This window comes from Lissotriton vulgaris, chromosome 6, assembly GCF_964263255.1.
Source record: "Lissotriton vulgaris chromosome 6, aLisVul1.2, whole genome shotgun sequence".
Taxonomy (NCBI): domain Eukaryota; kingdom Metazoa; phylum Chordata; class Amphibia; order Caudata; family Salamandridae; genus Lissotriton; species Lissotriton vulgaris.
This window is the reverse complement of record NC_141694.1, coordinates 484,107,195-484,179,283: the sequence shown is the minus strand read 5'-3', so window position 1 is coordinate 484,179,283 and position 72,089 is coordinate 484,107,195.

Here is a 72,089-nt window from a genome sequence, read left to right as displayed (position 1 = left end):
ATATATATATATATATATATGTATATATATATGTATTTATAATTTTTAATATGTTTCTAACTTTCTAAAATGTATTAAAACATTTATTTATTAGTTATATTAGGTTAATATATATATTATATTTTATATATATGTATGTTTAATGTATTTTTACATTAAATGTATTACTTATAATTTTAAACATGTTCTAATAATTTTAACACTTTTTTAAAGTATATGTATTATTTGTATTATTTGACACTATTTTTCAAACATTTTAATAAACCGATATTTTTAATGATAATTTTTCTTGGAAGTTTATACTTACCATTATGAAGATAGGACTTCGATATTTTTGACCCGATATTTTTGTAGGTAGCAGTTTTGCTGTCGATATTCTGTCTGTGGTCCACTCTGCAGCTAGACTGGTCCTCGACATCCCCCACCGCAGCCACATCACGCAACTCCTCTGACAACTCCAGTGGCTCCCAGTCAGCAACAGAATCACCTTCAAGCTCCTGACACACGCCTACAAAACTCTCCACAACCAAGGTCCAGCATACCCAAACCACAGCCTCGCATTCCATGTACCCACCAGACAACTATGCTCTGCCCAACTCGCCCTAGCCTCCGACCCCAGGATTCACAAGACCAGAACCAGTGGAAGTTCATTCTCCTACCTCGCTGTGAAGACCTGGAAAACTCTGCCCCCCCCCCCCCCCACACTCCCCCACTGCAGGCAAGCCGTGTCCCTGACACAATTCAAGAAGCACCTCAAGACCTGGCTCTTTACATGATCCTACTCCCAGAGGGACCAGCAGCCCCCCAAACCACAGCACCTTAAGATCCTCACAGGTGAGAAGCCACGCTTCATAAGCTATTGATTGATTGATAGATACGAGCAGGGAGACTGGATGTGTTGTCCTGCAAAGCGAACATGTATAACTTGTTTTTAATGCGTTTTAACGCACCATGAAAGTCGTAAAGTGCAGAACAATTAATTACTATAATTTAACACTGTGCAATACATTTGTTTTACCAATCGGATTCAAGGTTAATGGTCCATTTCGTCTTCTATGATCTGGAATGCTACCGAAAACCCCACTATTAGGGAATGTGTACTCAATTTGTCCCATAAAAGTTCTTGCGCCACAAGTACCTATTTTAATAGCTGACCTGTTTGAACATAGGCACTTCACCTCTTTTACGACATTGCTAAAGGTCTCAATGCAAAGAATTCTGTAAGCACCTCCAATTAGGTTCTTCAAGACAGACTTGGCATATTATTCAGACAACATTGCTAGACGCTAGAGTTCCGTGAGTTGAATTTCAGAGCGAAAACTGAACATATACTGTAGCCGAGTGCTCACCTTGAGGCCTGGCCAAGGAGATAAGAACTCGAGGTAAGAATACCAATATGCTTCAGGCCCCATTTCTACCCGTCGATAGCAATGAGGAGCAGCAGGTGTTATTTCTGCCTTGCGAAAGGTTCTACTGTTTTACACACGTTTTGGCTCGTGGGGGAGACAGCTTCGACTTTTTATATTTCATACAATGTGTTACGATGTTAATAATAATGGAAATGGCGGGCCGCCCATCACTTTTTTGAGGATTGGCTGCATGACTCCACTCGTTTCCGAACCGTGCCTAGCAAGGTATTGACCTATTCCAGGACTTAATTTGCAAAATAATGAGTGCCGGGCCCAAAGTTTTGCCAGCGCTTTTGTATGTCAGCGTGCTAAATACAAACGCTGCATAGTTTTGATTTCACCACATGCCTCTTAAGTCCACCTTTAAACTCTAACTGCCGCTTTAACTCGGTCTTTCAAGTTTCTGTTTTCACTCATTGCTACATTTTTCCCTTCGTTTTCTTCCTCCTTTGTTTCCCCTTGGTGTGTTTTACCTCTCTTGCTATGGGTCATACGTCGTCTGCTGAATAAAGATAAGTGCCGGTCCCCAAAAATAAGTACTGGTGTGTGCCACCTGAAACCACCGGTTCAAATTAAGCACTGACTATTCAACAATACCAGTGATATTTGTGTCTTGATCCGTTTCTCAAGCCACAGCGGCAGAAGAATACCTGTTAGAAATAACTCACAACTATTCCATGTCACACATGCACACCTCCTCTCACAGACACAACTAATCACACAACCCTCCTGTTGGGCAGCATAACTAACACGTACACTAAGGCACTTTGGGGCATATTATCAAGGGGGTTTATCTCCGCTTTAAAAGCCAAGAAAGCGGAGATAAAATTATCTCCCTATTACCTAGCTGTCGCTAACACCAGTTAGCGACAGCTAGTAGGAGATAGCGACCATCTTGGGCCCCACTTTGCATGTCAGTGATATTTATCACTAATGACATGCAAAGTGGGCGTGCCAAGATGTTAGCGACTGAAAACAGTCGCTAACATCGCTATCTCCTATTACCAACTTTTGGAGATATTCGCGCTAAGCGCGAATATCTCCAAAAGCTAACACCTGCCCTGAGCAGTTCTTAGCTATGTTATCCAATGGGAGGTGGATAACATGGCTAAGAGCATTAGCTCGGTAATGGATGAATATCGCTGACTTTTCAGCGATATTCATTCATTTGCGGCGATTTGTATCGCATTTGCGATAAACCTTGGTAATACCAAGGTTTATTTGCGGTAAAAATCGCCGCAGCACAGCGGTAAAGTTTTGTCTCTAACCAAGCAATAGCGATAATTATCGCTATTGCTTGGTAATATGCCCCTTTGTTTCTACATGGCAGTCTAGTGACGGTGCCAAAGTGCTTTTGTAAAAATACTTGTTCACATCAATTGCTATGGTAAATAGACAATATTGAGGAAAATATTATTCATAACTTCCCCTTGTGCTTCAGAATCTATTTACTGCTACGCATAGGCTGTTTCCAAGTTATCGAAGTCTGAGCGAAATATACGTTAGTCCACTATCTCATACAGGATATTGTTATGCTTGCTCTGTGTTAATCAGTCTTTAACTTCTAAAACGAATATGCCAGGGCCTCTGTCAGGAGCCTACTGCACCTTACACCACCCATTTCCACTGCCAGCGCTTGCAATGAAGTTCCAGCGCAACTATAAATTATCACACTCCTACAAGTGAGACAATTCAAACCAATTTAGGCACTCAAAGCTATGAGAATGTCTTGGGTGGCAGGCATTAGTCGTTTTTAAGGTATATGAAATTATTAAAAACCTGTAGTAGTGCTCATCTCTAAATTACCAACATCGCCACCATGTGTCAGACTGTCATAGGTGCAGGTGTTGCCAACTAAGGGGGTCATTAGGAGGAGGGGCGGACTTAGTCCGCCCGCCATGCTATCGGTATTGGGACCGCCCGCCATAAGTGCAGGGGTCCCGTGGGGGGTATTAGGATGCCCTCGCCACTGTGGCGGATGCATACTGCATTTTTAGCATTGTGGCGGGCGGTGCTCTCAGCACCGCCCGTCACAATGCTAAAAATGCACGTATGCATTTGCATAAACAAAGCGGCAGGCACCGCGCGGTGCCTGCCGCTTTGTTTATGCAAATGCAGGGGGGTACCACAGGTACCCCTGTGTGCACCCCCTACCTCTCCTTCACTCTCAGGGACCACAGGGGACCCCCAAAGTGAAGACTGCATGCCTTTCTGTGGTGGCATCGCCGCCACGGAAAGTCATCCAAAAAAGCCCATGTTAATATGGCTGGCGGTGTCTATTAGACACCGCCGACCGGAGCGGAAAAGCAGCGGACGGTCTTTTCGTCCGCTGAGGTCTTCCCCGCCATCCTAATATGGCGGGGGGTCATTTAGGTGAGGATTGCGGGCGGATTGCCCCCGCCAGGCTGGCTGTGGCTACCGCCAGCCTGGTGGGGGCAATCTGCCCACCTTCCTAATGGGCCCCTAAGTGTGGGTGCCAAGTACCAGAAACCACTGGCCTAAATGAGGTACTGGTATTCTCTCCATGGTCATCTATGGGCAATCCCACTTTCAACACACTACCAGACTTGTCAACTCGCACAGTGCCACCCTATTTCACATGATATTGACTCCCCTCACATAGTCAACAGTTGAGGAGCTCATATCACACAGTGGTAGGGAAAAGGAGCTGAACACCGATGTAAACAGTGGATTTCCAGCTTGATTCGCAGTCTTTGAAATTGCTGACATTCATTAAAAACACACCAGGATGTTGGCCCCAGCCTCTGCACAGTTATTTTCTTTTTCTGGAGTGGGGGCATTGGGGACGGGACTTGGGCACAAGTGCTTCGTATGTACTTTTCGGCACGAGGTCCTCCCCCTCCAAGACCACGCCCCTTCTCACACAGTGGAATATTTGTTTTTAGTTGGCAGTTTTATTGTATACACTCCATCTGTCTCCACGTTTTTTTAGGAATCGTTCATTCCTTATGATGACTCATCCTAGGCCAAGCAACCAGTCTTATCTATTTATACTCAGCACTCCTTTAATCCCAAAACAGGGCTGCACCGCACCAATACCTATATGTGAACATGCTCAAAATGCAACCAGCAAAATCTACCCTCATAATATTCAGAACAGACTCAAATCACCACTAATCTCTGCTGAAGTTGATAAACTGCTTTTCAGATGAAGTTACTTCACCAAATTGAAGACTTTAGATTCTAATGAAGTACATTCGAAAGAGTCTGAATTAGGCTAATAGTCCTGCTTCATTCAATGCATTCCTGCAAAATCAACAATTCATCTGTTAATTCAGTGGGGCACAAGTGTAGCAGGCACAGCCAAAACTGGTACGTAGGGCACACCAGGTACGTATGCAGGACTTTTTCCATCCTATCATCCTAGTATCCTGGAATGGGAGGATGAACTGGCTCAAAGGAGGGTCACTGTCAGTCCCCAGATCCCAGATGCCTATTGGCTGAATCCTTGGTAATGAGCTTCCAATAGTGAGAGAAAAGCTGGGTGGAACCTCCGATCGGGTGCATCATCCCCTCAGTTTCAAGGGGGTACTGTCTCCAGGTGACGAGTACGGAGGGCCAGATGTATAGTGTATGGATCCATTAAATGTGGTTTAATTATACTATAATAAAAAATAAAATTAAAAGTAAATGTTACATTAATTTATGCATTTAGGGGAGGAGTTACGCGGCGACCCAAGAGGGCCACGCAGATTCTCGGCTCCGCCGGGTCCGTCCACCGGCCTGACAATCCTGGCTACTATCCTGACCCCCGAGCCCAGCAACTTGTGGCAGAGGTCAAGCGGTGCAGGTACGGCGAATTCCAGGGTCCGGGGGCCGCCTGGGACCGCAGCTGAGCCCATCTCGGATTTGGGCCTACGAAGCGGCGGAACCGGGGACTTGAGTGCCCCACCTCCCGTGCCCCAGTCGATCAACAACGGCTGTCCAAACCGGAAGTGATCAGTTGGATCCGCCAAGGGAGCAAACTTTCTGAAGTGGTGGTGGAGCGAGAAGGCGGCATTACCACGAAGGCGCCCTGTACCCCCCGCTGCATCATCCTCAACCTGCTGATGTGCCGTAGTGCTGGAGGGTGCTTTGTCCCGCGGGTCACTTCGCATCGGCGGAACGGCCGGGTTGCAGCTTTGAACAGGATCGGAGGTGGGTGTAGGCGGGGGCTTAATTGCTAGGGCCCCCCGTCCCCTCTTTTCTCGAGTCCTCACAGTGGGGCAGGTGTTACTGGATCTGGGGATCGGCGGGAATGCAGGGGCTGGCCCGGACATTAATGATAAGGAGGCCCCCTTGCCCGGAGGCGCAGACTTTAAACACCGACCACTTAATAGACTGGATGATTCATTAGGAGTATTGTTGCAGTGCATACTCCTTATCTGCCCTGCTGGCTAGACTCGTATAGCGACGCTGGAACGGGAGGTGGGAGGCAGGCAGTGATCGGCCAGGCAATGTGGGAACTGGTGTGGCAGACTCTCCCTTATCCCTTCGTATGGGGTATCGGCCCTGAGACTGCACGTGACGACTACCGAGCCTAAACTCTGGAGGCAATAATATTGATTATGGTGTGTCTACAGGGGAAACGACTTAGTGATCCACGTATCATGCGTGATGGCGTCCAAACCGGACAGTGAGCGGCAGTCCTCCAGGGGGCAGAGAGCCCTGAAGCTAGTAGAGACCAACAAACTGGACTGCTATAGCCTGCCTAAGGGTTCGCCGGGGGAAGCGGGATCTCCTGCTGTGAGCTCTGGTGCAACTCCGGATCGGAGAGGGGAAATTATGCTGCATGACTTCATGGGGGCTATAGAGGGCGTTAAAACCTCCCTGGGGCTACAGATGGTGACTCTGGATACCAAATTGGACACAGTGTCTATTGAAGTAAACCTCATACGTGCGGACCTTACCAAAGTAAATGAGAAGGTCAAGTCGCTAGACATCAAAACATCCAGCCTGGTGGATGACGTGACTTAACTTCAGCAAGATGTATGCGTGCTCAAGGCCTCGCAGGAGCTGGCGGAACGCAAGCTGGATGACTATGAAAGCAGGGCCCGGCGAAACAACGTTTGAATTCTAGGTGTACCGGAGAAATCGGAAGGTCCCGCCCTGACTTATTTGTGGAGGACCGTATCCTTAAACGACTCCAGCCTAAAGGCCTCAGCAAACTTTTTACTGTTGAACGCGCTCATAGGGTCCCCGGGGGGAAGCTGAGACCCGGGCCCCGCCCCGCCCTATGATAGCCAGACTCTTAAACTTTTGGGACAGAGACATCATCCTGCAAGCTGCACGAGTAGGAGGTCCTATCCAGTTTGAGAACGCCACCCTTTTCTTTTTTCCGAATTTTACACAGGCAGTACAGAAGCAGCGGCGAAACTTTTTGGCAGTAAAGAAGAAATTGAGAGACGGAGGGTTGAAATATGCCATGATGTTTCCTGCACATTTGAGGGTGGAGGTGTGTGGGAAGGCCTGGTTCTTTGAGAATCCAGAAGTGGTGGCAGATTGGCTTGACACTGTTCCTGACGAAGGAGCGGAGTCACCAGACCGGTTTCAGGGGGATGCAGCTCCGGATCGTGAATGAAACTGTCTTGGATTTTGAGTGGTCTGGTGTTTGTTAGTACGGGGGACCATGGTATTCTGTGCTACTGTGAGACTTTTTAATATTCTGGGGTTGAGGTAGTGGGGGGCTAGGTGGGGAGGAAGTTTGTAGTGCTTAGGGTCTGTGGCGGGGGTGGTGGAGTGAAATCCTCCTCCAGTTTTTCTTTCTTTGAAGTGTTAGGGGCGACAGGCACTCTGCAGTTTTCAATGGGCAGTTTTGAGCCTGATGGGCAGGGCAGCAGGGAGGGGGGAAACTGGGGGTAAATGTTTGTTCTTCATGTTTATAGGTGCGTTGGTTTTATCAGCACTATACATTGGTTTTATAGACGACATGTAGGGTTAATCTGGCAGTACCGGGTATATGATGGGGGTAGTGAAATAAAGGTGTTGAGTTGGAATGTCAACGGACTGGGGGACAAGATCAAAAGGAGTGTAGTTCTTCAGTTTTTCAAGAGACAGGCGCCAGATGTTGTCCTGTTGCAAGAGACTCATCTAATTGGTAACTCTTGCAACGCGGTACCATAGAATGGGATATAAATTAATCGCACACTCAGGGTTTACTCGGGGTCAGGGGAGTGGGAGTGCTGATTCGTAAGACATTTCCCCTAGCAGTCACTTCTACTTGGGAAGATGGGAGAGGCAGGTATACTGGAGTCACGGGCACATGGGAGGGTCACCACATAACCTTCCTATCCATTTACGTCCCTCCCGGAATGCAGGGCATGACTTTTGCTGACTTGGGAACGGTCCCCCTCTCGCTCCCTGAGGGTCTTTTATTCTTGGGAGGAGACTTCAATGCAGTCGTTTCCGGGACAATGGACAGACATCCCCTTAGAGAATTGGAACGGACGGCGAGATGGCTTACCGACTTTATAGAAGGAATGTGCCTTGTTGACTGCTGGAGACTGTTCCACCCTGACCGTAAGCAATTTACCTTCCATTCCACAGCACACAACAGTCTATCGCGACTTGACTACTGTTTGGTCCCGGCAGCACAGGCTGCGTATGTGGCAGAGGTCTCTCATTTAGCAAGAGGCATCTCTGATCACTCTCCTCTCTTGATTCATATAGTTATGCACCGTGGCTCGGCAGGGAGGGTAGCCCCGATAAACCCATGGTATCTGCACAATCCTAAAATCCGTAGGGACCTTATTACCAGGTTGGAAGAATATTTTGTAACTAATGTAGGGTCTGTCTCATCCTCGGGGTCCCTTTGGGAGGCTTTCAAAACTGTCATAACGGACTCGAAGAAAGAGAGGCGTAAGGAGGTGACGGAGTTGGAAAGCGAGATCGAGGAGTTGGAGAGAGGGATAGAGTGAGGGGTGACCCAATGTAAACTTCACCAATTGCATCTGAAACAACATGACTACAAAGCGATAGTTACAGAACGGGCCAAAACTCTTGGTAGGGAACAGCAGTGTAGGCTTTACGATTTGGGTGATAAGGCAGGAAAGCTAATTGCGTGGTTAGATAAAAAGGATTGGGCTTGCCGGCTGGTCCCCGAGCATCTGACGGAGGAGGGGGAAAGACTCACTGACCGGCAAAATATTGTTGACGCGTTTGCTAAATATTTCCAGACTGTTTACGCTTCGGTTTCTACTCATTCAGAGGCTGACTCCCATCTCTTGCTTCGTGACATACAGCTCCTGTGCCTCTCCCGTGAAGATACGAAGTTCATGGATAGTGATATTATTGCTGACGAGATTGCCCTTGCTATTCGATCCTTAAATTCCGGCAAGGCATTGGGACCCAACGGGCTCCTTATAGAACTCTACAAGCCTAATCCAGATCGTCTTGCGCCTTATCTGAAAGAGATGTTTCTGGAGTCCAGAGAAAGGGGGGCCCTCCCCAGAGATCAGAGGGTGGCATCGATAGTTGTTATACATAAGGAGGGTAAGATCAAAACAGACTGTGCTTCGTACAGACCTATCTCTTTGCTCAACTCTGAGACCAAAATCCTGGCCAAACTATTGGCAAATAGACTTATTAAAGTTATTAGTGACCTTATACATCCCGATCAGTCGGGTTTTATACCCCACAGAAATACGGCCTTAAATTTACACAGACTGCACGGAGTGTTGGCTAGGGCTCATACGTTGGAAGAACAGGCTATATTCGCGTCTCTAGATGCAACAATGGCATTTGACACGATCGAATGGTCTTACTTATGGGCGATATTGACTATCGGCCAGATTCATCAAGCTTAATTGCGCTCGCAAAGGGCCAGATTTTCAGAATCTGGCCCTTTGCGAGTGCAATTTTTGCATTTGGGATTCATCATCCCAAATGCAAAATTCGCTAATAAAGAATTCGCACATTTGCGAGGAATTGCATTTAAGGAATCTCTATTTGAGATTCCTTAAATGCAATTCATCAACCATTTTAAAATTGCGAAATCGTAATTTTGGGCCGCTATTTACCGCGAGGTAAAACCTCGTGGTAAATAGCGAAAACTTAGAAAAATGCATTTAAATGCATTTTTCTAAGTTGTATGTTACACACACACATGTCCTTTGGACATGTGTGTGCGCAACACCAATATAGATTACATTTCAGGGGTGCTACAGGGTGTCCTTTGGACACCCCTGGCACCCTTGAAATCGCTTCCTTATTTGCGATTAGCAATTTGCTAATCGCAAATAAGGAATGTGTAGGAATCGCAATTTATTTAGCGATTCCTACATGAATCCCATTTTGCAAGTCCTTAATAGTGATTCCTTAATAATCGCTATTAAGGACTCGCAAAACGGGACTATGATGAATCTAGCTGTAAGTTTGGGTTTGGGCCCGGATTTATTGGCTGGATACGTCTGCTGTATTCAGAGCCGCTCGCTCAAGTGGTAGTAAATAGCAGCGTCTCATCTTCCTTTTTATTGGGGCGGGGTACTAGACATGGTTGCCCGCTATCCCCCCTTCTATTCTCTCTGGCTATAGAGCCCCTTGGCGCTTGGATACGTTGGGAACCATCTATTAGGGGCATGCGATGGTCCCCTGACTGGGAGGACCGCATTTCACTGTATGCTTATGACATTTTGCTCTATTTGGTCTCTCCCCGCAAATCTCTCATTGTGGTGTTTGACGTCCTGGCCTCTTTTGGAAGAACTCAGGACTCTTGATCAATTGGAAGAAGTAAGTCTTGTTTGTACTGAAAGGTGACCCCCAGTGCCGCCTAGAGGCTGCCCTGTACAATGTAGCGCTCAGGGGTTTAAATATCTTGGGATTTTTGTGTCCCTAGAGCCCACGGTCAGATATTCTCGAAACCTTCTTCCTCCTCTAGATCGACTCAGAAGTGATGTATTGAGATGGAAGAAACTTCCTCTTTCCTTGTTGGGAAGAGTGGCCCTGTTTAAAATGATGGCTCTCCCACGATTTCTCTATGCGCTGAAAAACACCTTGGAGGAAGTTCCATATAGTTATTTCCGTGAAATTGAGACTCTGCAGCGGAGTCTGTTGTGGGAGGGCAGGCCTCGTATCGCCCTACACAAACTTACCTTTTCTTGGTACGACGGGGGCATTTCCCTCCCTGATATCAAAAGATATTATTGGGCTGCCCATCTGGCGGCAATCAATCATTGCACTTATGGAAGGGTGGATGATCCTGGCTATGCCATGGATAAATGACTTTTTTCCTGGCAATAATTATAACAGATCCCTATATTCTCGACCTAACAAGGTGATATTAACCGGTCCCACTAAGCATTCCGTCCATGTCTGGCATGTAGCCACGGACTCATTGGGGTGGAGGAACAGATTGACTATGGCCACCCCCTTGTGGGACTCAGAACGGCTTGGTAAGCTGTGGAAGACGAAAGGCTTTGACAGATGGGAACTTATAGGCATTTCCAGGTTGGAGACATCTGGGGTAAGGGGAAGATCAAATCATTTGATGAGATGCAAGGGGAATACAAACTTGCAAGATCTGAATTTTTTCAGTATGGGCAGGTTCGACATTCCCTTCTTTCATTACTGCCCGACGGGATGGAACCTTCGGGAGCTTCCCCTTTGGAAGACAGAGTGTTAGATGGGCACCTTCCAGACAGTACGATTTCTCTTATATACAAAAAACATATAAACCATAGGACTGACTCCCTAGAGGGACTGAAAATCAAGTGGACGCAGGACGGTATAGAGCGGGATGAGGAAGATTGGCAGGCTGCTGTCTCCTCTCCCAGAGAGGTGGCGATCCCAGCGCGCCTCAGACTGCTCCAACTCAAGATTCTACACAGGGTCTACATTACGTGACCTAGATTGGTGCATATGGGACTGTGCGAATACATCACCACCTACTGGAGTAGTATACATAATACTATACGAAGAGTTTTGGGAGTTTTTCCTGTCTCCGGAGGCGAGGAGATGTTTACTTGACATAAGGGAACCTACTGATTTAAATAATTGTCTGGTTCGATGGGTTACACTGTGCTATATGATCGCCAAGCGCAATATTGCCCAGCTGTGGGGAGCGGAGCAGCCCCCCTCTTTGGAGGGATGGGAAAATGATATGGATTGGAGCATGTTTAGGGAGAAAACTACCTACCTTGCAAGGAGATGCCCTAGGAAATATTCATTAATTTGGGGGCCTTGGAATAGTTACAGAGGAGAAATATGTTCACCGCCTATGAATGTGGTCTCTGAAGACTCCCCCGATCTGTGAAGTTCTGATATGTTGTCTTGAATCTCTATTATTCCTATGTCCCCACGATGTATGCTCGGTTGCGATAACTGACCCTTTGTAATTTTCATTTCTGCTAATGTTTGTTTTAATAAAAAGAAATATAAAAAAAATGTATGCATTAAAAAAAGATTAAAATATTTTCTAAATAAATGATATGCGTGTTGTATTGTTATATAATATTTTAACATTAAATTATATTTATTTGTATTTGTAACCATTTTAAATATTTGCATTTCATTTAACATAATTTTCTATTGAGTTTTAGTTTAACTCCCTGTCTCCATTATTTTCTATTGGGTTGCCGCAGTATCAGTTGAGGGCCATGTGTAGTCCTGGACTTACTCCTGTTTCTTTTTTTGGTAGTAGTAACTTCAGACTTATAAATTAAGCCCCAACTTTCCTTTTCAGGGGATGGAGATGTTTATGTTTACATTTTTGAACAATTTTACATTTGGATTTTGTGAATAGCCAAAAGTAGTGAGTGCAGTTGCAAATTCCACATGAGAATTACTCACAAGTGCAAGTTACTTTTGTGACTAGCCCAGTCCTAGTCTTACTTTACTACAGAGGGCCCTCTTCTCAAACTGCATTTGTAGTACTTTAGTAATACTACAAAATGCTATTCACTAACCTGCGAGTGTAAATTTCTACATTATCTTTTCAATGAGAAGATCCTCATACATGTAAGATTATCACTTAGAGCTGTGGTTCCCTTTCTGTCGACCCGACACTGTTGCAAAAACGGGACTGACCAACCTCCGGTTGGTGGTTCCAGGTCCCGAATGCCTATTCACAATGCAACCACACGTGGTGTAGTCACATACTGCCATTCCTCTATGGGAGTTTATGTTTCAGCCGTAAATCAGCCATAACACAAGCTCTCTTAGAGGAATGGGAGTCTGTGTTCATACCTGCACCCCGTGGTAGGCACCTCAAGATGCCTGCCACAAGTTGCAGGGATCAATAAGGGGGTGCCAATGGCGCCCCCTTGTTCCCTAATTGGAGGCTAAAAAACAGAAGGGGACACTGCTAAGGGCCCCAAAACACGCTTTCCGACAGGATTTCTAAGTCAGAAAGGCCGGCATGGAAACCCTGCAGGAAACGGTGCATTGTAATCCAGAAGGCGGAAACACTTTCCATTTGGATTACGGGCTAGTCTTTCGAAGCTTGTTGGAAGGCAACCGAAATGACCAGCCAGTTTCAATTCCGCCCGGCTGTAACATAATCAGCTGGTCGGAATAGAAACCGACAATAAGTGTCGGAAAGCCTCCGACCTGAGGTTGGAGGCTTTCCGACAGTCATCATAATCGGCCCCTTAGTGTGTTTGAAAGACAGGAAAACTTTACTTTCCTGATAACGTGCATTGGTGCAAGACGCATTTGGAAAAAAACGAAACTATCAATGTGTCTAACAAAAATCATGCATCTTCCTCTTACTTTGGTAGTGTTGGGACCCAGTTAAAAACACGGAGGGCCTTTCCTTCGACATGCCATCAATTAAGCACTATCCCCCAGATGCATCAAGCATTCATTTTGCGATTCCTTATTAGCGAAAAATAAGGAATCGCTTATAAGGAATAGCAAAATGCTATGCAAGAAGAACTCGCTCAAAAAATAGCGAATTCTTAAAATTCCTTAATTGCGACTCGCAAATTGAGAGTCGCAATTAAGGAATACCTCCCCATTCATTCCCATGGGCCTAGAGGCCCATAGGAATGAATGGGAAGACATTCTCATTTTGCGAATCGCAATTTGAGAATGTGATTTAAAGGGTGCAGGGGTGTCCAAAGGACACCCTGTTGCACTCCTGAAATTGATCTGTGCACATGTGTTGCACACACACATGCCCTGTGCACATGTGTGTGCGCAACATGAAACTTTGAAAAATGCACAAAAGTGCATTTTTCAAAGTTTTTGCAAACTATCATGAAGTTGAACTTCATGGTAATTTGCCACTCCTATTAGCGAAATCGCTAATTTTTTTACTTTGATGCATTGCATTTAAGGAATCTCAATTTGAGATTCCTTAAATGCAAGTAATCGCAATTTAGCGAATTCTTAATTTGCGATTTTTGTATTTGGGATGATGCATCCCAAATGCAAAAATACCGGTCGCATCTGCCCCTTTGCGAGCGGATTTTACCTTGATGCATCTGGGCCTATGTTTCCAGCTTTATGTATGCCACTTACAAATCAAAGTATTCATGAAAATGATGGAATGCACACCACCATGTGGTTAGTCAATCCTTTAGAATAATACTTTATAGCAAAACTATGCATGCCGACATGTCTGTGCTCTGCCCCAACAGCACTTTGATGATAATTTCGAAACAACATGGAGTGCAAATGCTCTCCATTTACATGTCGCACAGCAACATGGATTTCATGCAACTACAGAGGAACAACAGCAATCCCATCAATAGACTCATAAACATAAAATCAATAGTGTTGTGGTGAAATGCACAGTTTTCGAGTTAAATGGAATGGTTTATGTTTTTGTTTTGTCCCAGGGTAACAAGGAGGAATTGTTTTATATGGAGGGTCATTAAAGACATGGGAAACACTTTCTATGTTTATGTTTTTGTGAAGTTTCACAATCACGTGAGGGGATTCAAAACCATTGATGAGGGTTGAAATAAACATGACACCTGCGGGGTTTGGAACTGTTGGATTTTAAGTGGATTAGTTGAAGCACAGATGAGCTGAAAAGTGGAATGGAGGGAAGGTTCTGCCGAGCATTTATTTCGAAAACAGCAGGTACATTGACATTTGGGGAACCCTTAATATGCAAAGAAGGGCAGATGGTCCCGTGTTTTGGTTCTTAATGCTGGCAGTGTTTTGAAAGTTCTCTAATAGTTGGGACAAATTGGAAGCACGGTTTGAATTAAGGAATGCAGGGGCATATTATCAAGGGGGTTTATCTCTGCTTTTTTTTACTTTAAATGCCAAGAAAGCGGAGATAAAATTATCTCCCTAATACCTAGCTGTCGCTAACACCAGTTAGCGACAGCTAGTAGGAGATAGCGACCATCTTGGGCCCCACTTTGCATGTCAGTGATATTTATCACTAATGACATGCAAAGTGGGCGTGCCAAGATGTTAGCGACTGGAAACAGTCGCTAACATCGCTATCTCCAAAAGCTAACACCTGCCCCTGAGCAGTTCTTAGCCATGTTATCCAATGGTAGGTGGATAACATGGCTAAGAGTATTAGCTCGGTAATGCCTGAATATCGCGGACTTTTCAGTGATATTCATGCATTATTTCCGATTTTTATCGCATTTGCGATAAACCTTGGTAATACCAAGGTTTATCTGCGATAAAAATCGCCGCAGCTCGGCGATAATTTTTTCTCGCTAACCAAGCAATAGCGATAATTATCGCTATTGCTTGGTAATATGCCCGCAGTGCTTTTATGTTTTTTATTTTTATCACAGGGTGGGATGTGTTAGCAGAGGGATAGTTAAGTGGGGAAGGGATAAAGTATGGTGGGACACGAAGTGCATTGATTACATAGCTGCTGCAGAACATACGTAACACTTATGTTTATTTTAAACTGTGCAGCTACCCCTGAGGAAGGACTGTTTGCGAGCCAAGAATGCATTGGGTATTCTAATGAGGCTGCTTGGGTCTGTGGAAGCCCACGTGCTGATGATTTAGGCCTGGTTTGGCATGTCACCGGTATCAGAAAAATATGGGATTCACGTTGTCTTAAACTGAAGAATGAAAACTTTGTCACAAACTTGTGAAATTAAATTTGGATAAATAATGGCATAAAATGAAATATTTGATGAACAATGTATTTTTCTGCGCTTTTCTCGCTGTGCGACATGTAAATGGAGCGCATTTGCGCTCCATGTTTTTCAAACGAACAAATCATCGACAGCATGCGTTTAAGTTAGTTTAACTGAAGCCAACAAACCCTTCAATATTACATGCTTTAAAGTACTTGGTGCGCGGCTCCCCTGGCTAGTTTTGATAGCGCACCAGACCAGAGAGCCAGGGCACACAGGTTCGGAACCACTGCCATAGATCATACTATTGCAGGTAGCCCAGAAGAAAATGTGTAGAACCGACTCAGACTGCTGTCCTTCATGCTCTGGACATGCCCCACTGTGCAGGGCTGATAGGAGGAAACAGACGTCTGACCCTCAAAAATACTTACCTTGTATTTTAAAATATGATCATATATATATATATGCAAGGTAAATCAATAGAAAATATAGCTGCCAGTTCAAAAAGACCACACTGGCAAAATATTAGTGGAGACTCAAGTCTGTGGAACAGATGAGACAAGCAATCGTTTGAATAGCAAATGTAAGCATAAAATCTGTCATAACATGACAAGTAGAATGCAGAGAAAATAATCAATAAATAAATTAGATTGGGAGATGAGATGTTAAACATAATAATTCTGAAAAGACTACTATTAAATAGGAGTTTTAGTCTATATTTTCAGACGACAAAGGTTTTCTGTGAAGAAAAAAACAGTAATGTAAATAGTGCCGCATACTTGTCTGGATAACTTACTGTGGGGCAGACAAAAGTAATATGTCCTTTTTGCAAAGATATGCAACTGGTTTCCTGCCAAACAGTTTGAAAATATTTTTTCTTATAGTTTTATATAGTGCGAACTAGTCCTGAGACATCGGGTATCAGAGCGCTTTACATGAGCACCAGTTTCGTTACAGATGGCCACATCCATTTTTGTTAGGCATGGGGATATTAAGTGATTTGCCTAGAATCTCAGGATGTTGAACGTTGTTGCCTAGACTCGAACCCGGTTCCCCAGCTTCGAGGTCGACTGCTCTAGCCACCGACTGCTCTAGCCGCAAGGCTACATCTTCTCCCAGTTCAGAATTGGATTGCTTGACAGGAATGGTTAAAAAAAGAAAAGCCAGGTAGGTTGGTGCAATATGTGCTGTTATAGAAAGAGAATGCGTATTAGGGACCACCAACTGTATTTTACAAGAAACAGTGGCTATACTGTTAGTCTTTGTAAAATTTGAAATGGAATGGAAAGATGGATAATGCTTACCATTCTATTACCTAGATACTTTTATCAAGATTGTAAATCAATTTGCATCCTGTACCGTAGCTAACTGGAAGTGTGACCAATTTGCAATAATGGTCCATCTGTGAGGAATTAGTAACCTTACATTAGATGTGAGCAATGCTGCAGCAATTGATGACACATACTGGGTGTGCTGTTGTCACACGGTAAATCAAGTTAAGCGAGTACTAGATACATTAGATCACTTTTTGACTTGCAAAAGTGCCATGAATTGTTACAGATCATGTTTATCCACAGTAGGTATAGTATTTATGTTGTCAAGAGAATGCACTATAGAATAAGCTTAACATTTAGAATGTACAAGGAAAGATGGAAACCCTTATATGGAGGTAATGGATTACGGGGCATATTATCAAGGGGGGTTATCTCCGCTTTTGTGGCTTTAAAAGCCAAGAAAGCGGAGATAAAATTATCTCCCTGTTACCTAGCTGTCGCTAACACCAGTTAGCGACAGCTAGTAGGAGATAGCGACCATCTTGGGCCCCACTTTGCATGTCAGTGATATTTATCACTAATGACATGCAAAGTTGGCGTGCCAAGATGTTAGCGACTGGAAACAGTCGCTAACATCGCTATCTCCTATTATCAACTTTGGAGATATTCGCGCTAAGCGTGAATATCTCCAAAAGCTAACACCTGCCCCTGAGCAGTTCTTAGCCATGTTATCCAATGGTAGGTGGATAACATGGCTACGAGCATTAGCTCGGTAATGCATGAATATCGCGGACTTTTCAGCGATATTCATGCATTTCGGCCGATTTTTATTGCTTAGGAGATATACCTTGATAATAGCAAGGTTCCTAAGCGATAAAAATCGCCACAGCTCAGCGATAAAAAAATTGCGGCTAAACCAACATAGCGATAATTATCGCTAGTTGTTGGTAATATGCCCCTACTTTTTTGTCTCCTGACCTGACAAGGGTTTGTCCCTATGGAAAATATCCTTTTGCCAGGTGCCAGAATACAGGTTTTGAACCTGTTTGAGTATGAAGTCAATGTAATTACATATACCACCTTGCTTGATTGGATTTTCATAGTTATTTCAAAAGATGCTTCTCCGTGAACAAGCCATACTTGTTTACATGATCTGTGAAGGTAGGGTGTTTAAATATCGATTACAAAAATATAGTTGACAAAAATATAGTTGCATAAATATCGTTTACAAAAATATCGACACCCTATACCTAAACAGGTAAGTACATACATATCTACTCAAAAATATCGATGTAATAAATATCGATGTTAAAAATATCGACTTTTTAAATTAATTAAAATTCCATTAAATAATTTAAAAATATAAGTACTATTAACAAAATACATTACATTACTTTTATATTTTAACTATTTATAAGAAATTAACTACACTTTTTCAGTATAAACTTAATAATTCTGTACATATACATATATTTAACATAAAATTATATAACAACAATAATACATACATTTAATTAAAATATAAAAAATATTATTAGTTAAAACATTTGATAGCGAAGGGGTAAAAATTACTATTCCCACTCCAGAGGGTGCAACAGTAGGGAAAGCGTTGGATAGCGTAGGTGTAAAAATTACTATTCCCACTCCAAAGGGTGCAACAGTAGGGAAAGCGCTGGATAGCGTAGGGGTAAAAATTACTATTCCCACTCCAGAGGGTGCAACAGTAGGGAAAGCATTGGATAGCGTAGGGGTAAAAATGACTATTCCCACTCCAGAGGGTGCAACAGTAGGGAAAGCACTGGATAGCGTAGGGGTAAAAATTACTATTCCCACTCCAGAGGGTGCAACAGTAGGGAAAGCGTTGGATAGCGTAGGGGTAGAAATTACTATTCCCACTCCAGCGGGTGCAACAGTGGTGAAAACGTTGGATAGCGTAGGGGTAAGAATTGCTATTCCCACTCCAGAGGGTGCAACAGTAGGGAAAGCGTTGGATAGCGTAGTGGTAAAAATTACTATTCCCACTCCAAAGGGTGCAACAGTTGGGAAAGCGCTGGATAGCGTAGGGGTAAAAATTACTATTCCCACTCCAGAGGGTGCAACAGTAGGGAAAGCGTTGGATAGCGTAGGGGTAAAAATTACTATTCCCACTCCAGAGAGTGCAACAGCAGGGAAAGCGCTGGATAGCGTAGGGGTAAAAATTACTATTCCCACTCCAAAGGGTGCAACAGTAGGGAAAGCGCTGGATAGCGTAGGGGTAAAAATTACTATTCCCACTCCAGAGGGTGCAACAGTAGGGAAAGGGTTGGATAGCGTGGGGGTAAAAATTACTATTCCCACTCCAAAGGGTGCAACAGTAGGGAAAGCGTTGGATAGCGTAGGGGTAAAAATTACTATTCCCACTCCAGCGGGTGCAACAGTGGGGAAAACGTTGGATAGCGTAGTGGTAAAAATTACTATTCTCACTCCAGTGAGTACAACAGTAGGGAAAGCGCAGGAACTCAAAAAAAATAATAATCCATCTGTCAAATTTAGTATTAAATTTAATGTAGATTATAAACTTATTTAATATATACATTAAAATATATTACCTACACACCTATAATTATTTACTCAATTACATTTAATATTGACTAATTAATTATTGATTAGTATTGTATTTTCAAAATATTTACATAATTAATTATTTGACAACTTTCACACCATATACACTTATAAACACCACAACACAAACTTAAATGTATTAACTGGTTTAAAAATAAAAATTATTTAATTATAATTAATTAATCATTAATTAATTAACTATTCAATTAAAATGTAATTACTTCACTACATTTTCTAATTAAAATTCCAGTACACCCACCTAAAATTAATTAAACAATTAACATAATTAATTACCATAATTAATTATCAATTAACTAATTGAAATAATTAACTAATAATTATCAAACTATTTACATTAAATTAACACATTAATTATTCAATTATTTTATTATATTTAAATTACTTCCCACCCTATTCCCCTATAAACCCACAACTGGCTACGGACCTTTAAACACTAAATTCTACATAAAATACATTATTAACTATTAAAATGCTAAAAAATATACTATTTTGACAAAAAATACTAATTAAAAACACTAAATTACTTATAATTATTTAAAAAATGATATTTTTGTAAACTATGTTTTTGTAAACGATATTTATTACAACTATATTATTGTTATCGATATTACTTACCTGTCTGTCGATATTCTTGTCAAACTATATTTTTGACATCGATATTTCTTCTTGTAGATATTTATGTGGCGATATTAAAGTAACTCGATATTTTACCGTCGATATTCCCGCTCTACACCATCTGTGAACAAAAGTTTGTTTGAGGCAGCAAAAACATCTCCGCTGAAGTTACATCTTATCCTGTTGCGGCAACTAGTGAACTGATGTAGGGTGTTCCTGGGTGTTGGGTATTTAGCCATTCATGAAAATCATTTACAGAAGATAATGATCATGTTCATGTTAGGAAAATGTTGTCCATATGTCTGCTCAGTTAGTGATACAAAGCTTGTAAATGTTGGTGCTAATGTGGACAGTTCATAGTTTGATATTTTCTTCAAATAGATTTGCCAGAACTGTGGTAAAGGTTCTACTCAATCTGTAAAAAATATTTTTTTAACAAAAACAAATGTTGTGAAATATAATACTCAATATAAATATGCCTACCCACAGTACAGCAACTAGTGACTAAGCAAAGTCAGATAGCTGGGAAACCAATATTTTACCAATTACTCTTAATAGTCACTCTGAAATATACAGGTTACAAGGTTAGATGGGCATAGACAAAACATCAATCCATGGCGTATTGGAAGGGCTATTCTTGAGTATTATGTTCAGTTCCGAAAACCTAATTTCCATTCTGGAATTTTAAATTGTTGATTTTGCCCATTTGGAATTATATGCCCAGTTTTAGAGGCCACACCTGGGGGCTGATTCCGATCCTGGAAAAACGCTGTACAAACCGTGGTATGGAGCGTTTTCTCCATACAACTCGTACTTGTAAGGAGGCCCCTACAACCTAGGAAGTACGATCCGTACAAATAGACGCACTCCATACAAATTGTAAAAAAGACCATACAACTCGTATATACAGGCGATTCCGATTCGGATTGCTCTGTACGCGACGTTCCCATGTATTCCCGGCAGCAGTTTACAACCCGGCAAGTACGATTCGTACAAACGGCATGCGGTACGGCACTTTTTTTACAAGAGCCAAAAAGTGCGGGAAAAGCCTTGTACGCCCCTAAAACAGTACGAGACAGACCCCCCCATGTATGCGTCGTACACCCCATGAATACAGGGGTACGGTGCGTATGCACAGTGTGTACGGATAACGCGGAAAGTGGGGTACATTGCGTACATACGCGATGAAGGGGTACTGGTCGTGTACGCACCGTACAAGCACCATACCCCAAAATCACCTGTGTATGAACTGTACCCCAAAATCGCGTATGTACGCACCGTACCCCAAAATCGGCCGTGTACGCACCGTACCCCAAAATCGCGTATGTACGGTGTGTAAATGCGCGATGTTGGGGTACAGTGCGTACACAGGCGATTTTGGGGTACGGTGCGTACATACACGATTTTGGGGTACGGTGCATACATGGGCGATTTTGGGGTACGGTGCGTACATATGCGATTTTGGTGTACGCACCATACACATGCCTCGCAGGTGGGGGGACCCCAGTACGCCTCATACCTCTATACGACCCGTACCCCGGTATGAGTCGTACCCCCAGAACGAGTCATACCAGGGTATGAGGCGTATAGGGGTTCGCTTCGCTGCCCGGTACGAGCCATTCCCCATATGTAGGCCATTTTCCATACAAATCGTATGCTGACAAACTGGTACGAATCGTACTTGACGGGTTGGACAGCCTTTTTACAATTTGTATGGTCTTTTTTACAAGTCTGTGTCGTACAGATTTTCCCGATCCGATTTGTAAGGATTGGGCCGATCTGTATGTATTTTTCCTGTACGAATCGTACTACACGGTTTGGAAGGGACTTGTACAATTTGTATGGAAAAAAACTACAAATCCTATTTGTATGGAAAAAAAAATCCAGGATCGGAATCAGCCCCCTGGTGTAGTCGGTCATGTTCTGGAGACCAACTTGTGCATATTTTGCCCAATTCAAGGTTTCCTTTCTGGAGTATTGTGGCCAGCTCCAGAGCAGTATCTGGTATTTGTTTTGATGTATAACGGCTTCATCCGCAGTAATGTTTCCAATTCTGAAGGAGTTATGTGATGGAATGTTATACATGTCATCACGAATATCATGAGGTCATATTGAATTGTGCTGCAGCTGATTCTACTGCATAGAGGGCCCGTGTTTGCCTTTGGAGTAGGGCTATACATAGAGCAGGAAGCAAAGTGATTGTTTTATGGACATGACTAAAGTGAACTGATTGAAAGTAATTACAAGAGCTGTGACATTCATACCTAAAGATGTATTCCAGTCAAATTGCTGTTTATAAAAACATGATTGTTTTGATTTTCTATTTAGACCACATTGCATCATTCGCAACTCCGATTGGCTGGCGTATCAGAAGTGCTATTGGTATAAAGGACAACAGTCACATAATAAGTTGATTTGCCTGCTACACCCACGAGTAAGGTCAGGAAACCGAAACACATTAGGGGGTACTCATTCTGTTATGTCCTGGTGAACATAAACAGATTGGATGATTGCAGTCGAGTGCCTTCCTCTTTCTCTGTGGGTATTTGCGAAGTTAATTATATATTTGATGGCGTAGCCCAACATCGGTACTGAACAGCACCACCTCACACATGTCAGCACTGTGTCGCCTGGAGGATTGTAGGTGACTTGTGCTGCCATGGATTCTACTGCCTATATGGCCCTTGTTTGCCTTTGGAGTAGGGCTATACATAGAGCAGGAAGCAAAGTGATTGTTTTAACCTCATGCGCGCTATTGTAATTATGGCTGTATGCTGAGATTTTAGAAAACCCATGTTACATGACGAGCTGGGCTCGTCATCAGCGTGCGAGGAGGCTACACCATGACGAGCCCAGCTCGTCATGAGCGTGGAAGGGGTTAAGGACATGACTAAAGTGAACTGATTGAAAGTAATTACAAGAGCTGTGACATTTATACCTAAAGATGTATTCCAGCCAGATTGCTGTTTATAAAAACATGATTGTTTTGATTTTCTATTTAGACCATAATGCATCATTCAAATATTTTCCAAAGGCTCATATAGATGTGATAATTGCAGTATGTGCAGATTTTCTGTAAATGGTATTACTGAATTTGTGTATAATAACTCACACAAATCTGTTATCTGTACAGGTTTTGATAGCACAACCAAGTTTGTTGTTTATGCCATTATCTGTAAATGTAGTAGGTTACACGTTGGCAGTACCATCAGATTACTGAAAGAACGTATTTAGGAGCACTTTAAACCTTTGAAAAAATTGTATGAAAGGAAAGGCATCCCATTGCAAGCCATGCAAGGGATTGTATAGCTCAAAATATTCACTTGAGTTTTAGATTTCATGGAATTGAATCTGTACCCATTGATACAAGGGATGGAAACCGTGAATTCAGAATCAGACAATGTGAAGCCCGATGCATAATGAAATTACATGTAGTTGGCAAGGGTTTGAATGTAGACCATAAATGTAAATATTTTTGGGTACATGTACGGCATATGAGGCTTACTAACACCTCTTAATCTGAGTTTACACACTTTTAGTTGTCTCTCTTCTCGCCTTTCCTTTCCTCTCTTAAAGGGCTATATGAAATCATGTTCATAATAAGTTTGGTTTGAATATAAGGAGAATGACTATGTTATAGTAGCTTACTGATACATAGATGGATACTTTCACTGTAACAGTTAGACTATGTTAATAATATTCTGATGGTCATGCAATATAGTTGTTTATTTGGCTTTGTTAGTTTACTAGCTTGATATAGATATCAATATATATCCTTAACAAACAATCAATTTAGTAAACTAACAAAGCCAAATAAAACATCTATATTCCATGACCATCAGAATAATATTAACACAGTATATATATATGTGTATATATATATATATATATATATATATATATCAAATGCTCCAAAACACCAGCCGGTTGCACTCGTGAGCGGGTGCACGCCAAAACGGGGGTGTACCCGTTGTATTTAACACAGCTACAGACGATCCACGAATACTTAATTCGTAAAGAAAGCAGCACACGCAGGGGTAGTTCCACTTAGATTTAATGAGGGAACTTACAGCATACGACGCGTTTCGCCAGAGGGCTTCGTCAAGATATGCAAAGGGTAAGGCGTTTCAATTCATTATAAACAAAAAAATCTTACTTCCGCTATAACAATGGCAAGCAAAGAAGGACTATGTACATGGTAACAAATGGAACCGCCATGTTGGAAAGGTATATCCTAACACTGTTATGTACAAGTAAACATGTTATGTACAAGTAAACGATTAATATACATGATCAATATACATATATACATGAGATTCTGCACCTCTAAAGCATAATAGAGGGTTGCAAGGTTGATCAAGCCCAGAATGGGCGGGGTGAGTCCTTCTAACGTGATAACGCCCGGGATGGGCATAGCAAGTGCACAGGTGTGTAGTACAATAAATGGGGTGTTAGCGAAAAGAAACTATGCTCTGTGTTGCAGGGAACCAAAAATTGCACGTAAATACATATATACATATATACAGTTATACAGTGAGCAGCGAGTAACAGTACTTGGCATAATCAAGCTGCATGGCACGGAATCCTGTAAACACAGAGGACACACCCTCAACATCATGGCCATAATGACAGGCCTAAATATAGCCCTGAATGGGCCTATGTACTACACCTGTACAAAAGAAATAACCAATGAAATGGGGGGATGTAAGAACAAAAAATCTAAATATGAATAACAGTCATGTAATCCTAAAACCAGAAATACGAATAACAAGTATGGAAAATCAAGGAAAAATTCGCGAATGCAATGCGACTGCCAACATAGATCTCCATCATGAATACATGCAGATTAACCCAAATGGACTGAAAGTTCTTCGTGCATATTAAGACCTTTGGGGTGTTTACTCTGCAAGTCAATGATGTATCTTGACTCCAGCCTTCTAAGTTTGAGAAGGCGGTCGCCACCCCTGATGTTCACTGCTACACTATCGAGACAACAATAAGCTAACAGGTCCCTGTTGCTATTATGTTTCTTTTCAAAGTGCCTCGCTACAGGGTAGGTGGCGTCTTTCTTGGCAATGGCACGCATGTGTTCTAAAATTCTCAGTTTAACTGCATTGGTGGTGCTCCCAATATAGTTTAAGCCACAAGGGCAAGTGAGACAGTAGATGACATATGCTGTAGAGCACGTGAGGAATTTGGCAATCTTTTTGGGTGCTGGTAGACCTGGAATTTTAAAAGCAAGCGTCCGCTTGCTATATTTGCAGGCCTTGCACCGGCCACAAGGGTAGAAGCCTTTGAGTGCCGGTAGTTTGGCTTTATTTTCAGGAACTGAATAGTGACTCGAAACCAACTGGTCTCTGAGCGATCTGGCCTTCCTAAACGTTACAAGAGGATTGCTGGGCAAGTCAGCTTTAATGATGTTGTCTGACATTAAGATGTTCCAATTCTTTTTCAGTATCTTTTTGACTTGGCCAGCATTACGGGAAAAGGTGGTAATGAGGCGAAATGCCCCATTGATGGATTTACCTGTTTGCTTAGGTTCTAACAGTGTTTTCCTCTGCATCTTGTTGGCTCTGTCAAGAGCCCTGGTTAACACCTTATCACTATAACCCCTGATCCTGAATCTTTGAAGACTAGCCTCCGCTGCCTTCTTAAAATCCTCTTGATTAGAGTTATTACGTCTAAGCCTTAGAAGTTCTCCGTAAGGGATGCTTTCTACCAATTGGCGTGGATGGCTACTAGTGGCGAAGAGGGTGGAATTACCTGCCGTCTCTTTCCTGAATAGTTTAGTTTGCACCATTCCTTTGTCATCGATGTACACTGTGAGATCAAGGTAGTTCACAGAAGTCCTGCTTATATGACCTGAGAACTTTAAATTCTTGTCATTGATATTGAGTAAGTCTATGAACGACATGGCAGTGTCTATTGGACTTTCAAGGATGATAAACAAATCATCGATATATCGATGCCATCCAATTATTCTGTCATGCCACTCTGGATTGGTAGTTCTCCAGGGAGCTTGCTCCTCCCACCAACCTACAAAGAGGTTAGCAAAGCTAGGAGCGGAGCAAGCTCCCATGGCAACTCCAGAGATCTGCCTGTACAGCTGCTTGCTGAAAAGAAAAATATTATTTTTCAAGCTGAAATTCATAAAATCAAGCAACATCTTATTATGTTCATAGTAACACGCAGGACGTTTATCCAAGAAACTCGCCATGGATCTCAACCCATCGTCATGAGCTATACATGTGTATAGACTGGCGATGTCTAATACCATCATGCAGTAAGTGTCTTTCCATACAATGTTGTCCATCAAAGTCAAAAAATGTTTAGTGTCTCTAAGATAAGAGGGCAATGACATAACCAAAGGTGAAAGAAAAGAATCAACATAAATGGAGAGGTTTTCAGTGAGACTGCCGTTGGAGGCGACAATGGGCCTTCCCGGAGGATTGGACATGTCCTTATGTACCTTGGGAAGGTAATAAAACGTAGGAATCACTGGGCTTAGACAACGCAGAAACAAATATTCGTCTGTGTTGAGCATGGTGCTGTTGTACCATTTAGATATCATGTCGTGGTACTCACCCACACTCTTATTGTAATCTTTTTCTCCCACGATAGTGTACGTTTCCATGTCTCCCAAAAGTCGATTGGCCTCATTTTCATATTGTGCCGAAGTGAGTAGCACAATGTTCCCCCCTTTATCAGAGGGTTTGCAAACCAGGTTGGAATCAGAACACAGAGTTTGTAGCGCAATTTGCTGTTGTTTGGTAAAATTCTCATTTGAAGAGGTATATTGTTTCGTCCTTCGTAGTCTGGTAAGATCTCTCAGAACAGCGTCTGAGAAGATGTCGATGGCGTCGGTGCTCATAATAGGCATAAAAGTGGATGCCGGTTTAAATTCACTTTGACCACCTTTTTGTTGGATGTTGGCAGTGGTCAATATCTGTGTATTGGTAACTTCGACGTCCAGACCCAAATTAATCTCTTGGTCTAGACTCTCCATAGCTCGAAGACCGCCTAAATCCCGACATCTGAGATTTTCCGTGGTGCCAGTGCTACCAGACACAGCGCTCTCAATGTGTGGTTTTAATTTGAAAAATTTATGAAGTTTTAACTTTCTGGTGAACTTAAAAATGTCAATACGAGTTTGTGCAAATTCAAAGTTCTTTTGAGGACAGAAAGACAAACCCAGTTGCAGAATGGAATTTTCTTCCGTGGTAAGAACTTTATCTGTGAGATTAATGATGGTAAGATTATCAGGTTTCAAGGAGTTTTCTAGGTTTGAGCTGGGTTCAAACTATATATATATATATATATATATATGAAGACCTTGTATCGCTCGATGCTGCCTGCATCCCAGTTCCTCTGCTTCAACTGGATTAAAATGAACAAGCCAGACCCAGTTCTTGTGCAAAAAATAAGTGTTTTATTCCATCCAAAAGTTCTTAACACCCAAGCAGTCCTGCATGACGCGTTTCGCCTCTAGCCAGATGCTTGATCACATGATACGTTACTGGACATCAAAAAGGGTACTTATAGCATTTCTGAATCACATAGGGGCGGATTCTTGTAAAAGCAATCCGCCCTACCTTAACCCCTTAATGTCTCTCATTCTGTTCGTCATCAAACAGTCGTGTTTTTATCTTAATTTGTAAAAATATACGGCACAGTGCCCGGTATCTTGACATTCAAAATTCTACACAAAATATACACCTAATTCATTGAGTGTTCAATATATAATCAGAACATAGTATAATGCACATGCTGATAAAATTCATCATCCTCATTTACATATTATTTACAATAAAAGATTTAGTGTCCAAATAAATAATCCTCTATGAATTTCATACTAGCAGCCTTTGTTTTTGTGCAAATTCAAGCCATTAAAGTGCAAAGTGTTATTTACAGATCTTACTTATATGTTACGTAAGTGCTTCCTATGTTCAAGGATTTGTGTAGACGAAATGTCAATATATATTGTACAAAAACACTTTAGAATTTAAAGAATGAGTACATATTGGTCATTTAACTAGATTTCATAGAAATCATTAATTCATTAGTGCCTAAGTACTACAATGCATCGTGACCCCAGGAAAGAGAAAACCAAAGTGCATATTTGTTATAAACGTGTACAAATAATAATTTAATTGATTTTACTTTCTTTTCATAGTCATTATTTTTGAAAGTGGTAGTCATACTCATTTTCAATTTTCATGGAGTGGGAGGTAAATAGTTCCTAATTCATTCTTATAAATTGTTCTTTCTACTTGAAGCAGCATTAAAGCGCCACAACCACGCTGTAAATTAGTTGACATTCCCACATTGGCAAAGACATCTATTCATTATGTATGAGCCACAATTTATATATTTTCTGATCTCTGAGATTACAAATTGGCAGTCCAAAAACTACTAGGATTTCTCTTTACAGCTGCCTATAAACAAGTATACAAATCTTCACTTGCATTGAGGCCCGTAGGGGCCTTACTATCAAGTTCGATAATGTATCTAGTTTCTAGAAGGCGGAATTTAGCATCCCTGTCACCTCCTCTTTTTAAGGGCATAACACGGTCTATTGCAAAATACAGAAGACCTGAAGGATCACTATTATGGGCTTTTTCGAAGTGGCGTGCCACTGGGTAAGATTGGTCTTTACCCACTATTGCTCTAATGTGCTGCAGTACCCGTCTGTGCACCGGCAAGCGGGTGCTGCCTATATATCGGAGCTCACACGGGCACTGCAGCACATAGACAGCAAAGTCAGTTTTGCAGGACATGCGTTTCTTGATTGGTACAGGTTTGCTATTGAAAGGCACTGTATACTGAGTTTTGCTACACCCATTTTTACAGGCTTTGCATACAGCACATTTTTTAAAACCACCTCCCAAGGCACCCCAGGTATCAGAGATAGGCTTTTCCAAAAAATTGTTGACTAGTTTATCTGACATGGAAATGGATTTTCTGAATGTGATGTCAGGTTTTTTAACTACGAACTTACCAATAACAGGGTCCCCTGTTATTAGGTTCCAGTTTTTATAGAAGATTCGTCTGATCTCCTTATGTTGTTTGCTAAATGTTACAATCACTCTGGGTGTAATAAACTTTTCTTTTTCAGTTAGCCCTTCTCTAGAGTTCTCTTTTACAGTTAACGCCTCCTCCCTAGATATCTTTAGAGATCTGTTTATAGCTCGTTGAATTGTTTTGACAGAGTAGCCTCGGGCCAAGAACCGTTCCTTGCTCTCCTCTTGTATTTTGTGGCACTCTGCCTCCGAGCTACATATCCGCCTAATTCGCAGCATTTCCCCAAAGGGAATGCTGCTGTTAATTAGGTGGTGAGGATGTTGACTAGAGGAATGTAGAACTGTGTTCCCGGCTGTGGGTTTCCTGTGCATTCTAGTTGCTAACTTGTCACCCACAATGTAAACCTCGGCATCTAAAAACATCACTGCTTCTTCATTTATGTGGGAAGTGAACTGTAGATTTAAATTATTCTTATTGAGTTCTCCAATGAAGTCCTGCGCTTCTGTCATTGAACCTCGCCATATTAGGAACAAATCATCTATGTATCGTAGATACAGTGGTACATGTTCCTGTATATATATACACACATATATATATACTGTGTTAATATTATATACATATATATGTATTTATAAATACTGTGTTAATATTATTCTGATGGTCATGGAATATAGATGTGTGTGTATGTGTATGTGTATATATGTATGTATATATAAATATATATATATATATATATATATACATATATATATATATATATATATATATATATATATATATATATATATATATATATATATATATATATATATATATATATATATATATATATATATATATATATATATATTAGATATATGCACTGCCGTATTTTTGCACTTTCTTGGCACTTTGCACTTTATCACTAAAATCCTATTCTGCTCCAGGTTTTTACCTGGATAAATCATGTTTGCTACCAACTTTTGGGATTATGCACCCTGCACTTTTCTTTGTTGCACTACAATTCTATTAGTGGTTTTGACATCAATTCACTGGTTATATAACATATCCCATGGACACTGATTTTTATTGTTCAGTTACAATATGTATTTTAATATTGTGGTCATCCATTGGGCACTTGCCCTCTATGCTTTTAACAGATTTAATTTCTTAAATTGTTAGAACTGTATAGTGGTTTTAATATTGTTGCATTTATGCACTTAACTGCACTGTACATTGCATTTGGATTGTCCGCTTTATTTACTGAAGGATATTTCCTTTATGTCCATTATTGTGTGGGAGGAGTACCGTTTGTCTACCAGTATTTAACCACTCATGTCTCTGCGTCTTGTCATGTGATCAAGTCCGGGTTTCCCGGACGAAACGCGTCATGCTGCCATCCCCATTGATGGAATAAAGCACATTATTTTCTTCTAAAATCCTTGGTTTGTGGTCTGTACCTGGCTGTGTCCGTTTGCTGTTTCGGCGCTTCAGGATCGTGGATTCTTTTATATATATATATATATATATATATATATATATATATATATATATACATACATACATACATACATACATATATATATATATATATATATATATATATATATATATATATATATATATATATATATATATATATATATATATATATATATATATATATATATATATATATATATATATATATATATATATATATATATATATCCATCAATTGCAGAACCCAAATTCGGAAGGAGCCGCACGGATTACAAAATCACGCTCTGAATATCTTTATTGACAGCATGCCAGCAGAGAATATTTCAGGAAGGCAGTCTAATCCATCATGCCAGACGCGTTTCAGGAGGTTAATCCTTTCTTCAGTGGCTTCGGAATAGGAAGTGGGGAAGCGTTTTCGGCGCAGACTGTTCTTAACAAATCGCCTATGGGCGTGGCCTCACGTAATTCTGGGTGATGAAGTTCGTACCATTAATGACCTCAGTGGGTGCAAATCCCCGAGTCTAAAATGTCCTTTAAATAAAGTTGCAAACATTCTTGAAAGTCTCTGCCCCGCTTTATTTGCTGCCAAAAGAGCTTAAACAGACTCCCATCTGCAGAGGAGCCAGCTTGAATCCGTCCTGTGAAGGGCAGCACTGGATAGTGTCACCACGGACCTGCTATGAGAAGCAGTGGGCTCTTTCCACGACCTGGGTCAACCCGTTATAAATCCATCAATTGCAGAACCCAAATTCGGAAGGAGCCACACGGAATACAAAATCATGCTCTGAATGTCTTTATTGACAGCATGCCAGCAGAGACTATTTCAGGAAGGCATTCTAATCCATCATGGCAGACGTGTTTATATATATATTACCTACTGGCGGTCGCCAATAGGTAGTTATAGTTAGGACCTATTATCCATAGGAAAACCGCAACATTCTATTTGGAATAACTTTGGCATCGATTGATGAATCTTGTTGAAATTTTCCAAACTTTTGGCCAGCTCAGTTCCGCTCCTTCCCTGATATTTTGGGGGTGATTGGTGAAGCGGGGGCCGAGAAGAAAGGGGGGTCCCAAAAACGTGTTTTCCCCATGCAATTTCCCATAGGACATTTAGCCACGGCTACAGCCCGAACGGCTGAACGGAATTTCACCAAATTTGGCAGAGAGGTAGTCCTCAGTTCCCACTTGTGCCTTTCGCTTATCTGGTGTCAATCTGTTCAGTAGTTTTTTTTAAAATTACAGTTAAAGTCATTGATATATCTATGGGCGCGGTGGATCCGCCGATTGTGAGAGGATTGGCCTCGTAGGATAAGCACACCGTCCAGATGACGCGCTAAATTCTAATTGGCTATCAAGCGGTTGTAAACATTCAAAACCAGGAACTGTTGGCAGCCATTTTGTGCCTCGGTAGAAGCGAGGCTGAGGACGTCAGTGAAATCTGTGTGCAAAATGTGAAAAGGGGGCATGATAGACACACCCTGACCCTCTAGGCCTGCTCATAAGGACCCCTAGGGCCAAAAAAGTAAGATAGGATTTTTCTTTTTTTTTTAAAGTAGTGGGATGCGCGTAGGATCCGCACATTTCGCCGCTGAAAAAAAAGAAGCATGTATTTTTGAGATATACATCAAACTTATGTGTATAGATGTTGGGTGGTTCTAAAAAGATCACCTGTGTTTATTGAGAGATTTTAGTACTTACAAATAAGTACCGATGCAGAGTGTTTTATTCTATACTGTGTCACTTTAAGTTGATGGTCTTGCTCAGCACTCAGTTTGTGATGTCATTTACATCTTGTACATGGTGGAATGTTATGATTCAACACTTGGGCAACTGCATAATCTGAGGATGCTGGCAGATGATGAGCTGTGTAGAGTTTATCAAATAAACTACTTTTAACTCAACCTCCTGTTTCCTGGATCCTGGATTACTACATATTTTTGGCGACGAGGTTCTACACAGCTGAACCCACGCATCCAGTATCAAATTTATTTCAAACCATCTGCCATCTGTCTTCTCAACTTTTCAAAGAAACCTCATTGCCTACTTCAACTTTCAACATTCATCATTTTACCTTCAAGATGACTCAACTTCAACTCCTGACACTCAGCTCCAGATAAGTGACTCTATTTTTCTAATCCCTGCTTCAAGATACCTCGCAGCGCTCTGCTCTTTGACTTTTATTTACCACTCTGCTCTTTGACTTTTATTTACCAAGCTGCGTTTATTGGCAAGAGCAAGTTATAACATTCCTGACCTGACCCTTATCTCACAAGAGCCAGCAACCTAAACCTAAAACACTGTTACATTAGCGCGCTTACTCGCAGTATTAAAACATTTGAGCTGCTTCTATTTCCAATGAGAAAATTACAAAAAACAATTTGATGGACAGAATGTAGATCAATGTCTTACATTCACCCCAGTACAAGGATCTGGGCCTAAATCCATCGTTTTTTGCACTCCACACCACCCTGGGTCAGATAATGGCTTTATGCAAATCAGCTCTGACCCTGTGCCCCATGGGAACAGTCCAGTCCGAACTACAACAGCCATATCTTTCCCAGACCGGAATCAAGCATCCGAGGACCGGACCGGTTTCGAGGTAACACCTCTCATCAGCCCGGCTAGCTTGACTCCAGTGGTGTGGAGGCTCTAGGACCCACGTCTGAGCTACCCCAGTACACTCAGGGAGAAAATTACAAAAAACAATTTGATGGACAGAATGTAGATCAATGTCTTACATTCACCCCAGTACAAGGATCTGGGCCTAAATCCATCGTTTTTTGCACTCCACACCACCCTGGGTCAGATAATGGCTTTATGCAAATCAGCTCTGACCCTGTGCCCCATGGGAACAGTCCAGTCCGAACTACAACAGCCATATCTTTCCCAGACCGGAATCAAGCATCCGAGGACCGGACCGGTTTCGAGGTAACACCTCTCATCAGCCCGGCTAGCTTGACTCCAGTGGTGTGGAGGCTCTGGGACCCACGTCTGAGCTACCCCAGTACACTCAGGGAGAAAATTACAAAAAACAATTTGATGGACAGAATGTAGATCAATGTCTTACATTCACCCCAGTACAAGGATCTGGGCCTAAATCCATCGTTTTTTGCACTCCACACCACCCTGGGTCAGATAATGGCTTTATGCAAATCAGCTCTGACCCTGTGCCCCATGGGAACAGTCCAGTCCGAACTACAACAGCCATATCTTTCCCAGACCGGAATCAAGCATCCGAGGACCGGACCGGTTTCGAGGTAACACCTCTCATCAGCCCGGCTAGCTTGACTCCAGTGGTGTGGAGGCTCTGGGACCCACGTCTGAGCTACCCCAGTACACTCAGGGAGAAAATTACAAAAAACAATTTGATGGACAGAATGTAGATCAATGTCTTACATTCACCCCAGTACAAGGATCTGGGCCTAAATCCATCGTTTTTTGCACTCCACACCACCCTGGGTCAGATAATGGCTTTATGCAATTCAGCTCTGACCCTGTGCCCCATGGGAACAGTCCAGTCCGAACTACAACAGCCATATCTTTCCCAGACCGGAATCAAGCATCCGAGGACCGGACCGGTTTCGAGGTAACACCTCTCATCAGCCCGGCTAGCTTGACTCCAGTGGTGTGGAGGCTCTGGGACCCACGTCTGAGCTACCCCAGTACACTCAGGGAGAAAATTACAAAAAACAATTTGATGGACAGAATGTAGATCAATGTCTTACATTCACCCCAGTACAAGGATCTGGGCCTAAATCCATCGTTTTTTGCACTCCACACCACCCTGGGTCAGATAATGGCTTTATGCAAATCAGCTCTGACCCTGTGCCCCATGGGAACAGTCCAGTCCGAACTACAACAGCCATATCTTTCCCAGACCGGAATCAAGCATCCGAGGACCGGACCGGTTTCGAGGTAACACCTCTCATCAGCCCGGCTAGCTTGACTCCAATGAGGCAGTTAATCGTTCCTAAAACAACATTGCATTAACGCGTATGCTCGCTGTGCTAAACCATTTTGGAGCCGCTTTTATTTTCTATGAGGCAAGAGACAATGAGGCATTAGCGCATATGCCCACAGTTTGGAGGTGCTTTCATTCATTAGCACTTATGCCCACAGCGTGGAGGTGCTTTCATTTTCAACGATTTAAGCACTGAAAGCTTCCACACATGCTTTCTACTCAAATACCGAGTGTGTGTTAGCAAGCGCTTTCAAAAATACCGTCGTTCACCTGTTTACTTTCAAGTCTGTGTCTCATGGGAATTAACGCACTTGTGAGCGAGCGTTAACCTCTCGAGCTGTGGCTCCTCCTTTGTTGACATTCAAGCATATTGCTTTCATGTGCACATGCGAGAGGCCATTACGTCAGTCCACGCGAAAGGAAGACTCCATTTCATTTTATCTCCTCGCAACCTGCTAAACGCACAAGTGCATTCTTTTTCCTCGCCTAGCAACCTGTTGACAACACGAGGAAGTTCCATCTCCTAGCAACGTGTCCTTGCCACGACGTCCTTTGTTTTGAACATTCTTCTCTTCTCTTGACAATCACTTGTTGCTGAACAATGAAACACTCCGATGCAGATTCTTTCTTCTTCAGCATTTTTTTTTTGTGTTCTTTTCCCACGATTTTCATTCTGAAAAGGACTGTGACATCATTTTCTTTTCCTTTTTATTTCCTTTGATTATAATTATCTACAGTGGGACAATACAAAAGTACATTTGAGAAGAACTTTGTTTTTTTTTTCTCTTCAAAGGACATTTTTATTCAAAGGAGAACTATTGTTCTACGATATTTCTTTTGATCAAAGTTGAATTTTTTTAACAGTGTTTTACATTTGTAATTTTTCTTATTTATTTGTTTATCTTCATTTTACAGGTCTTCACTGTTCCCATTTTATTACCTTCAAAATGTCTACGTTACAATCTATCAATGCTCCTCCTGCTTTTCTCGATACTCCAGGAGATCATCCTGTGAAATGGGATATTTGGTTTGACGCTTTTGAAACCTATTTAGGTGCTATTGGAGCTTCAAGGTATCGTCCTGAAAGAAAGAAATGTCTTTTATTGCATTCTCTTGGTTTTGAAGGTAGATCTATTTTCGAACACTTACCTGAACCTCCTTTAGATTATGAAGTTATTGATGAATATCAAACTACTATTGCTAAACTTAAATTGAGGTTTGATAAGAAGCCTAATTTAATTGTAATTAGGCACAAATTCTTTATGAGGAAGCAGTCCGAATGTGAAGATGTTGATACTTATTTTTCCACCCTTAGGAAATTAGCTTCTGTCTGTCTGTTTGAAAACTTTACAGAGCAGTTGATTCCTGATCAATTTGTTGGTCATTGTAAAGACAAACAAACTAGACAAAAGTTACTTACAATGGACAATCCTACTCTTGATGAAACTATCAAAATTGCTAAAAGTATTGAAACTTCCCATATTTCTCTCAAAGAGTTAGAAGACAAGCCTGTGGACAGTGTCAATTTTGTTGGGAGTTCAAAAAAACCAAAAGTAGATCTTTTAAAGCTGTTAACAATTTTCCCCAAAACTCAAAGATAGTTCCTCTACAAAATTCAAAGATGGTGTGTCTGTTCCAAGCAAAATGTGTTTGCGTTGTGGAGGCTCTATTCACAACAAAGGTTCGAAGTGTCCCGCAATAAATTCTACGTGCAATTATTGCAAAAAAATAGGACATTATGCTACTGTTTGTTTAAAGAAAAAATTTCAGAAGAAAACTATAGCTTGTGTCTTAGAATCAGATGATGATTCAGACACAGAAACTATTTCTATTGTTACTGACAACGTGGAGAGTGATGACACATCTATCCCTCTCACTGGTGATCCTCTACCTGTGTAGACCCTATTGTTGAAATTCTTGTTGGTGATAAAAAACTTAATCTTAATCTAGTGGATTCTGGTGCTAGAATTACTATAATTGCCAGTGAGCTTTTTCGCGAAACATGGGGTGAGAGAGTTCTTTTTCCTCCTGACAGAAACCCCATTTCCTTTCAAAAACGTAAAATTGTCCTGTCAGGGTTTTTTTTAATTTTTATTTTTTAAACCTTTATTGTGTATTAATAGCAAACAAATACGGGCCCACAACCATCTGGCCGGCCTTGAAGTCATTAAAAGCACAATAGCAAAGTAGACAGGTCTCAGCAGTATCGAAATACAAGGCAACAATCGGTGCAGGTGACACCTGATACAGATAAACTGCCGAGAACAGGAGGTATGAAGGTTCAGTTTTTAAAATTTTGAAGTGTATTACGAAGAAAGAACCAAGAGGATCAGGGACCAAACAGCTCATTAAGAGCCAGGGAGGGCAACATCTACGAGCGGAGATCCATCAAGCAAAAACCTAATCGAGTAGCGGCACAGAATAACTTAGAAGGATAAATCAGAACAAAGTGTGCTGTGTGCCGAATGATACCCCCCCCACTACCTAACCATCCCCACCGATCCAAGAGAGAAATAAGAAGAGAACAGAAGTCAAAAGAAGAAACATAAGGCCCATAGAACTGAAACCAAAATGAAGCCCCTCCCCCCACCCTACACGCATGCAGAGGCTACGGCCTACCCCCCCCTTGCAGTGTGCCTGTCGCCCACAAAGAGTACCCGAAATACAGATAAGAAAGAAAAGGAAGAAAAAAGAAAAGAGGATCACATAAGAACCAAGAGGAGGGCCAAACATATGCGCTCCCGGTCTCCCCAACCACGTACACATCCTCCACCCCATAAATCAGAAACAGCACTAGCAAATGGCAGTTACGAGTACAAATGGGGGAGAGTCATCACACCTTGCGCAGCCAAAGTAGGTACATATGCGTTAAGCCCGATTCTCCGCTGGTCAGACAGCCACAGACGCAAAGGGAGCCCCCTAGCCCTGGCCAGATCGTGGATGCCTCCAAAGACGTGGCCCCCGGAGAAAGTTAGTCGCAGTCAGAACAAAGAGACAAAATGGCGACGAACAGGAAAGGAGAGTCATGGAAACACAAAATGGTAGCCGCCAGTCAACGATAGTTCCGTCTTGTTCAAGGAACAGAACCCCCAGGTTCGCCCGATGACAAAGGTCCCACAGTAGGGAGATCGGAGTACACAAAAAGAAGGCAGGCGAAGGGGCCAGTAGCTGAAGAAACGGTGTCTGAGTCAATAGTGGCAGTGAAATGAACAAAGACTCCTGTCTCGAAGGAGGAAGAAACATTGTAGCACAGTTAGAGCTGGCGGACGGGCGTCCGCGGGCGGCAATACAGTCAGAAACAATCCGTTCCCCCTTGAAAACATTGGGAAACACTGTATCCCCTTCAATCACTGGCAAAGGCAAATCTGTACAGTACTGAGAGCCGGCCAGCCGTGTTCGTCTCAATGCGAGCGCGATGTCATCCAACTTCTTACCCAGGACAAGGGAACCATCGTCCAACGCAGACCGTAGATCAAAAAGGGCAGCGAGGACAGCACCACAGGATAATAGAGACTGCATCACAGTATCATGAGAGGTCTCACGCAATCCGTCCCACCGCTCAACACCAGACAACTTGTTGCAATCCCGGGACAGGAGTAAGCGATCCTTCCCACTCGGGGGACCATCGGGCATGACCAGCCCGTCGGAGAAATAGTATGAGGTCGGGGGGGAAAGCGGCACAGGCAAGCTGCAGCTCAAGTCCCTGGTGGTAGCACAGCCCATCATTCTGAAGCGACTCCCACAGAGAGCCGTCCCATCTCCGGCGCGGGGCTGGGGCCAATGCAGGAGTGATTCACAGGGACCGGACAAAGGCAGTAATGGAGTCCGCAAGGCACACCTCCGGCGCCCAGCACAGAAGACGAATCCACAGTGAGCCCCCTCCTCACAAGCGTGCCTCGGTCGCGCTGAGCGTAGTCCGGTGCCAGAGCAGCGAAGTCCGGTTCGTTACCCCTGCAAGAGGCGACTCCGCCCAAAAGCGAGCACCGCCAGGGACTGGCTGGCTGCAGGCGATCAATGAAATTCCGGTGGCGCGCTGTAGCACAGGTCCCGGCTCCAGGGCTGCGGAGGCCGCCCAACGATTCAGCAAATATCTCTGGACATAAGACAGGCAGAGACCTCGGGAGAACGCTAGTGGTATCAGCGCATCTTCACCGACATCCCGCTGCTGCACAACATCAGGATAGAAAGCAGGATTTCGATGCGGGAATCAAGGGCTGGCGGAGCCGGGAGCCTACCCTTCCGCTCCGGTCGCCATCTTGGCTCCTCCTCCCCTGTCAGGATTTTTGAGGATTATTTAGAATTTAAGGGTAGGAGAATCAGGGGTAAAGTCTATGTAGCTGTTGAGGGACTTAACATTTTGGGTTGGTTTCATCAAGGGCTTTTTGGCATGCAACTTAGACCAGGGATGAAAGAGCAAGTTTTGCTTGTTTCTTGTGAAGAGGAAAACACAAGGTGGGTTAATGAATTTCCTTCTGTGTTTGGTGATCAACTTGGGAAGATCACAGGTTTCAAACACAAAATAATTGTTAATGATGGTGCAACTCCAATTAAACACAAACTTAGGAGTGTTCCTTTTAGCATTAAGGAAGACCTTAATAAAGAAATCACCATGCTTTGTGAAAAGGGAATCATAGAACCCACAGAATCTTCACTATGGTTATCCCCTCTTGTGGTCGTACGAAAGAGAGATGGAAAACTCAGAGTTTGTGTGGATCTTAGGTCCTTAAACAAGGAGATCTGGGTTGACTCCCATCCTCTACCCAAGATTACCGATCTTTTTACTAGTATTAAAGGTGCTAAATTATTTTCAAAGTTAGATTTGGTTAGTGCCTATCATCAAATAGAACTTCATCCTGAATCTCGAGCTCTAACAGCTTTTGTTTCACCACTTGGTACGTTCCGTTACAAAAGGATGCCTTTTGGATTGGCCTCTGCAGCCTCTGTTTTTCAGAGGGTGATGCAGAACTTATTGAAAGATGTTGAGGGTGTTCTTGTTTTTCAAGATGATGTTTTAATTTATGCCGAAGATGATGTGACACACGATAACATTGTCAGGAAATTTTTAAGAAGAGTGGTGTTGTTTTAAAAACAGAGAAGTGCAAGTTTAGCTGCAGTGAGATTGAGTACCTTGGTCATTTACTGTCGTTTGAAGGGATCAAGCCTAGACAAGGTTTAATTGATGCCATTATGAAGGCACCAGTACCAAAGGACAGGTCTGGAGTTAAGTCTTTGTTAGGGCTTTTGGAATATTATTCGAGGTTTGTACCTGGGTATGCATCAATTGTTAGACCCATATGTAATTTACTCAAACTTTCCACGAAGTTCTCATGGACAGGTGATTGTGATCATGCGTTTATGGAAGTTAAAGATATTTTGAAAAAGGGTGATGCTCTTACTCCATTTCACCCAGACTTGCCTTGTTATATAACTGTTGATGCGAGCAAGGTGGGTTTGGGAGCCATTCTCACTCAACGTTCTGGTGAAAGAGAATTTACGGTTGCTTTGCCTCCAGGGTACTTAGGAGTGCTGAAGTTCAGTACTCTGTTATAGAGAAAGAGTTGCTAGCCTGTGTGTGGGCTATCGACAAATATCGACCTTATGTTTGGGGTAGACATTTTAATTTGATCACTGACCACAAGCCATTGGTGTCTATTTTGTCTGCTGGTCCAAGCAAATGTTGTACACCTAGGATCACAAGAATGGTGACTAAGGGGCATATTATCAAGCCTGTGCGCTAAAATTATCGCCGCTTTATCGGCCAAAAACGGCCGATAAAGCGGCGATAATGGGCTTGATAATATGCTCTGTGGAATTCCAATCGAAGCCCATGTTAGATGTCTTCACATCTAACATGTGCTTCGATTGGAATTCCATAGAGCATATTATCAAGCCCATTATCGCCGCTTTATCGGCCGTTTTCGGTCGATAAAGCGGCGACAATTTTAGCGCACAGGCTTGATAATATGCCCCTAAATTACTCCAATATCAGTTTGATATCACGCACATTTCTGGTGGCAAAAACACACGTGCAGATTTTTTGTCACGTTTCCCTCAGAGTGACGGTGTAAATGAAGGTACAGGTTTTCATGATTTGAATGATGAAGACGAGGAGGATTGTTTTGTGGCTTCAATAGATGTGCCTGTCTTAGCTGTAGGGTCTGAGGGAGATTGGAAAGAGTCTTTGTCAAGGGACAAGGTGTTGCAAGAAGCGTTCGATTTTGTCAAAGGTGGGTGGCCCAAGGAGAAGTCTCTATCCTCTGTGTTACAACCGTATTGGAAGATTGAATCTGAAATTTCAATTGAGGATGGTCTATAAGTGAGATGTGACAAATTGATTCCACCTCATAGTCTCAGACCTACTATCATGAAGGAGGCTCATGAGGGGCATTTGGGAATTTCTCTAACTATACGTCGAGTGTGACAAGATTTTTGGTGGCCAAGCATGGACAATGAGATTCGTACTTTTGTTGAGAATTGTCCAGTGTGCTCTGTGTCTGAAAAATCACTCAAAATTGTTTCTCCACCTTTGTCTCCCATCGAGTGTCCCAGCAGTCCCTGGGTTAAGGTAGGGATTGACATTATGGGTCCTTTTGAAGTTTTACCATTGGGTTTGAGATTTATTATTGTTTTAATGGACTATACATCGAAGTGGCCTGAGGTCAAGGTTGTAAAGGAGGTTAGTGCTTCCACTGTAGTCAAATTTCTCAAGGAAGTATTTTTGAGAGAAGGATTTCCTGAATCGATTGTTTCAGACAATGGGACTCAATTTGTTAGTTTTGAGTTTCAATCGTTCCTTAAGTCTTGTGGAATTAAACACCTTAGGAGTTCACTTTATTATCCGCAAACGAATGGTCTTGTTGAAAGGATGAACCGTGTTGTGGGTGATTGCATCAAGTGGGCTGTTGAGGGGAGGCATAATGTTCTTGCTTCCCTTGAAAGTATGGTTTGGTCTTATAGAACGACACCTCACTCTTCCACTAAGGTCTCCCCTTTTGAAGTATTAAGAGGGAGGAAAGCCAATACCAGTTTTAGACCCAGTTGGATGTTGAAATGGTCTTGTCCTGTAGTTGATCTTGAGTCTGTTTTGGAAACAGTCAAGTCTAATTCTTCTGTTGCACAGAATAAGGAGAAAAGTTGGTTTGATCAAAAGAAAAATGCAAAAATGGTCACTTTGTGTGTGGGGGATTTCGTTAGAATAAAGAACTCTACACACACAAAGAAAGAAAGAAGTAAGTACAGTGAACCTATCAAGATTGTGAGGATTGGTGGGAATGCTGTTCAAGTTGAGGGAGGGTGTTGGTGGAATGTTTCAAAAGTTGTAAAAGTTAAAGAAAATCTTGTTAAAGAAAATCTTGTTGTTTCTCAGAAATGTGATATGCGTGTCAACAATATGAATTCTTCTTGTAGGAAAAGTACTAGACCTATTAGTTTACCTCGTAGGTTTCGCGAGTAGCTGTTTCGCGATTTTCTTTTATTGACTTTTGTTGTACTGTTGTTAAAATTATTTATTTTCACTGTTCTCTGTTTATTTATTTCTTTCCTCTGGAAGAAAGGGAGGTATGTTATATTCTATACTCTGTTAAATTGTACTGTGTCACTTTAAGTTGATGGTCTTGCTCAGCACTCAGTTTGTGATGTCATTTACATCTTGTACATGGTGGAATGTTATGATTCAACACTTGGGCAACTGCATAATCTGAGGATGCTGGCAGATGATGAGCTGTGTAGAGTTTATCAAATAAACTACTTTTAACTCAACCTCCTGTTTCCTGGATCCTGGATTACTACACAGAGTCTAAAGTTCATGAGGAAGACTCTGTTCCCTTCATCCGTAAAATGTACAGCATGTCTCCTATAGATGCCATGCATATTGAAACGCAGATTTTTGTGGTATATGGACACCATTCTATAGACTCGGAGAAAAGAAGAAACAGATTTATTCACAATTTTTCCTAGCTTTCTCAATCTGTGGACAAAATAGATTGGAGTAGTTCCATTTCTGCCTTTGACATATGTTAGAATAGACAAAGGGAGTTTGGGGGAAAAGTAAAATTAAAACAGAAAATAAATGATTGGTTGTTTGACAACATTCTACACAGAAAACTAGGGTGCATGTTTCTGTTTTTTAAAAGCATGATTCTTATTGGTTATCAGAATGTGATTGAAAATAACATTACGTAGTATAAGGTAGTATATTGAGAAGTCGAGCACACTTGCTGTTTTTTTTAGCAACATTGTGTGATGAACTTTTGCGTTCTTCGGGAGCCAGTATTGCTTTTTTGCATGGGTAGATGCTAAATTGCATATGGAAATGCAATCTGCTTTGGATTTTGAAAGTGAGAACAGATTTCACTGCTCTGTCTTTCAAAATGCAAACTATGCTTGCTATAGGAGGGCGGGAGTCTTGGGAGTCCCGCTCTGTCAAAGCAAACAGCAGTATACCGGGGGTGGGCACCCCGGGACACTGCAGTAGCCGGTCGTAGTAGTTTCCAGGGCCCTCAAGGGCACCAGGTGGAGGGTCATGCAGTCCGACTCCCATAATACGCAAATTCCTGGGGGTGATGATTCTTGGAGCTTGAGAGGGGTCGTTGAGGCCCACATACTTGTAGTTTTGTAGGGGGGGTTGGATGCGAAAGTGGTGCATGGGGGTTGTAAATCTGGTATACAGTGTTTTGTTTTACTTTGCTTTCCTTTCTGTCATGTAGAGGATCCAGGGTAAATATAATGGTTTCTGTACAGCCAGTAACTTTTAACCCTACCCCCAAACGCCTTTCTGCCTGTTACTATAGTAACAGTTCATGGAACACTTACCTGAGCTCAGAGGTTATAAGTTCACCACACTATGGGGTAGATGTATCAAGAAACCCGTTTGCGATTTCTTATTTGCGATCTTTTGCGAGTCGAAAATAAGGAATCGCAAAATGCGATGTATGTACTTTTTTGCGATTATTCTGCGATTTCTTAAAAATCGCAGAATATTCAGCGAATTTTGTGCGATTTCTTATTTTGTGAAATTCGCAAAATAAGAAATCACCAAAAACGTGAATCTGCCAATGCAGGAACAGGCTGATGACATCACAGTCAGGAAGTCTGGTTGATTACCTGCACCTGTTTGCCTGAGCCACACCCAGCGGCAGTTGGAAGATTATTTGGCAGCTGTGCAGACCTGCTTCACTGCATCATGGAGCCTGAAAATTCTCAAGGAGGTGTTTCTGGAGGGAAAAGAAAAAGAAAGCAGACATTTTCTGAAAAGGAACAGGAAACTTTAATTGAAGAGATGGCTTGCAACCATGAGTTGCTTTTTGGGAAACAAGCACTGAAAGTGGCAGAGGCTCGCAAGAGAAAAATTTGGTTAGAAATCCAGCAAAAAGTTAATTCTGTTGGAGTTACGCCACATACCATTGAGGAACTGCGCAAAAGGTGGTATGACATGCGCTTCTGGTCCAAGGAAAAACTTGCTGCAAGGATAAAGGAATCAAGCAAGACAGGTGAGGGAACATCCACTGCTGAGCAGCCCACTCCTCATGAGGAGCTTGTAGAGGCAACTCTCTTGCCTGAGAGTGTTAGTGGGGTTGCGCAAATTGACAGCTCTGAGCCTGCACAAGGAGCAGAAGGTAAGAAGCATGTATGTATGTATGCGAAGTTGTGGGTCATGCATGTGCTTCAATTTAGTGCATGTACACAGTGTGATTTCAATCAAGAGAGGTACCCTGAGTCTTAGTCAGTGGGAATTCATTTTGGCAGTAGCTTTTACACTTCAATTTGGTTTTTACCCTACTTTCTCATTAAAAATTATATTCATTTATTTAGTACTGGTTTGAAAATCACCCAAAAAAGTTTTTTATTTAAAAGTTGGGGACACTTTATTGAACTCATACAGTGATCCACACAACAAACTCATATATCTCTATCTACATCCACAGCAGATGCAGGACAATCCAGGGAGGAAAGTGATGACAATGAGGCACTTGTCTTGATGTTTCTGCCACTGAAGAAAGTGCACATGATGAAGTAGAAACCAATCCCATTGTCGGGTGAAAACGAAGACATGTGGCCCCTCTGCCTCCTTTTGAAGAAGATGACATGGAACCTGAAAGTTCAAGAGAGAGTGCACAGGAAGCAGTTGTTAGACCAGTACATACAGAGCAATCTCAGGCACAGAGAAGAGCCTATACAATGGAAAGGTCAAGGAGCAGCAGGGTTGGACTAGAGGAAAATCCTAGTGTGTTTGCTGGTTTGGAGCAGGACATGTTGCACGTGCAGCGCCAACAGCACAAGACCCTACGCTCCATTAACAGCCAGCTTTGTAAATTGAATAAAAGTAATGCAGGCATGGTTGATGGTAAGAGAGCAATAGCTTCATCTATGGATAGACTTTGTTTGGCCATAGAGCGCTCTGAAGAATCAAGAAACAGGGCAGCACGCCGTGCCCATGCAAGGATGCTTAGATACTCAAAAGCAATCAACAGGCTGTGCAGTGTCACTTCCAATTCCACTAGGCATAGTGTTACTATACAGCGAATGGTCAGTGAGTGCACAAGGAGTGTTGCTAAAGGATTGGATAAAGTTACATCTGCAGTAGAATTACTACAAATTGCAAACTCAGGAGCAAGTGCACTTTTTGAAGCTGCTGACACTGAGGAGACATCAAGTAGGAGTAGCAGTAATTCTACACCTACATCTGACATTAGTCAGCGCAGGAGTGGGAGGAATGCAGCCCATGCTACAACCAGTAGAAGCATGGAATCTGTGCAGCACTCCACCAACAGGCAGCGCAGGAAATAATGTTTTGTGACATTCAGAAATTAAAAATAAAGTTTACACTTGCATTACATTTAAAGAATATGTAGAATTACCTGTGCAGTAACAGGTCAGGTATCACGATAGAAGTATGCCTATTGTTTGTAAAATAAAAAGATACTACTCTGAAACATCATTTATGTTTGGTATTTCTAATTCTTACCTAAAAGTAATTGTGTGTTATCTCAGTACGTCTTTGCCGTCCTGCAGCAGCTCCTACTCCTGCAGCAGTTCTTCTTGGGGGTGGTATTTCTTCATCATCAGATGTATCTGAGTCACTCATTTCAAATTCAGTTCTTTTTCTCATGGCCATGTTATGTAACATTGAACAGAACAGATTGCTAGCCCTCCTACTTATTTAGTCTCGCTCTCAGCTTATGAGACAACAAACAAAAATCAAAGTCACTTTGTTTGTATGGGTAATTTTATTTAACCCTTTTACTCATTATTTTTAGTAAGATTTATCTATTTCATAGGCAAGAAGAACACTTTATATACACCTATACACAAATACAAACATTTATACATATTTACAACTACTATACAAATATCACATAAACAATGAATCAAACAGTTATCAACAAACTTCTTGTGTGAAAAATATATAGCAATTCCGTGTTCACAAATAGTGTCTGTCTGCCGTTGGCAAACGGCAGACAGACACTCCAAAATATCTGCTCTTGACGGGTGCAGTCACTTTTGTTGGAATTAACTGTGAATTAATTTCTGATTTCTGTCGCATTTTTTCTCAACCTTATGGGTCTAATAGCGGTTTGATTATTTCGAAAAGATTAACTATTTGTGAACACGGAATTGCTATATATTTTTCACACAAGAAGTTTGTTGATAACTGTTTGATTCATTGTTTATGTGATATTTGTATAGTAGTTGTAAATATGTATAAATGTTTTGTATTTGTGTATAGGTGTATATAAAGTGTTCTTCTTGCCTATGAAATAGATAAATCTTACTAAAAATAATGAGTAAAAGGGTTAAATAAAATTACCCATACAAACAAAGTGACTTTGATTTTTGTTTGTTGTCTCATAAGCTGAGAGTGAGACTAAATAAGTAGGAGGGCTAGCAATCTGTTCTGTTCACTGTTAAATTGGGTCCAGCTCCCCCCTGTCCCAGGACCAAACTCCGTTGTTTCACATGTTATATAACATGGCACAGCTAGTTACAATTTTACAGGACATTGCAGGATTATATTGTAAAGCACCTCCACTTTTGTGAATCCAACGAAAACAGCTTTTTAAAATTCCAAAAGTCCTTTCAATTACACCACGTGTTGAACGGTGTGCCTTATTATATCTCCTTTCATGTACATTTGATGGATTAAGATATGGGGTCATGATGAAATCACGTACAGCATAGGCACTGTCACCTGCATGATAGGAATTGATGAATGAGTGTTTATAAAATGTGAAAAGTGAATTTTTACAAAATATTTACTGTAATGAAATTATATTTACCTAGTAGATAACCCTCTCCAAACTGGCCAGCACTCAAACGTCTATGAAGTCCACTGTGCCTAAATATAAAGGAGTCATGAGTGCTCCCTGGGTACTGAGCCACAATATCAGTGATTATGTACTTTGCATTGCACACCATTAGAATGTTGATGGAATGGTAACATTTTCTATTTCTATACACATATTCTGTGGCAGCAGGTGGAGTGATGGCAATATGGGTGCCATCTATGCAACCAATTATATGTGGGAAATGTGCTATTTGATAGAATTCCAATTTTGAATCTTGTATGTCTTGTTGGTTGTTGGAGAGGTAGATGTGATGTTGAAGCCTACTCATCATTGCTTCCAGGAAAACTTTAAAAAGCGTGACAGGGCACTCTGAGACACACCTCCAACCTCTGCAATGACCCTTTGAAAAGAACCAGATGCCAAAAGGTGCAGTGAGCACAATACCTGTACATGCGTAGGAATTGATTGTGTCCTGGCTGTTTCATGTTCTAAAAATGTCTTCAATTCTTCAATAAGGTCCAAAATGGTGTGTGGATTCAGTCTGTATTTCTCAAAAATGTCCTCTTCTGTTTGCTGGAAAAGCGTAATACGCAGTCTGAAGATTCTCTCCTGCCTCTGTCTCCTCTGTGCAAGGGCTTGAATGCGCAGCTTCCTAGCTATCAGGTAAAGTCCAGCCATTGTGACAGTTAAAATTGCATTGTGGGGTCATTTTTATACTTTCAACTTGGTTACAACCTGACTGTTGTTAGTGTTGATTGCGATTTCTTAATTTGCGAATTTCATGTTTTTGCAATTTGCGATTTTTTAATACATCACTTAGCGATTTCTAATTTTGCAATTTCTTTTTGCGAATATCGCAAAACAGAAACCATGCAAAATAAGAAATCGTAAAGTAATTCGCAGAATTACAACAATCGCAATTAAGTATTCGCAAAAATTGCGATTACCTATTTTGCGATGCGATTTGTTACATACAACGCGGATTTCTATTTTTTTGTCGCAAACGCTGCATTTTTGCGATTCGCAGCGTTTGGGACAAAAAATAGCTTGATACATCTACCCCAATGTTGCTAATCGCATTGTACTTTTTATTCTTTTGAATTGGAACCGTAAGTTGTAGCTATCCACTCTGGTAAAGATCTGGTGAAGAGCTAGCCTCAGAATTATACTTCAAATTATAAATATCATTTCTATTGTGGACTGCTACCCCAACAAAAAAAAGACGTATGTATTTTTTTAAATAACTTTTATTAAAACAATAAATAACTGGAAATATAACTAAATGATAACAATACAATAAATAACTAGAACCTTAACTTTTAACAAAACAATATAACAAACAGCATATAATATGGAGTCCAATAGAAGTACTGTAGTTAATCTGCAAAACAAAAAAGAAAATGAGTGTTTAAAATTAGATCGATGTGACTAAATGAGGTCACACATTACAAGTCAAAGTAACACTTGACAATATTTTCTATTTTTTTTTAAGTTGTGCAGTGTGCCTGATAGATTTCACTTCTCTTATAGGCTTGCATTCAAACGGTGTCTGTATAGAAGTGCCTACTGAGTCATATTTATATTACAGATTAACAGATCTTTAAAATGATTCACAGATGAGACAGAATTAGGTGAGAGATGAAGTCATTATGCAGGATAATATTTTTTAGGGCTTATTTACAAAACTCTTCTGCCACTTTTGTGTTACTTTTCTCATGTTGAAAGTGACGCAAAAGTGGCGCAAGGGGTTTGTAAATAGGCTCTTTTATTTCTAATGCATTTAATTGGAGGTATTGTATATCTATGCCACTCTGCTTACCTTGTGTAAACACTGTGGCCAACAGAGTTCACAACTTGAACTCCGCTTTGCTTGGTTAATTGCCGGATATGCAAGACTGCTTTCAAGAGGATACCCCAATAAAGAGTACTGGTGTGGAACTGCAAGTATGCAGAAGGACTTGTAGACTAAGAATCTGGTCAACTTTGGAAGGGAAGAGTTAAGGATATTGAGAGAGGCTCCTTCTGCTTCATGAGAAGGCCCAAGTACCAGTGGAGCAACACCGTCAAACTCTACTGCACAGCCTAACATTCATTCCCAATTTGGAACCCTTTAAGAGAAAAAGTAAGAAGGGTGGGAGCTTTGTATGCCATCCTAATACCTAATCATCCATTAGTTATACAGAGATCCACCCTGTATCAGACTCATCTGTACAAGTGTGAATTGGACACTATCTGACACCAAAAACCCCTCAAGTACTTATATCTGTTACTTTTTACCTTCGTTGACTACTCATATTGAGAGTATTTACCTTAACGTTATCCGTAAAAAAATTGTGAATCTGTATGTTCATGCCATATTTTAGAGATCGGTGTAATCAGCTGGAACAAGAGGATATACTTTTTTCAACCTCGGCAATTTGCTGCTGATTTATGTAACATTCTGCAAACTGAAAAAAGAGTTAAAAATGTATATGTTGTACATACGTCCAAGATTAATTTTAATGTACATAAAAACATTTGTTCTCAATAGGATTGGGGTTGAAAAGCAATCATCAGATGTTATATTTGGTAAGCAAAATAGGAAATAGCATTGCATTATACAAATGTTAGGCCGAGATTGGTCACTCACTTCATTTACAAACTCCTGGCCTTGATCTGATAGAACCCTTTTTGGTCTTCCATGATCTAGAAATTGAGAAATAAACATCAAGAAAAATTGAAAGACACGTCTTCAAATAAAAAAATTCAAAACAACATTTTCACTTTGTATCTCAAGTGCAGGCTGAAAACGAGTAACGAGCATTTAAATGAGAAACATATGGGTTTCAGAAACAAAGGTCTATAATACTAATACAATGGAGATTTACATTTTATAAAATATATTTATAGAAGCAAGTAAAATTATAACACACATTGTTCAATTTCAAATGGCATATTTGGCCAATAAAATCAGGAGGACATGTTTTTATTCGTTTTCATGATACCAGAATGCCCACTAAATCTACCAAAACATGAGAACAGCACAATTATTTGTCTGCAAACACATGAAATACACAAATGCTTATCTCAGAATGCTTTTCAATCATGAAATGTTAAAGTCAAACCTGATACCTCCATTAGGTCCATTGCAATTTTCGGCTGATAGCATATTCAAAAATTAAAGGCGGCAGGATTAAGTGATTTGTCCAGAAACATCGCCTACCAAGGCAAGATATTGGAGGTATATGAGATGGAAACCGTGTTAAAATACAGCATTGCCGAAACATTACTTTTGCAATGCATGGGGCACGTGACGCACTACTTACACAAGAAAAACTACATCGCATTAAGTTAAACAGCACGTAGCACACAGCTGCAGGAACAGCCACGTGGCACTTGGCAAATTAAAGAAACGTGGCAGGATTAAGAGATTTGCACAGAACAAAGGATAGCAAATCAATTTTAACATTATTAAAAAACATGGAGAGCGTGCTAAAATACAACATTGACCAATCGATTACATGTGCAGTGCATGGGGAGGAAGTAGCACGTGGGGCAGTACTTTCAAAAATTAAAGACGGCAGGATTAAGTGATTTTCCCAGAAACATTGCCTACTAAGGCAAGATATTTGAGGAATAAGAGCAGGAAACAGTGCTAAAATACACCATTGCCGAAAACATTACTTTTGCAATGCATGGGGCACCTGATGCACTACTTGCACGAGAAAAACGACATCGCATTAACTTGAACAGCACATAGCACACTGCTGCGGGAACGGCCATGTGGCGCTTGCCAAATTAAAGAAACGCGGCAGGATCAAGTGATTTGCTCAGAAACAAAAGATACGAAGTCAACTTTAATGATATAAAAAAGCAGAAAAGCGTGCTTAAAAACAACATTGTCAAATCGAACAAAAATGTGCATATACGCGGTATTTAAAGATCGTTCAGATTAATTCATTTAATTACTCTTAAAAAAAAATGCTCACCTATGAAGACATGGATACGAACACTATCAATGGCTGTGACTGCGGAATAGGAAAAGTTCAAGAAGGTTGGCAGGTTATAAATGCTTTGCAGAAGGACGATTGGTTGAGCATGATGCTACTCGATATGAGAGCTGTGATTGGGCATGTTGTAATTGAGCATGCGCAAATGTGAAATACGTTAGGGGTACATAGCCAGACGGTGGGACGTATTGTGCGCATGCATAACATTAACACGCATGCGCTACCACAAACAGGATTGCGCAAAGTGAAGGCAACTCCTAGGGGGTACATACACAGATGGAGTTCGGACAGGGTTGGATTGGGATTAAAAATCGGCCCGGGCACGATAAAAAAAAGTAGCCCACATTTGCATATTGCCTTTGCAAAACACTGCTTCGGCGAAGTTTTATAAAAAAAAGAGGGGGTTTAAGAAAATTAAACGGATTAGCTTGCACTGGTGAAACACACCTGTATAGTGAGGCCGCTATTGGTCATGCTCCCTGCCCCCGCTCAATAAGCATATGTTAATGGGCCGGCCCCAGCGAGAGAAAAAGAATGACACCTCTGCTCATTGATAAAAGAGAAGTAATTGAGTCTGATCTGCCTCCAGAAAGGCCACTCAGGCACCCACTGGGCCGCTGGCGGCATCCGAATAACGAAGAAACCGCCATATCGTCCCAAGGCTGTTCAAAAAAGCAGCCCACTGCTGGAACTGGACATCGGCCCCTCGGGCTTTGCCCGAGTGCCTGCGTTACCAATCCGACGTTGAGTTCGGATGTCGATAGAACAACGGCTCCCGCAGGAGGCAGGTAGCCGGTGGAACAGTGAGGGAATTGAAGACCCTCCTACGGACAAAATAAATAAAAGAAAAAGGCCGTCTCCGGGGAATGGGGTCCCGGGGGCCTTGAAGTGGCTTCAGGAGGCTGTGATCCCCCCAATAAAACACAGCCTGCCTCCCCACCTGTGCACCAGTCAGCAATATACCAAAGCATCATTCATTGAGGTATCCCCCCCGCCCAGGGGCCACTTCCAAGAGCATCCTCTTTGTCCGCCGTTCACTACTATTGCTCTACCACAGCATAACACGCGGTCCACTCACAACCCGCTCAGCCGCCTTCTAGTCCCAACACCCGAAATTCGAGCTATCACTCATCCATGAGTCCATCAGCTGTGGCCGGAGTGACCTGCGGCATCCGAACACTCCCGACCTCTGACACCTCAGTATCTGACTGTGTTTTTTGTCCTTCTCTGTGTCCGTACTCTCCGTCAAAAGTGAAATGTCTGTCTGCTAGACAACGCCAACACTGCCTTCAGTGCATCTTGTTTCCCCAACGCTGTTTGGGCCTGCAACAGTTTCTGCACTTTTAGCCGCCTATGCCGTAGGCGCTGCGATTGACGCTGAGGTAGCCCCTCAGAGAGCTCCTGTAGTCGTCGCTCCGTCCGAACTGCACGAGCTCTGTATGTTTCCAGCCACTCCAAAGCACCTTCTGGGGTGTCATGGAAATGAGTACCACCGTCTAGCATTATCTTCAATTTCGCAGGGAACTGTAACGAGTATTGAATACCTTCTGACCGCAGCTCTCTTTTCACTGACAGTAATGAAGTGACACGGCGCTGGATCTCCAGTGTATAATCCGGGGATATGGTCACTCTGCCATTATCAACCTGATACGGCCCATCTGGCCACGCCTTCTGTAGCCGTAAATCCCTGTCCTTATAATGTAAGAGTCTAGCTACCACTGGGCGCGGGGGTATTCCCGGTTGCGGTGGTTTGTTGGGCACCCTGTGTGCTCGCTCCAATGCGAAGAAGGGAGATAGACCCTCTGCCGCCACAACGGTCTTCTATCACTGCTCCAGATACTGCACCATATCCGATCCCTCCACTTATTCAGGTAAGCCCACCACGCGAATATTGTTTCGCCTATTGTGACTTTCGGAATCCTCCGCTCGCCTCTCCAGCGCTCTGATGCGATCCAGCGCATCCACCACCTTGCTCTCCAGTACCTTTTGGGCCGGCGCCACCTCCTGTAAAGTTCCTTCCACCTGCTTCATTCTGTCCACCAGCTTAGAATGGTCTGCCCTCAATAGACCCAGCCCTATCGCCACTTGCGCAATATCCTGTTGTAGGGCCGTATGTGAATCCGCGATCGCTGCTAGTATACGATCGAACTACCTTTGCAATTGGGGGTCCTGGACCTCCTCCGCTCCCTCTGATTCAGCTTGTGACTGCAGCTCGCCCTCCGGCGGCTGGGCCGCTCCGCCCTGCTTCCCTCTTGGTTTCCCCCAGGGTCCGTAACTGTTATTGCTAACAGGGTGTTATTGCGCTCTCCGCCGTCTTCCAGGTTTCCGGATCTATACCAACTCCCGCTTTTGCCTCATATGAGTCTGGGTGCTTCGCCCACCAGGGAGGACCTCCCCCAGCTGCCCCAATGTTTCGGCATGCTAGTCGACCACTCCTGTCCACCTGCCGAGGGCAATCAGCATCTATCAAACCCGGGGCACCCCAGACCTTAATCCTCAATTGCAGGGAGCAGCTCCTGGTGACTACAGCGTCGGGGGGGCAGCTATGGTTTCGCTCTCCCTAGAAGTAACAGTGACTTTGCCGTGCTGCCCACAGCCCTGCTCAGTGGCCGCTTCTCTCCGGGTGCCAGGCTCAGCTCAGTTCCCATCAGCCTATGCACCTTCATTCAAAAATCACCGGCATGGGTGTTTCCTCTTCTCCTGTACATTTGTGGCATGCACATCTACTTCAATCACTCTGCCAGTCAGTCCTCTCTCCCAGGGCAGTGGTGTTAACCCCCCTCTGCGCTGTGCCACGCACCTCCATTTAATGTGTCCCGGGCTGCTGGGGCTTCCCCTCCTGATGGTGTCTGTGTGGGAACCAGGGCTCGCCTTACGTCCTCCACCGGGTGTTCACGCCGCAACCTCTCACAACGGGGCCCCTGCTTCAGCCCGCACCCCCCGCCTCTGCTCCAGCCTGCAGGCCGCAGCTGCCCCCGGCCCCTCGACCGCCTCCGCAGCCAAGGGCCGTGGGACATACCGCACCCCACTCACCGGGACTGGCGGAGATTGGAAGGGCTCCTTTGCTCTTCGCTTCCCCACTCTTCACCTCCGAACCGTTCTGGATCACGGGGGGGCCTCAGCAGTGCCTCCAGGCTGCCGAGCCTGCTCTGCCTCAGGCCGCCGTCTCTCCATGCCACGAGTGCCCCGCCCCGTCCACCACAGCACTGGACCACACGGGTGGACACAGCTGCTTGTCGTTCCTCGCCCTGCTCCTCTACTCCGGTCCTTTATAGTTCCGGCCACAGTCGTCCCAAGCCTCTGGCAACTCCACCGTTCCTCAGCTGAAGGCCTGGGCTCTCGTCTCCAGCTCCACCGCCATTTTGCGCCTCCTCCTCTCCTTTTGTCATGGGCCAGGAAAAGGTTCCGGAGCCCCCACACCATGCTCTTCGTATCACCGGGCAGGCTTTTGGGCAGGGTCATCCTCCTTTAGTGACTCCTGGTACCCCAGGGGGGTCTCAAGGGCCTTTTTTATACAGGATTATATGGGGATCAGTATGGAGCTCGGCCCTCATGCAGCCAGCTCCATCGGCCTCCAAGCCACGCCCCCGGACATCACTGATGAGATCATCCATGTGACAATCTGATACATTTTATCATTCACTAGTATAACTTTTTAACACTCATTATAAAATATGAAGTACCATACTAACACAAGTTTCTAAAAAGCCACTTAGTGATTCCTAGATCTACATATACATCTAATCACTTACCTATAGATTCACTCATACATGGTAACAAAGATCAATACAACACTATTAAATATATTTATACATCTACATCAACATTACACACCAGCTTACATCATACCCAGTTATTCAGTTATGCTACTCACGTATGGAAACAATTGATCATACTTATATTTACTAAGGTACACACTTACACAAAGACCACTTTATTTATTCATGTAGATAGTAACTCATACTTAGTGTGTTATAAAATCACTATTACAAGTATACAGTTATGCATATGACACTCATACAATCACTGAGTCTTATGTATACTTATTTATATACAACTGTCACATACACTGCCTTTTCTATTTCTAGTTTGTTGGACATGTATTATTGAGAAATGTATTTACTCATGATCACACCCATAAAGAGATTTACTCACCCAAATAACTGTTTCAACATACAGTCGTAATCTCATATACCTACTAAATCAATTAGTTACACATCTTTGGACAGTCACACTCCTCCCACCCAACCACACACACATTCATTCACTATTACATACAAATAATCACATAACTAATTAATAACTAATATACACTTTCACATAGCTAGTAACCAACTTATGTAGTACTATACACATCAAGAGATAGAGTGATACAGTTATTCACAAATTTTAATCAGTATCTCATATATTTAGTGAGACACTTTAAATTAATTACTTAGACAGTCCTTCACTCTGCTACTAAATTCTCCATTCAGACACTTATACAGCAATTCGGACTTCAAGGCAGATTGCTATATATATATATATATATATATATATATATATATATATATATATATATATATATATATATATATATATATATATATATATATATATATATATATATATATATATATATATATATATATATATATATATATATATAATACTTATTTAAATATTGAAGCAAACCACATTCACTGGATGATGTCATTAGTGATGTCATCAGTGATGTCATTTGAGATGTCATCAGTGATGTCACTGACCCTGTCATGAATAATGTAATATGGGACATCATCAGCAGTGGATTGCGGGAGCGTAAGTTATAGGGAATTTCAATGGTTTTGTACGAGTGAAATGTCCAACTAACTATAACACCCCTGAAACCTGTGGTTTTTTCAGTGAATTTCTGAGGTTTTTTAAATGCTAATTTCTAACTATAACATGTCTGAAACCTATGTTTTTTCAGTGAATATTTATATATTTATCTCGTCTTTTTTTCTCTACTCACATTATGTTGGTGTTTGACTTGGCATGCACATGATTAAAACATTGTTTAGTCTGTTTTCCTCGTATTGATTTTACTTGAACTTTAATTTTGATTTACTCATGATTCCAATTAGCTGGTGATTTAAATGGCACATGGAGAATTTGATGACTTTCAATTCAAGGTGTTACTTATGAGCTCATTCTTTTGGCTTGTGTAGTGTTCACACCATGAGGAATATAATCGAATATTACGAATTTAAAGAAAAAAATGCTAGGTTTCAATTGTTTTGTAGCCCTGATGAAGTCAGTTGTATAAGCCCCACAGATGAAACACGTTAGCTGAATTTTCATTTAGATGTTGAATGCTTTACAGTATAAACACAACTGGAAGTAGAGTGGAGACTGCATTTCATACTGAATGTTGAATGTTTTGGAATTACAAATGAAACTGGGAATAAAATGGAAATTTTATCTGCATCAATGATTTGTGGACACATATTTGAACATTTTTGCTCAAAATGTCTTTATCATTGTTTAAGGAATCTTTGTCTCCTATATAAAAACATAAGGAGAATGCTCTTAATGCTTTGAGCAACTTTTTGACTTATGCTTTGTAAAATATAATACAGTTATGAGCAGGACTGCCATGTTCCATTTGTAATAAAATACTTATGTTTATTACATCTCTATGCTGGCAAATTCTCTTGATTGAGATGTTACACTGGCGACGGGATGGAATGAGGAAGATCTCAACATTACCCTGCTCAAGGAGATGGTTCACATGGTCATGGGAGCTGGAGTTGGTCATAGTTTTTACTCCCTGGGGACTGGTGAGGAAAGATTGACTTTAATTTACTAGCTTGCCTGCTTATGACACTTGTGAGCAGTATTTAGGTGGTGAGTGTGGTCTACATTTAAAATCAACAGCTGATTAACTGTAATATAAACAGCTGACCTGCTCCATTGTCTGGGTGTCCATGGCTGTTTACATTTAACCTGCACAGCACAAGCCTGATCGCATTGACAGGTTGCCTTTTATTGAATTACCTGGTAAATGGAATGCCCAAGGGACACAGAGTGTGCTGACCATACGAGAAGGCCATGGCACAACGCGTTCCAGACCAAAAGGATAGGCTCTGTTTGACTGCGTCTGATTGCCCAGTGAAGCTGCATTGTCTAAGTTTGCCTGACCGCACAACGTGGCTTCACGTAATGAAATCTTCCAGAGTGACCGCATGAAGCGGCTACATGTAACTGACTCCCAGCATGTGGAGTACTCTTCAACTTTTTTCTTCTAAAATCGCGCTAAACAATAATGAAAGTTAAAGAGGGAAAAAATTATATATTTGTATTTTAGGCTGTGCTACTTGATAGTCTTGTGCATGTTAAAATAAATATACATACAAAGAAAAAAACTTTGACTCATTTTGGTGTTCCTTGAAAGTTCTGTGTGATCACTGACTTATTTATTTTTAAAGTATTATGTAGCGCTGACTAGAACCGGAGGTATCAGAGCACTTTACATGAGGATCAGTGAGTTAAAAGTTGCAAGTTACATCTGTTACACGAATATAGTCAAACATAGGATAAATAAAAAAGCAATGTTACGGGAACTCGTCAGAGGGAGGTGGAGAAAGGAACGAGACATACCAGGGAGAAACTGTGCCCAATGTCCGGCTGAGTAGGTGACGGCCGAGGGGGTGAACCACAGCCGATCTCCTCTATAGCTGTCTAGGCAGCTCCACCGGGCATCAGCCATATTGCTCGGACTCCCCTGTGAGGGTAATGATCAGGGTTAATCTGAAAATGATGAGTTCAAACTAGGGAGTTGGAGAGATGAGAACCGCAGTCAGATCTAAACCCAGGTGAGAATGGGGATATTGTTTCAGTGTTATCAAGGCGCAATCAGCAGGAAGCTCAATGTCAGGGAGAGGCAGCTGCCAGAGAACCCTTGAAGACTGCAGGCAGTAAGGAGTTAGGGCACGGGCACCTTCTTAAAGTCAGGCCTTGTCCTGGCCCTTCCTTACAGTGGACACCCCGGTCTCGAAATGCCCCCAGAATAGATCGCCTTCGTAAGGGGGGATCACCTGGAATGCCCCAACAGTTCAGTTTGGGAGTCCCCCGGAGCCTCAGGTTTCCCCCGCGGCGTTAATCAAAACTGGCCCCAGCCACCATCTTGGGGTCAGGCACTGCATCTACTCCACCTCCGCCCGAGTTGCAAGCAATCTGGGAGGCAAAGGCGAGTGGGGCCAAGAAGTCACGGCAGCCTTTCCAGCAGGAGACGTAGACCAAGGTCAAGCAGGTCATAGGGCCATAATCCAAAGGTTTGGTGAGGCCATGCCTCAGCGCGGGAACAGTAATGGCTGTGGGGCGTGATGACATGATATCTTGTGTTGAGTCCCACCAGCACCCCGAAGGGCTAACGACAGCTAAGCGTCGGGCGCGCCTCACGGCAGTGCCGGTACAGCAGCCAGGCCCAAGATTCCACGCCACCGGGCATCAACCAGCTCCAAAGCTGCAGCAGCGTCAGGGCCCCAGGAGGTGACCCGCGGGCAAGGTGTGCACCTCGGATCGACGTGGGAGCCAGAGAAAATGCAAGCTCAGCAGCGGTCAGCTCCCCAAAGCCAGGGGGGACACACACTCCACACACGGGATCGGATGTAGGCCATAGCTCTCGACCAGTGTGCACCACCGTCTCCAGGCAGCCAATTCCAGCCAATCTCGGAAGCACTAAAAAAAAATATATAAAAAAAATAGAACACTGGTTCGCCAAATCGAGCAGGAAGGTCTGACAAAATATCGAAAGACATAACATCGAGGTACAAAAATATCGGAGCATTAATATCGATGTCAACAATATCGACATCCTATCTACAACAAGGTAAGTACAAAAATATCGAGAAAAGAATATCAATGTCAAAAATATCATTTAAAAAAAAAACATTTTTTTAATTAAAAAAATATGTAAAATAAATTAAATAATACTTAACAATATATTAAACATAGCTAAAATATTTTATAATATTTAAAATTAATAAGTAATATACATAATGTAATACATATTTAATTAAACATATAATATATAATATATACTTACTTAATAATCAGTTGTAATGATTATTTTAATAAGTTATAAATAATAAAAAATATTATAAATTACAAATTCATCTATGCACATAAAATATTAACATAAATAAAAATTTGATAATTATGCAAAACAAATTAAAAAAATTCAATGTACTTGTATACATTTTTTAAATTAATTATATACTACATTAGCTAAAACTATACAAAAAATTTTAAATAACAGAGGGAATAAAATGCTATTATAACTCCAAAAATAAAATATTGGATAGCGTAGAGGTAAACATTACTATTCCCACTCCAAAGAGTGCAACAGTAGGGAAAGTGTTGGATAGCGTAGGGGTAAAAATTACTATCCCCACTCCAGAGAGTGCAACAGTAGGGAAAGTGTCGGCTAGCGTAGAAGTAAAAAATAACATACTTATAAATAAATTAATATTTTTAAATATTAAGAAAATTAATTATTAAATAAATCTAAACTATTTAAAAATACTAATACATAATTATTAAAAACATAATTACCAATTATTAATTAGGTAAAAATAACTTAATAATAAACACCAATTAATAATAATTAATTATCAATTAATAATTAATCACCAATAATATAATTAACAAAAACAATGAATTAAAATAAATTATTACTTAATTACATTTACCATTACTTCCCACCCTGCTCCCCTACTCCCCTATAAACTCATAACCCACTACAGAACATAGATATCAATTAATCAATTTATAAAAATTAATTACCAATTAATAATTAATTAACAATAATATAATTAACAAAAACAATTAATTTAAATAAATTATTACTTAATTACATTTAAATGACTTCCCACCCTATTCCAATATAAACCCATAACCCGCTACAGAACATAATTATCATTTAATCAATTAATAAAAATTAATTACCGATTAATAATTGATTAACAATAATATAATTAACAAAAACAATAAATTAAAATAAATTATTACATTTAACATTACTTCCCACCCTACTCCCCTATAAACTCATAACCAGCTACAGAACATAATTATCAATTAATCAAACAATAAAAATTAATTACCAATTAATAATTAATTAACAATAATATAATTAACAAAAACAATTACTTTAAATACATTATTACTTAATTACATTTGAATGACTTCCCATCCTATTCCCCTATGAACCCATAACCCGCTACAGAACATAATTATCAATTAATCAATTAATTTAAATTAATTACTAATTACTAAAAAGTAATTACCAATTAATTAAAATTAATTTATAATCCCTAAAAATTAATAATTAATTTAGTATAATTAAATTACTTCCCACCCTATTGCCCTACAAACCCACAACCCGCTACGGTACTAAAATACAAAATGTACTCAAATTACATTAAAAAAACAAACATATTAAATACATAAAAATATACATAAAATTCATATAAAAAATCGATATTAGTAACATCGATATTACTAACATCGATATTAGTAACATCGATATTCATAACATCGATATAACAAACTCAATATTACTTACCTTCGAAATTCTGTCCCATTGATATTAAAAATATTGATATTACTTACTTTCTATATTCAGTCCCTTTGATATTTAAACATCGACATTATTGTATGTCGATATTTAAAAATCAATATTTTCTCTGCCTACCATCCAGCAGAGGGCCAGTTTCTAAACAAATTATATCATCTGGTGGTTTTTGATGCCCTCTAATCCAAAATTATAGGTCAGTTAAAATTGTAATAAAATGCTTGTTTCCCTCTAGAAGAAAAATATTTTTAAACAATTATAGTGGGCTTTTATTCAGATGTACTAATTAGTAGACTTGGTAAAGTACAAGAGTATGCCCTCTATTAGTCTTGTTTGAGAGAAAGAATATAAAACTATACAATAGTTAAAACCAATATGCAGTTTCAAACTAGTAAAAACTAACTGAAAACCTATGTATCCATACAGTGCGGACTAAAACATCAAGTCCTTGTTTTTCCTCAATATCCCCACCGCGAACAAGAACCTGGTATGAGAAGACACAATATCAATTGATTTGTCACTCTTCAAGGCCTTTAAAGCTCTGTTAAGCAATCTGATGTCAAGCCTGATATATAGTGAGTGGTCAGATCCACTTCACTCTTGGAATAGCATAGGTTTTACAAAAGAAGAGCAAGTGACTAATGTTTTCCATACAAGGTAGGGAGCACATTGGGCATATATCGACTGGTCTCTTTGTCTTCCTACAGACCACTTGGATGTAAAAGAGCTTATTACTAGTATGACATAACGAAACCTCAGGTATAAACTTTTAGCCTTCTGTTGTTGCAGTATGTCCAAAAATATCTCATAACATGGAGTAACATTAACAGTCAATAACTTTTGTTAGACTCCCCAGTATAGGATTATAAAAATTCTTAGCTATGTCATACTCCGATAAATGTGTTTTAGTTGCTTTTTAGAGGACGCAGATAAATCTTCTGGATTAGTCCAGAAACTTTCAAGTTCCAAACTCGAAAATCATTGCTGTACGTGTCTAAACAATGGAAAAATGGTATTCTCATCTAAGATAAAAAAGTTCCTTCACAGCGTTCCTATAAGGCGCAGGTTCTTTAGTAGACCAACGCCTTGCCCAGTATAGCAGAGATCTTAGCCTAGCAATACAGCTTAACGTTTTAGGAGCTATATAAAAAAACATTGTTCCTAAGGGGATGCAGAAGAGAACAAACAAACTTGTTCTCCCTCAGAGTCAGGATATCTTAGTCAGCATGGCCCCACAATTTGGTACCATAAAGTGTTGCGGGTTGCATCTTAACTTTGTACACTTCTGTTGCAGTGAGTGTAGATCTTGTGAATGATGCCTGGTATATTTTATGAATAACAGCTGATTGGTACTGGAGCACAGCCCTCTGCTGTTGAATATGCAGGGACCATGAGGCCTTACTATCCAGCATAATTCACAGGTATTCAAAAACTAGGAACAAATTCCAGATCCCCTTATCCAAATGTATATCACCTTTAAAGGACTTGTGGGGTCTGATTACTATGTCTTTTGTTTTTGATATATTAATCTCCAGCCCCTTAGATGAACAATAATTGTTAAAGTTCATCAATAATTGTTGCAAACCTATAGAAGTTTGAGATTAACAAGATGTTTGCAAATAGAAGAGCTGGCCAGCAGACCCCATTTAAATTAGGAGAGTCCTCCTAGCCTATGCCTACTGTTTTCCCGCCGCTGCCCCAGCCGCCGCAGGGCCGCCCACGAAGCCCGACTTCTTTTTTCCCGCCGCTGCCAGCCCGCGGCCCCGCCCCCCCGCCAGCCGATAGGTCGGCCCGCTCCCGCCTCCCCGCAGACCCTCCCTACCGGCTCCCCTCTTAAGGGGACCCAGACCCTTCCAAGGGAGCGACCACTGCGCGTCTGGCCTGGTCGCCCCCTCTGCCTTCCTGCTGCCCGCTGCCTACCTGTTTTCTGTGCCGCTGCCCCAGCCGCCGCAGGGCCGCCCTCCAAGCCTCCGCATTCTGGTTTTCCCGCCGCTGCCCCAGCCGCCGCAGGGCCGCCCTCCTAGCCTCTGCCTACTGTTTTCCCGCCGCTGCCCCAGCCGCCGCAGGGCCGCCCACCAAGCCCGACTTCTTTTTTCCCGCCGCTGCCAGCCCGCGGCCCCGCCCCCCCGCCAGCCGATTGGTCGGCCCGCTCCCGCCTCCCCGCAGACCCTCCCTACCGGCTCCTTTCTTAAGGGAACCCAGACCCTTCCAAGGGAGCGACCACTGCGCCTCTGGCCTGGTCGCCCCCTCTGCCTTCCTGCTGCCCGCTGCCTACCTGTTTTCTGTGCCGCTGCCCCAGCCGCCGCAGGGCCGCCCTCCTAGCCTCTGCCTACTGTTTTCCCGCCGCTGCCCCAGCCGCCGCAGGGCCGCCCACCAAGCCCGACTTCTTTTTTCCCACCACTGCCAGCCCGCCGCCCCGCCCCCGCCAGCCGATTGGTCGGCCCGCTCCCGCCTCCCCGCAGACCCTCCCTACCGGCTCCCTTCTTATGACGCCCCCGGAGCGACCGCGCGCAGCGGGAGCGCCGATTGTGCGCCGAAGGCGCGCCAAAGGTAAGCCTGTCTGCGCCCGTCCTCGCCTGGACCGCGCCCAGTGCCAGGACCCCTGGACCCCGCAGACCCCAGCCCACCCGCCGGACGTACGACGCCGCCGACCTCAACGCACTCAACACCGGCCGAATCCCGGGATGCTACCGAGCCACCCCGAGACGAACCCACGGACCCTTCAGCTGCCACGCCTGCAAGTTCACCTGCATCCGGACCTGTCCCGCACCAACACCCGCCAAGCCGAACACCAGCAGCAACCACCTGAAGTGCATCCTCCTCAACACCCGCTCCGTCCACAGACACGCCATCGAACTCTGGAACCTCCTCGACACCGCAGCTCCTGACGTCGCCTTCCTCGCGGAAACCTGGATGAACGACTCCTCAGCGCCCGACATCGCCATCGCCATCCGAGAGGGCTACAAGATCACCCGAAGACCGCGACATCCAGACTGGAGGAGGCCTCGCCATCATCTACAGGGACACCATCCGTATCAAGACCAACACTGACGACACCCTGACAACCGCCGAACACCTGCACTTCCAGATCCAGATGGACCCCAAAACCACCCTCAGAGGCACCCTGATCTACCGACCCCCGGGACCACGCACACAATTCAGCGAGGACATCGCCGACTTCATCAGCCTGCATGCCCTCCCCTCCGCCGACTACATCCTCCTGGGGGACATCAACTTCCACCTGGGGAGCAACAACGACCGCAACACCATCACCCTGCTCGACAACCTCGCCAACCTCGGTCTCAAGCAGCTGGTGTCCACCCCCACCCACCTCGCCGGACACACACTCGACGCCGTCTTCTCATCCAGCAAAGACATCACCTTCAGCCACACCACCGGACTCCACTGGACGGACCACAGCTGCGTCCACTTCACCTTCAAAAGAACGACGATCCACCACCACCAGCAACAGGTTGCTCGAAGAAGCTGGAACAAGATCACAGCCGACCAGCTCGCCGCTTCCCTGAGCCAGCACCCTCCCGCCAGCTCAGCGAACCCCAGCCAGGCCGCCGACAACCTAACAAAGTGGATCAGCAACTGCGCGGACGAACTCGCCCCACTGAGGACCCCGCCCAGCAGACCCGGCAGCAAAAAGGGCCCCATGGTTCACCGACGAACTCATGAGCTCCAAGAAGAACTGCCGAGCCCTCGAGAAAGCCTGGAGAAGGGAACCAACTCCGGACAACATGACCACCCTCAAGCTCGCCACCCGGAAGCACCATCAACTGATCCGCGCCACCAAGAAAACTGCATTCAAGGACCGGCTGGACAACAACGCACACAACTGCAAGGAACTCTTCAACATCGTGAAAGAGCTCTCCAACCCCAATGCCGGAAACAACGACATCACCCCATCGCAAGACCTCTGCAACTCCCTCGCCTCCTACTTCCACAACAAGATCGTGGACATAGACAACAGCTTCAGCACTCAACCGACGCACGCCACGACCGAACCACCGCCCCCCACCACCACCCTCCGCGCCTGGACTCCGATCAGCACCGAAGACACCGTCCGCATGATGAACTCCATCCACTCCGGATCTCCGGCCGACCCCTGCCCTCACCACGTCTTCAACAAGGCCGACGCTGTCATCGCACCCCACCTGCGGGACATCATCAACACCTCCTTCGACACCGCCACCTTCCCGGAGAGCTGGAAGCACGCCGAACTCAGCGCCCTACTCAAGAAACCTACAGCGGACCCCACCGAACTCAAGAATTACCGCCCCATCTCGCTCCTCCCGTTTCCAGCCAAAGTCATCGAGAAGTCCGTCAACAAACAGCTAGCCGCCTTCCTCGAGACGAATGGATCCCTCGACCCCTCACAGTCTGGCTTCCGAGCCAACCACAGCACCGAGACCGCCCTCATCGCTGCCACCGATGACATCCGAGCCCTGATGGACAACGGCGAAACAGCGGCCCTCATCCTCCTAGACCTCTCCGCGGCATTCGACACTGTCTGCCACCGCACCCTAGTGCAGCGCCTCAGCAACGTCGGAATCCAGGAGAAGGCACTGGAATGGATCATCTCCTTCCTCGACGGAAGAACACAGAGAGTCCGCCTACCACCGTACAAGTCAGAGGCCACCGAAGTCATCTGCGGCGTCCCTCAAGGATCCTCGCTGAGCCCCACCCTCTTCAACATCTACATGAGCCCCCTCACGGCCATCGCACGCCAGCACAACCTCAACATCATCTCCTACGCTGACGACACCCAGCTGATTCTCTCCCTCACCAACGACCCCGCCACCGCCAGAGCCAACCTTCACGAAGGGATGAAAGACGTAGCCGAGTGGATGACAACCAGCCGCCTGAAACTGAACTCAGACAAGACGGAAGTCCTCATCCTGGGCTCCTCGCCCTCCGCCTGGGACGACTCCTGGTGGCCCCCCGCCCTGGGCACCGCACCCAAACCAACAGACCACGCACGCAACCTGGGCTTCATCCTGGACTCCTCCCTCTCCATGACCAGACAAGTCAACGCCGTCTCCGCGTCCTGCTTTAACATCCTGCGCATGCTACGGAAGATCTTCCGGTGGATCCCCACTGAGACCAGGAAGACGGTCACCCAGGCCCTCGTCACCAGCCGACTGGACTACGGCAACGCCCTCTACGCCGGAACCACCGCCAAGCTCCAGAAGAGACTCCAGCGGATCCAGAACGCCTCAGCCAGACTCATCCTCGACATCCCCCGACGCAGCCACATCTCCGGACATCTAAGAGACCTGCACTGGCTCCCCGTCAACAAGAGAATCACCTTCCGTCTCCTCACCCACGCACACAAAGCCCTACACGACCAAGGCCCGAGCTACCTCAACAACCGCCTCAACTTCTACGCTCCCAAACGCCACCTCCGATCGACCAACCACGCCCTCGCCGGCGTCCCCCGCATCCGAAGAGCGACAACAGGAGGAAGGTCCTTCTCCTACCTGGCCGCCAAGACCTGGAACTCCCTCCCGTCCGACCTGCGCCTGACCCAAGACCACCTCTCCTTCAGGAAGAAGCTCAAGACCTGGCTGTTCGAGCAGTAGCAGCACCCCCTCTTCCCCCCCCCCCCCCCAAGCGCCTTGAGACCCTCCGGGTAAGTAGTGCGCTCTATAAATGTCTGTGATTGATTGATTGATTGCTACCTTTGAGTAGATGGATCAGCTGCGACCTCCCCCCTTGACCGACTGCATCGTAGACATCCATGCAACCCATGCTCTTGCATTCGCCGACTACATCCTGCTTAGAGACCTCAACTTCCACCTGGACAACTTCAGTGACCAGAACACTGCCTACTGACATGTCTCTTGGAATACATTAATCAATAAATAAATGTTGGGTAAGAAAATACCTTTTTAGTGGAACTGGTCAGTGTCAGAAACTAAAGCTTGTCGGCGTCTGAAACCTCTCTGCTACTGACTTAGCTTCTCCCTGAGTGAAAAGACGGTCTTCCAGTGGCAGTGCGTCCATTGGGGGCGTTGCCCCACTAGCCAGGACAACTGTCACTGTCACGCATTGCCAGTCAATCTATTATCAATGAGCTGTCTGTGTAGAGAGAGAGCTGGATAAGACAAGAAGCACCAGCACGACAGAATCATGATCGGACCTGTTTGACCTCATCGCGGAAGGGTGGGGCGGGCCTGCAGCAGTGAGTGACAGGCAGCGTGTGCAGTGCGCTGTGACAGCTGAGCAGAAGGATGGCATGGCAGCAGGCAGCAGTGTGCGCATTTTGGACAAGTCATTTTTATGACTTGCCCACGCATGCGCAAACGCGCTGCAGTACCTTCCCTCCTCCTCCCCCCCAGCAGTTAGGCAGGCAGGGACCCGTCTCCCCCGGGTCTCATTATGGGCAGTTTTAGCCCTGCTCTTAGCCAATACTGGCGCAGTGGTGCTGTTAATGCTGCGCCAGGATTGGCTGAGTAAGTTACCGTGCACACTTCAGGATGGTTCCGCGCGTGGGTGGTGGCTGTGCTCAGTGCTGATGCACTGTAGGCCAATCACATGTGGCCATTGGCAAGGCATGTAGTCGTGATTGGCCGCTGTGGGGGCACGTCACCGCGACTGGCATGCCGCCAACAACACAACAACAGTACAGGTCCGAGTCACGTGAGCGCCGTAGACCTCGTGACTGGACTCAGAGTCAGACCTCGAGTCGTGACTCGTACCTGCTGCAGTCAGGGTATCTTGTCTTCTATGGAGAGTGAGTCTTGACGTGACGGAGTGATGATGAGAGTGTGACACAACAACCAACCACCAGTAATTACTCACTCACTCTACTCTTCCTAAAACGTAAGTTTTTTTAATACAGTCAGTGACTGTGTGAGTCAGTGCGTGTGCGGTGTGCGGTGTGCGTGTGCGGACAGGTGCGTGTGTGGGTGTCATGATTAGTAATGTATAAAGTTCTGAAAATCACATAATAAAACAAATTTCACAGGTCACATGAGCCTTCAGTGCAAATGCAGAGGCTTGGGGGGGGGGGGGGGGGCAGGCTAAGAGAGCAGCAAATGTCTGGACCGTCACCGGGTAAGTGGCTTCTCACCCCAGCCTTACCCCCCAGCCCTGTGAGCCGTGAGCAGCGTGTGCTGAAAGGTAGATCGGCGGCCAATATGGGCAGTGCCTCGCGCATGAATTGACCTGCGTCTGCTGTGGGGTCTATTTCAGTGATGCGACTGAGCAAAGGTGGAAGGACACACACACAGGGGACCCTGCAGAAAGACCATCCATTGTGCAGTTTCTTCTTATGCTCGAAGAGAAAAGCCACCTCAACAATAACCTTGTGCTGCGCAGCCGGCGATCAGTCTGTGTCAGACACCAGGCCTTTAAAGGTATTGCTGTGTGTAAACAGGTCTTGGTTTGCACATTAAGGCCACAACTCACAGTAATGTTCTCTGGACAGGGAGGTTTGCAGTCAGGCAAGGTGCCCTGGTGCACTGCAGTGCTCGCGTTTCACTTTCTTTGTGCCTGCTGTGTCAGTCTACTGCTCGTGGTCGTGGCTAATAATCTGTTGTTGTTCGTGAAATCGTTGGCTTTGAAAACATCAAAACAACAAGGGGGGCTTGGGGGAGGGAGCCGACCGAAGGGAGGTCTCCTCCCCCGGGCGGTTTGGGAGGGCTGCGAGGGGTTATTTCCAGAAGTTGCCAGAATGTTCTAGTTTTGGGCTGGTCTAGTAGGACCAGCCAGCCCAAGTATAAATTCCACCTTTCCCGCTATCCGCCACCATTTTAGGTTTGGTGACCTGGTGGCTAGGTGCTTTAACTTTTGTGAGAGTATCTTGTGTGTGTGCGTTTCTTTTTCATTCTTTGCCTGTAGCGATATTACTTCGAGATTAGTAATGGAAGACGCACGAGTTCTTGAGGCGATGCGCTTATTGGCTGATGCCGGTCGATTGGACTTGCTCGCGGGAGGTGGACAGGATAGGCCTCACCGCCAGGCCTCCGCCGGTGTAGTGGCCGCAGTAATGGCGTGTTCGTCGCCGAAGAGGAGACGGCCGAGTCAGGTAAGCGAGAGGGGCCGCTCCCGGTCTAGGAAGCCGGTCCCGCAAAGGTCGACTCGGGGGGAGCCCGGTGCTTCGGAGGCTCCGGAGGCCCCGGGCATGTTAAGTGGGGGGAAGGGTGTTCCTTCACAAGTCCCGCCGCTTCAACTTCTCGTTGCTGCTGGTACCGGAGACTTTCCGTTAAAGGCGGGACGGGGGCAGGGGTCGAAGAAAGGGGGCAAGAGTGGACGGGGAGGTAGCAAGAAACGCTCCGCCTCGGATCCGCTTTTTGAGCGGCAGGGACAGTCTGCGGACGGTGTCCCCGTGCGCGGAGGTCGTAGGAGCTCGGTGCAATTTGTGTTACAGGACTCCGACCGGGACCAGGTTGCCCTTGGGGCCCAGGAGGACATTTTGGTTGTTGGTGAAACTCAGTTCGCCCCTGACGATGGTCAACGATTGTTAACTCCTTTAGGTCGTATTCCGCTCAATGTTCGAGTTGGGGAGGGCCATGAAGGGGGATTGGTGGGTTCCAGGACTGTTTTATCATCTGGTGTACAGGTTGTGGCTCAAGAGGCTGACGCGGGAGCGGTTGATTTTGGAGGCAATGTGGGGAGTCCGTTATTGTTTTCTACCCCGGGATCGGCGACTGGCGAAGTGGTTTCTGGGGGCGGTGGCTCTCGAGGTGAGGGTGAATGGGCCCAAATGGGCGTCAATGTTTCGTTTGGTGGTGCGATTACTGGTTTGGAACAGGGTGAAGGTTTTCGATCTGAAGGTAGGGGTGTTCCATGTCTGAGGGGTGGCCCCTTTCAATCGGGGTTACAGAATCGTCAGACTGTTTTTGGTGTGGGTCCTGCGGTTGTTGGCACGGCCGGAATGGGTATGGGTGGTTTTCCGGCTCCTGGGGCCTTGAATGCGGCAGGGTTTAGCTTCCAGGGCACTTTGTTAGGCCCCGATAGAGGTTTTGGTCAGGTGAGTGGCGGGCCTATGCAAGGACCCAGGAGTACAGCTCCGCACTTATCTGGGGCCTCTGGGGGTCCGTTTTTCATGTGTGGTTCTCCAGGCTGGGAACATTTTGGCGCGGCGGGCCTGGCACACCGTACTTTTCAGAGGGATTTAGTAGGCCAGGACTCAGCCCCTAGAGCTGTTAGTCGCGCTTCCTTTTCGGCACTTGATAATTTGGATCATAGTGACGACGAGGAGGTGGTAGGTGGTTCTCCGATTCCGGTGGTTCCATTGAGGCATGACGCGCGAGGCCGTTCTTTGGAGAGAGGTCAAAGGAGGGTTGTTGATTCTACTCGAAGGGAGAATGTGTATGGTTGGTCTGTGGATGGTAGGAACCCTAGCACACCAGTCCAAACTTTTTCTTTTCAGGACGAGGTTAGGCGCGGCGTTCCAGACTTGGCAGGGCGCAGTCCAGTCCAGTTTCGCCAAGGGGAAGTGAGGAGAGTGCCTAGCGCGGCCCTCTCTGTTCCACCGAGGGAACCCGACGCGGCCAGCACACGAGGGTCTGGCGTGATCCCGCTGGCCCCAACGAGTAGCAGGTATAGGTGGCAGGCCTTGCCGGCGGCTATGGAGCAACAGAGTCAGCGCCCAGGGAGGTACAGGCGTGTACAGTCTGCTCCCCCACCTGGAGTTTCGAAATCTTTGAAATGTACAGTGGTTGATACCGGGTTAGGTAAGACCCGTGGTGATATGATGCATACTAGTGTGGACTCGGTGGTGTTGGACTATGACGAGGAGAGTCCCGAAGAAGGTGAACTGCGGGATCTGGAGGGGGGGGGTGCCCTCTCATTCCTCTCATAGTGTTTTACAGGCTCCAGTGGTCCAGAGGCAACTGCAGGGGAGAAGAGAGCGCGGCCCATCGGGTAGGGCACCTCGGAGACCGGATGCATTGTCCTCGGCGCCACGGGCGGAGCCATCGAGAGCTGTCTCTCTGTTACAAGGTGAGCAAACGGTCCCACAGGCCAAACCTGTTATGGTGTCAGTGGGTACCGGTGGTGAACTTGATGTGGTCATTACGGATGGCCGTTTGGTTAAAGGTCGTTATGTCAAAGACACTGCAGTGGGTACTGACGATCTGTTTTTACAAAATAAAGGGGACTCTGTTATAGCTGGTGCTTCCAGCAAAGTTCCTCAACAAGGGGACAGTGGTGTTATAGCTGGTGCTTCCAGCACAGTTCCTCAACGAGGGGACAGTGGTGTTATAGCTGGTGCTTCCAGCAACGTTACAGACAAAGTAGACAGTGGTGTTATGGCTGGTGCTTCCAGCAACGTTACAGTGACAGTGGACAGTGGTGTTATGGCTGGTGCTTCCAGCAAAGTTACAGACAAAATGGACAGTGGTGTTATAGCTGGTGCTTCCAGCATTGTTAAAGAGCCAGTGGCTAGCAAAGAGTTGAAAATCAAAAAATTGCCATACATGGGGGTGACGAAGCCTCTGGGTGCTCACTTGATGCTTAGTACTAAAGAAAGAATTTGGAATGGTGAGTATGTGGAGCTCCTTAAGCTTCTCCATCGAGAAGTCCGGTCTAAGGAGGGCTCTAAAGAGGAAGAATTTGAGTTGGCTAAACGCCTGAAAGTGCCTTTAAATATTGAAAATTGGACAGCTGCGTTTTTGATTTATGCCAGTGTGTACTGTGAAAAGTTCCCTGAGCGCAGCGTTTCCCTGTTTAAGTACATGGATGTGATTCGTAAAGCTCAGATCACCGGGGGTGGTTTTGCCTGGTCTCAATACGACGAGGAATTTAGGGCCAGGATGGCGTGGGACCCTGAGGCGAAATGGGGTGAGCTTGATAATGATTTATGGCAACACACAATGGGGTCATCAGCTGGGGGGAAGACTGTGTTCACGGCCAGTGGTTTACCTCTAGTGTACCGGCCCTTTCAGGGGAAGCCCACCCGGGGAGGGGTGGGGTCCAACTCTAACACTCAATCAGAGTCGGGTTTCTGTTGGGAATTCAATAGGGGTTCCTGTATTAGGGAGTACTGTAAATTCAGGCATGAGTGTTCAGGCTGCGGGAGGAAACACCCGTTATCCAAATGTTGGGACAACGAGCCTTCGGGCAGCCACCAGGGGAAGCAGTCAGGATCAGGTAATTCCAACTCAAGGGGTCGGGGATCCAGAGGTGCTAAGGGTTCTGGGGCCAAAGGCTCGTACTCCGGTTAAACTGGACAGGTTACGGATTGCCTTACAAGGTTATGACGATGAGTCTGCAAAAACGAAGTTATTAGACGGTTTTCAGTTTGGTTTCCGACTGGGTTACCTAGGATCCCGGGAACGGAGATGGTCTGCCAATTTGAAATCGGCTTTGGAACATGCCGCAGTTGTCCAAGACAAACTTACTAAGGAGGTTCGGGAGGGTAGGATGGCTGGCCCGTTCACAGATTGGCCGTTACTCAATTTGATTGTTTCTCCAGTCGGTGTTGTCCCTAAGAAAGAGGCAGGTCAGTTCAGACTCATTCAACATCTATCATGGCCTGAAGGATCCTCAGTTAACGATTTTATTGACCCGGAGGTTGTGTCGGTCTCCTACTCTTCTGTTGATGTGGCCATGTCACTAGTTGTGACAGCGGGTGCAGCCGCTGAAATGGCCAAGTGTGACATAAAATCTGCCTTCCGCCTGTTGCCTGTCCACCCTGAGGATTGGTGCCTTCTTGGTATACAATTCGGTGGTAACTGGTATGTGGACAAAGCTCTACCTATGGGCTGCTCAATATCATGTGCGCTGTTTGAATGTTTTAGCACTTTCTTACAGTGGTATTTTTCAAATCGGACTGGTCATTCCCTGGTGACACATTACCTTGACGACTTTTTCTTTGTTGGATCCCCGGGCTC